The 60,948-nt window shown below is 40.3% G+C and overlaps 3 protein-coding genes across 4 annotated transcripts; 2 read left to right on the plus strand and 1 right to left on the minus strand.

The window, feature by feature from the left end:
• Nucleotides 1–7,658: 7,658 nt before the first annotated feature.
• Nucleotides 7,659–44,752, plus strand: LOC117143553. 2 transcript variants are annotated; one of them, XM_033308294.1, is made up of 7 exons: nt 7,659–7,812; nt 12,488–13,162; nt 36,141–36,300; nt 38,317–38,525; nt 43,269–43,402; nt 43,721–43,997; nt 44,144–44,752. In XM_033308294.1, the coding sequence occupies exons 2-7, from the start codon at nt 13,114–13,116 to the stop codon at nt 44,206–44,208; spliced, it is 894 nt and encodes a 297-aa protein (XP_033164185.1). In that variant the 5' UTR covers nt 7,659–7,812; nt 12,488–13,113; the 3' UTR covers nt 44,209–44,752. The 2 variants fall into 2 exon arrangements, with proteins under 2 accessions (XP_033164185.1, XP_033164186.1); XM_033308295.1 differs by having other exon boundaries at nt 7,660–7,770.
• Nucleotides 44,753–47,112: 2,360 nt separating this feature from the next.
• LOC117143947 (UDP-glucuronosyltransferase 2C1) lies at nt 47,113–48,759 on the plus strand. The gene is made up of 2 exons (XM_033308881.1): nt 47,113–47,804; nt 47,859–48,759. Exons 1-2 carry the CDS (start codon nt 47,113–47,115, stop codon nt 48,757–48,759), a joined length of 1,593 nt encoding a protein of 530 aa, XP_033164772.1.
• A 704-nt stretch (nt 48,760–49,463) lies between these two features.
• LOC117145446 (UDP-glucuronosyltransferase 2B14) lies at nt 49,464–51,173 on the minus strand. The gene is made up of 2 exons (XM_033311105.1): nt 50,472–51,173; nt 49,464–50,413 (listed from the first exon to the last, which is right to left on the minus strand). The coding sequence occupies exons 1-2, from the start codon at nt 51,161–51,163 to the stop codon at nt 49,513–49,515; spliced, it is 1,593 nt and encodes a 530-aa protein (XP_033166996.1). The 5' UTR covers nt 51,164–51,173; the 3' UTR covers nt 49,464–49,512.
• Between the last annotated feature and the right edge of the window lie 9,775 nt (nt 51,174–60,948).

Here is a 60,948-nt window from a genome sequence, read left to right on the forward strand (position 1 = left end):
GGGCAGTGAATGAAATGACAGGACATTTGAGTGGAAAAAGGGCAACCCTGTTGCGTCTTCAGTGGCAATGTTAATTGTTTATCTACGTGATTTCTTACCAAATTAATTTGAGCAAATTGCAAATGGCAAATGGCAAATGGCGAGTGGCATGGACAACGGCCAGCGCATAAATCAGTTAAGTTGCTGTATTAACATTGAATTCATTTCCCTAATTAAATCAAGCTGAGCTCGGTTGAATATTTCCCGCGGCCCCTTCCAAACCCGATCAAAAGCTCTTCTTTTAATTGAAAAACAGTTCAGCTGGCATTTTGTGGTCCTCGGGCTGTGCATAACATTTCGAAGTACAGTGAATAATGGAAGAACATATGTTCGATGAGCTATCAAAAATATATTACATTTTAGATTTAGATATTCTTAACTTTCATAATTAACTTTATTCCTTATCTCATGTGAAATACTAACCATTTACAGCTGTAGTATCTCAGATTTTTTCTTAAAATGATTACTAAAAATACAATAATTATATTTACAAAAGAAAGTTTGTCTATAATATTCAACATTGCCTGTATGCAATGTAATTGTTGCTGTGACCACTGTTCGCAGTTCAGTGTGTTTTATGTACTTTTATGATTTTGTTTGACCGAATTGAAACGACACATGCGCGCATAAAATGCAAAGACAGCAGACTAACGTTAAAATAAACATCAATCTGCGTCCCCGAAACCTAAAAAAAACGATACAGTCGCGTTTTGTTTAGATAGGGTTAGCTGAGGCAAAGGTCTGCGGGCTATGTGTAATTCGCCTGAAACACATTTCGCATATGAGCAGACACAGACCAACGGAAATAGACTGCTCTCTCGAAATGACAGGACTTGCCATAGTCCTGTATGATGTTTACGATACAGCCAGGATAAACATTTAGTTCATACGATATTCAAAAAGAAAGGAAGAGTGTTGCTATCGCTTTCGATTTTCGAGCTACAAAAGAGCAGTATATAACATATATAAGACTCAAATCAAATTTATATTGAAACTACTTGAAATTACAAAATAATTTGTTGAAGCTACGGGAAAGAAGCAACACTTTATAGTTAAATTTGAAATCATTTTTGGATATCAAGAATTGAATTTGTGCGACTTCGGCTATAAATTCTCTGAATGAAAGTCTCTGGGAAAATGAAAGCAAACAATACGCACATGGTGCCATCGGGAATAATAAACAAAAATATTGAAATGAAATTATTTTGTTATCGTTATGCCACATCAAAACAATCCGTCGAGTGTCATATAAGTTTTCTGATTACTCGCCTCGTTGGCAGCGTTTTGATTTATGCGTTTATTAAAGTACACTCGACCATCGCCATCATCTCTCTCAATAATATAGCAATTTGTGTTACTTTGGCTACTTTTTCCAGCTTAATGCAAGAGATTCCGTCTCGGTTTCTTGAATAACTAGATCAAGTGGCTGCTCCATTTCACCGGCCACGGCTACAATGGCAATAATATAGCAATCTCATTCTTTTGCACCCTTCTCTGCAAACCCCCGGCTCGACTTGGTCCATCAAGTGCTTAACCCATTCACTAACACAATCTAAGTGGCACACTCACACACACTCACACACTCGCCCTGCACAATGCAATTTCTCTGGCATACTTTAGCGCAGCTCTTGACACTGATAACACATGTCGTCTGAGAGTCCCAGGTCCGAAGTCCTGGCGCATTAAATGGACAAAGGTTCTAGGGGCTTGACATTCTGCAGCCAGTTAGTCCTGCTGCCACCGTGAGCTCGGCTTCATTTAATTTTCTGGTAATTAAGTTATTAAGGTGGGAGTGCTGTAATTATGCCAACACATATATGTAAATTGGGGTGAGGCTAAGTTAAAAATTTGACATGTGAAATAGAAAAACGGGGGTTAAAACATATACACCGCTTTTTAAAAAATCAAAAGGGAACATACATATATACGGCATAGAAAGAGCCATCTGTTATAATAATTGATGGTAAGAACGAACTCTTAATCAATTTTTGAATAAATAAAGACTGCATTATAAAATTAAAACTCAGACACATTAATATTCAGCTGGAGTCACTGTGCCCCTTACAAACAATTGAGGTCCTTTTCTTTCGGCCTTCCTGTCACATTGTACTCCGCATGTCTGTCCTACCCCTCAGACCTGGCACCTCGTGCCCCGTATCCTGTGCTGTCCATCTGGGAAAGTGTCTCTGTCTTTTCTTTCCCAGCCGCCTTTGTCCCGATGTTGCATTCAGCTGGTATTTACTTTACTCACAGCATTTGCATGGCATTGTGCAGCGCGACTGCGGCTGTAACCTAATTTTGTGCACTTAATTGTTTCATTATGGCGCCGCATCAACAAAAGGCCCGAAACCAAAGGCGGGGGCAAAGTGGCTGCGGGGAGGCGGGGAAACGGAGAGTGGAAAATGGAAAATGTCGAAAGAAAATGTTCGGCAAAGTGAAAGAGAAGATTTGAAAATAACGTAACGTGTAATGTGGCTTTGACTTGATTGGCCGGCCTTTTGTTGTCGTTGCAGGGCAACCGCATGCAACCTACTTTGTGCGACCATTGTTTGTTTTTAATTAGCCGCAATAAACGCACTCACTCACTCACACACACACAGAGAGGAGACACACACACTTACGTGCAATGGGCCCACTTAAAATAAACAATAGTAAATGGTATTGCACTAAGCAATTGAATTGGAGCCAAGGCCTTGAAACAATTTGTGCACAAAATGCGAGCAGCCTTTTGCTGTTGTATAGGTAATACACTGGACAATACACTTTCAAAGTTTCTAAATAGGTTTTACTATCCTAAATATGTTTAAATTCGTTCGTAGAATCTTTTGTCATATTGAATATTAAACACAGTTCCCCTCTTGGTTTATTAAAACTCACCATGTATATGTAAGTACTTTATAATCCTAAGTTCCAGTGCTTTTTTGCTTTGGTGTAACCATCCAAAAATCAACCACCCCAAAGCCCACCCATCTGTTTGTGCTAATTAACTTGCACAACATGTCCCTAACTTTGAATCCATTTCCATTTAAATGTGCTCTACTCCCTCTTTTGCGAATATGTGGATGTGCGGTCTCAAAATCAAATTAGCCAGACGGCGCGTAGTTGGGCGAAATATAAATCTGCTGATTTACACAGAAATAGGGACGAAGTCGACCGTTTTCCGTGGCCATAAAATCAAATTAGGCCAAAATGTTAAATAAACAAGTTTCGGCGAACGCGATGACAGCCATAAGCCAGCGGCTGTCTTGGCCTGGCCAAAATTGAGACAAAAGTTATCTTATTAATTCCTTGCCGCATCACACACTCCCCAATGAGTTTTCCCCTCTGAGATTTCCCCGACTTTTCCCTGTCATCACGCCCCACTAAACTCGCCGTTAATACGCACAATCAAATGTGATAAATATAACGGAATATTGTAGCATAATTTTGGGGGCAAGCTAAGCCGACAGAAATAACACTTGAGCAAATATTAGATCAGCCTTGGCTCACAATTTTAGCCAGCTTTTGGCCAACCTCTTGGTGCTCTCTTCCTTATCCACTGTCCCCTTCTACTGGGCATAAATACAATTCGTTTTTCCATTTGCCTGCACGGAGAACCAAACTAAAGATATGCGGAATGATATATGTTTGATTACTATCTACATATACATTTCTCTGTTTTTATTTTATTGATAAAACATGATAATTATATATTAATAACAAATAGGACGGTCTTCGAACTTAGCAAGTGTAATGATATAGTGTATTTTCTCAGTGTACCTATTAGCCAGTGTTTGTTGTGCCAATTTCTGTCTTGGCAAAAAAGACGAAAAAGGGGGAACGGAAAGTTGGTCGGAGGAGTCATCTATGTATGAGTAATCGCTTTCATGCTTGATGACCGAAATGATTAATGGATTTTGGCAAATCGAGCCAAGTCCAAGATTAAACGCAACAGTTTCCAGCATTGATCATTTGTTATGGCCCAGCAGAAAAACATCTATACCATTCGAAGGGTTTTTCGAGATGGAATTAAGCTCTTAAATGCTTCCGGTAATCATTTCCAAGGGGAATTTACAAAGCGCCCAAACAGTTTGCAACCAAACGGCCCAAATGTACTTAAATTTGGCTTGTAATTATTACAATATGTTTAAATTTTAGCTTTTTAGTCTTGCAATTTAATATTTCGACTTCGAAAATTGGAAACAATTATGTTTCCTTTAACCATAATTCAGCACCAAGACAAACTGTGCAAACGTGTAATACGATAATAGACAAGCATACAAATCACACAGAGATCTCTAAGACGCCTCTAAATGCACCTGAAATTACTCATGCATCCACAGTTAGGTTTGAAATCTATTTGCTAAATTCATAATTATCAACTAGAGAGTCAGGTCTGCTAGTTGCATTGGAATAATTTGTACTTTCGAGACGACAGGTCGGCAAATACAAATTTTGTCTGTCATGGAAGAAGCGATATGCCATAAACAAGCCAAACGAGCAATGCAAAAATTACTCTTTCTTTGGCCTTCTGAATCCAGCCGCTTTTGCTGCTGTTTTAACAAACTACTTTTTTCCTGCGTTTCAGTTCATAGCAGTTCCGTTCTGATTCTGATTTTTGTGCTCTTGTTTGGGCCACTGGTTTTGTCATTGTTTTTGGCTTGGCATTTGCTTCATCGCTGCTATCTCTGGCCGCAAGGATTAATGGGGTCAATTTGGCTGTGACACGCACCACCCGCACCACCCCCTGCACCATGGATATCGCAGCTGCAAGTGCAACTGGCTCATAAAAAGTGCACAAGAAAAAATTTGACAGTCCAACGGAAATATGCTAAAAATGAAAATTTAAACTTCTATGCTAGCTGATGGGTAAGGCTTTAATTAGTTTCATATAAATTGAAAGTTCGAAATATTTAAATATGCTATTTATTATGTTAAAGACCAGGATGTTGATTCATCAGATTCTCTTAGTGTTTGAACGGGATGCGGCTCATTTCTCGCCAGTGCCGAATGCATTTGGCATCGAGAGCAAAAGCCATGGCAACAAAACGGGAACTAACCCAAAGACAAAGATTCCATTTCAATTTACTTTTTTAAATTGCGAACTTTTGCGACAAGTTTAAGCCGCCACACACAAATATTCATAGACTCACACACGCACACGCTTTGGAAAAAGGAAAAGCAAACATATCCCAGTAACATACACATACACACGCACATCGCCAATAGCACGCAACAAGAGAAATGCGAAAAGAAAGTTGAAAAACGAACCCAACTGATGACGACAAATTCAACATGTCAGGCATTAGAGTGGGATAGATAGAAATGAAATGAGGAGAAAGAGACGGAGGAGCGGAAGAGAGATGCGGAGCTGTCACGAAGATGAATTATCCACGGAAATTAGCGGGTTCCAATGACAAAAACACATGAAATGCAAAAACTTTCCGCCCTTCGCTTCAAGCTCAATTTCCAAATTGTTGTCGACATTGTTCTTGTTCTTGTCCTAGTTGCCACTGCCGCCTTGTTGTTTTCCCATAAGAGGTTTTGTTTCCTCTTGGAGCCCACTAATGCGCATTTAACTGCGAGTGGGATCTACTAACCAACTAACCAACCAGGAACTTTAAGTATTCAGCTGTTCCTGGCGAAACTGCATGACTCGAATGGAGTGCTTTAAGGATCGGGGTTATCCATTTAATAGCTTAAGTGGAAGCTCTTATGTGAAATATTATACTACGAAGGTAAGGTCTTTTTTATATTGCTAGCAAAAAGTCTTTTGCAGTGAAAAGTATTAAAATCATTTACAAAGTGACAACAATGTTTTGTGAATCCATGATGCCAATGGATATCTTGAGCTGCTTGACACCTTTACATATATTTTTAAGCTCCTAATGTATTTAAGCTAAGGGAAATGAATTCTATACTTAAATATGCAATGTAAAAAAACACTAAGCCCTATTTAGGTCACGTCACATATATAACTACCAATAATAGCTGCCGCACTCAATCGCTACCCATTCGCCAAGTCAACCTCTTAAAGTCTCGTCTTATATTTATAAGTATATGTATCTCATCTGAGTTATTTTGTATCTTTATTTGTGAGTACATCTTAAACGACATGAGAATTGCGCGGAGGACTTTTTCCGTTTGACTTTGAGGCCATAAAATGGCCAACAGGGAGAAACAAAAAGAGCGGAGGCACATAAAATATGCGTATAATATATGCGCAAAAATAGTTCGGTCATCTAATGGCTGAACCAAGTCCAAGACCAAGATAATTGCGCTAGCCCGAGTTTGTCCTCTGTGCTTTGCATTTTCTATTTGGAAATCTTCAGACCCAGAAGATACACTCAAAATTTTTACGACCCTAAATGGCATTAAATATCCAAACGTACTTGACGCGACTTTCTTGGCTACGTGAAGTTCTCAGCTCAACGCTATTTTCCCATCGCTTTTCTTTTCGTATTCCGTTGGATACATCTGGGTTAGTTTTCCCAGTTGCAAGCCAAAGAGATGTTGTGTTCGGGGAGGAAACTCCTTTTATTGCGGGCCATCAAAAAATGTTAAAAGCCCCGATTTCCATGCCCATTGTCTGAGTCCGTAATTGCTTTGGCTTTGGTCCACTGAGTGTCGGCTTAGTGTGGGAGTGAGTGGCAGTGAATTGAGTGAGTGCGCTTCAAGTCTGAGATCCTGCTGTCCTTTTATGCATGCAAACAATTTTATTCTATATAGGATTTTATTTTATATTTATATTATAGCGCGAATCCTGTGGAAGAGCGCTTAAATGAAAGTAGAATGGTCTAACCATCTTTATCTTTATATCTATTTTATTAATAAGGATCAATGGTTACTACACTATCGTTTTACACTATAGTATTCTAAAATTATTCAAAATAACTACATTTGGCTGGGGACTAACAGTAATGTTATCAGATTATTTGCCTCGACGACAGTCTATGTGCAATAACATTTTTAGAAAATGTTACAGTTACTGAGTGCTAACATTTTGGAGACTTTTTAGCAGGCACCTCACAGAAATCAGAACCAACAGTATGTTAGCTGGTAAACACTGTTAAGTGTGATATAAATGTTAGGAAAGAACACATTTATATCAGCAAAAACTAGAAATTAGTTTTAAAATATATTGATAAGCTAGAAAATATTCTATAATTCTTTTATAACATTTTTTTAATACCTACGAAAGTGGGTTATTTGAGCACTTAACTGCCTTGTAACCTGTCTCGCCTAAATGACCCAGAAACCAGAAAAGTGTCGAAGAGAATGTCAGCTACAAAGCCACAAAAGAGCGAAGAGCTGCTCTCCGCAGGCCACGAACGTGGCTTGAACTCTTGATTCTGTCACGAAGTGCTTAACTTCGTCCTTGATATCGTCAGCATCAGCAGCATCAGAATGCTGCCCTGCGACAATATGTTGGGCTTACTACATGGCCGCTTGACTGACTGGGCCCACAGATTCTTCTTCGGCGAAAGAAGACATGCTCATGACATCAGCGATGGTGTGCTCTCCTGCATCTTCTTCATGCTCTTCCCTCGCACTTCGTCCTTCTGCCGAAGCGCTGCTCCTGCTCTGCCACTGCCGGAATATGAATCGGAATGCTGAGCCGCAGGTTCGCAGAATCGGTGCTTTAGTCTCGAAAAGCCTGCTGTGCGTGCAGGGGTTTTCAACGCGCAAAGCACACGCGGCGTATACGCAACACGGCTGAATAGGTTGTTGCCAAAAAGACGAAAAATTACGGTTAGTTAAATGGAAACCAAAAAAAACCGAAGGAATATATATGTGAGTGCCCAGTCCACGAGAGTGTTTCGGACTTTTCCCATTTTATCGTTTGCCGGCTACCGGTTTTCCGTATGCAATGAACCGTGCATTGAACTGTGTGCGCCACGTTGTTGTTGTGTTCACTGAGAAAATTAGTTGTTGATTTCACTGGGCCTACTATTTTCATTTGAATCATATTTGTGGTGTTTGTATAAATATAACTAAAATAATTGTACAAAGTTTGGGTCAGGTATTGTTGTACGATAGATATATAGATAGATAGATATAATAAAAAATATGAATTAATAATTTTGTATCATTAAAATTTTGTATTAGAAAAACAAAAAAATTCCATATAAAATTAAGAAATAAGTAAGTGCTTGCTGAAAATATTTTTTTTTTGTTCTTGGGACTTATGCAATTACTATTCGCTATTAAAATATTTTTTAAAATATTGTTTCCTGTGCTATTGTATTAGAAATAGGAAAGGGAATCGATTCCCATCCGAAATTCTTAACAAGTGCGAAAGAAAGAGGGATTTAACCCTTGCCACTCGAGTTTGGCCGCATCGAATGCTTCTGACATTTTTGGCTGACCCCCAACATTGAGTTTTATTTTTTATTTCGGCAACCGTGTTCACTTGTCTTCTTAAGTGTCGGCAAATTAATTAACATGACAATGACGAAGGTGAATTGCGTGTTTTCAAAATGCTCCAATCAGCTCTCAACAAAACATTACCGCATATTTAATGCGCCAGCTTTTCCTTTACCAAAGTGTCGATGCCTAACGAGTCGCTCAGATTTTTCAAGGCATTTACAAGTTTTTAATTAGACCCTTTGACAAATTACCGTTCAAAACACGGCACAATAGCCGGTAATTAAATGTTTATTGTCGGTATTTTTTGGGACCGGAGGACGTGATTGAAGCTACTGGCTTGACAGTGTACAATTGTCGGTTTTCATACAAGAGGACAAATAAGCCACTCAATAGTGACTTAATCAGTAGCTCGAAGACGAGTTTAAATAAAATAATGGAATCGGTCAATATATAATTTTGAAGAAATTTATGAATTGTTTTGGAGGATTAATTAATTAAGAAATTCATTTTGTATAAACTATGTGCATTTAATTACTAATTGATTAATTAACAAACCAAGTAAACCTTTCATCATTTGTTGAATAAATACCCATTTTTTATCAAGTCAAATTAACATCAACATGACTTTATATCATTTTTTTTTTAACATTTAGAAGTTAATTAACGTTATATAAAAATTTATTTAATACAATTTTTTTCATCGCGATTCTTTAAATTCCTCCTAATCATTGAACCGTATTCACCATCCACATTTTTTTCTAGCTTTAGCGCTGAGGTTGCTTCACAACAAAGCACAATTTTCTATACGGTATATGGAATATCGAAATCAATATCGCATTAAATTTTCATTTTATGGTTCGTTCCGCTTTGCACCGCCGCAGGACTCGCTTTAAACTTGCGTCCTGGCAACGTGTGGAAGTTCCTTGTCATGCCTTGCCCACTTCCACCACCCCCTAACCATTCAGAATTCAGAGTTCTCCCCATTCTCCTGACGCTTTCATATTTGTCTACTATTTGGGGTGAGGACTTTCAACTGCTGCTTTAGCCGTTACTGCTGCTGATTCTCCTGGTTCAAGTATAGCCACTTAAACCCTTTTGACAATGTCAGCCATCAGGCTCAGATGATGATGATGGCGATGACGATGACAAAGTGGATGATGATGATGTGGCTCAATTCAAAACAGCCGTCGCACAAGTTCGCCAAAAAGGAAAAAATATACAAGCAGTTACCATGCATGGCAAGAACATTAAAAAAAAAAGAAAAAACGACAGGTCCAAATGTATCCTCAAAAATGAAAAGACACAAGCAAATGGATATGTGGATGGTTTCCACTCACTTAGCTTCACTTGAGCCACGTTGCCTTGGCTTTGAACAGATTTCCCAGCATTCGGCTAATTTATTTTGCCAACCTAAAACTCATTACCTCATACATTTTTAAAGCAAACAATGTCCGCGTTTTCAAGTGAAATGCACACAAACAATTCCTCAAAATTCAAGTGGCAAATGCTTAGGACGTCGATGTGAAGCGGCAGGGGCAGAGTGTTTTGCAATAATAATTTATAAATGAACGAATAAAGGGCGCACAGCAGCGGCAGCCAAAGGCAAATAAAAATAAATAAATAAAAATGGCAATGCGGCATAAAATGTGCCGAGAAGCCGAGTTGAGCCTCCGTTCCTGCCGTTTTATTTTTCTCCGTTGGTTTGAGCTGAGCAGGCCGGAAATGTAACTGCGACGCGTTTATTTTATTGCGTATACGCGGCGCAGAAAAGTAGGCAACAATTTTTGCGGAGTGGGTTTTCGCATGCTTTCTATTTGCTCATGTGTGCGTTCGAGTATTACTGGTGTGAGAGCGTGTTGTGGTTGTGTGTTTGTGTGTGTGTGTATGTGTGAGTGTGAGTGTTATATGGGCGCCGCAGCAGCGGCTTAACTTATTTTCCACAAAATTAAACCATCAAAAATTTGCCAACAACAATGTTGGGGTAATTTATTTGACTCATGTTCTGCTGTTAGCTCGCCTGTTGTTTGGGCATAGGAAGCCACAGCAACAGCAGAATGGAAAAAAGAACACACTTATAACCACTGTGAAAAAATCTATGGCTAAGCTAATTAATAATTGACTACTGTGAATTATTCTAGTGCTGGTTATCAAGGTATTTTATTGCTTTTTACTAAAATTAGGAGTCCTAAATAACTTCTAATTGAATTATTGCCCAGTCTTTTTTAAGAGTGTACTGCTTACATTCTCACTGGGTCCCGTCCAAGCCCTTGGCGTTAGTTGTGGCTATGGTTATGTTGGTGACGCTGCCGCAGCCGCAATGGCTAACACGTACACACACAAACGTACAGCAGTCTATATAGCAGTCCTTGCACACATGCAAGAGACTTTGACCAACTCATTCACTTCGTCTTCTTCTAGCGCCCTTTAGTTGAAATTAAATAAACAGAAGAGGCTTCGTAACCCTTGCCACGCCCTTCTGTCTCCCCTGCGATGATGAATTGATGATAATGCCGCCGGGGATTTAGGCAAAATAATGCACAAAATTCGTCGCTGTTTTTTGTAAGGATCATACAATTTTTTGGCTCTGCGAACTTGGCTTTAAAAAGAGTTAAGCGTTCATTTATTTACATACATTTTTGTTTTATTTTTCGGAGACCGTGTTGCCCGGCGGGCTCAGTTTATAAGTCTCGAGTGGTGAGCCCTGTTCTCCGACTCCCATGCAAGCTTTGCTCACCCCAGGAAAACTCTCAGTACACTAGAAAATATTGTACCATTGTTGCTAATAAAAATACGAAATATTTTACTTAAAGATATACAAATCATAACATTTTTTCTTTTTTTATTTAAATAATATATTTAATACATATATTTGGTAAATATCACTCGAATGTTTTACATAAAATGTTAAGCTAATCTTTCAATGTACTAGACCCGGCCCAAGTTGGCTTTGTTGCCATTGCCGTTGGGCTAAGCACAGCCAATTTCATGCAAAGTTGGATGCGCCCTTATCCCATCCTCCAATGACCTGTTCCACGTCCTTGATGGATGGCTTTTGACGCCAGGCAACGTTTGGCGGCCAATTTGATTTGGGCCGCAACGGGAAACAGTAGAGCCCGATCCAAGGGCCCCTCGGCAGTGCCTGCAGCTCACAACTGTCGATTTGTCAGACATTTGGCGTGGGACTCCAAGGCGGCCAAAATGACAAGGGGAATAGCGAATGAGCCCAAGTAGCCTGCAGTGTATTACAGATTGGCTTTTGAATTGTTGGCATTCTTGTGTGCTGAAGCCAAAGCGATGGCACAAGATGGATGTGCTGGCTAACTGACTTAAAACTGGGCGATAATACAGCATCTGGGCACCTCTAAGGTCCAGAAAAAATCTTTGAGCTTATGTGTTCAATTATTTTAAAGAATAATTTTTATAGCTTTACAGCTTTATAGCTTTAGCTTACGAAAGAATATTTAGTGCATAGATTTGAGTATGAATAGTTCCTCCACGATTTTAAGCATTTCCTAAAACCCGTTTAAGCATATAAAAGCATAGATTCAAACAGAATAAAGCAGCATTCTTTTTTACGCTTCCTCATCCATTGGCTCAGTTTTGTGGGCACCTCGCATGGCACAAAGACAATCCGCATGACGTATACGCCACATGGGTCACGGGTGTCACAGCAACTGAGAACTGGTAACTGTAAGCTGGTAGGTGGGATCTGGTGTGGCAGCTGGGCTGGCAGATTTCGCCTCTACCATCAACCTGCTCTGCATGTCTCGTCTCTCCTGTAAGCCAATGCTAAAACAGGCCAAAGCCAACGTCTGAAAGTCGTGCAACGAGACAGACGCCAAATTCCGAAAACGCAACAGTATACAGGGTAAAAATTGGGACCAGATTTTAGCATAAAATAATCTAAAAGTAAATTCATTTAAAAATATGTCTTCTCAAGAGCTATAGTTTATAGAAGACTTGTCTTATTGGACATGTAATTAAAGTTATAACATTCAACGGTACTAAGATATATGATTTATACCTTAAGAAACACTATACTATATATAGAACTTATTGTTTAAAGAGTCAGAAAGTAAGAGCCATTCTTTTTTTCTAGTGTAACCATAAAGCCATATAGCAACAACGAGAACAGTCACAGCAGCAACGTGGAGCCCACGAACGATAAATCTTTAACGTGGATTTCATGCATGTAAGCCAGCCAAGGACTCTCAGTCATGATATGATGCATGAGCCGAAAGCGGGCTTAATATGTAAACTCCTTAAGAGCGCTGAGTTTTCAGTAACAAAACTGCAGCAGCGTTAATTTGCCCAATAAAATGCAACCAGCTACGAGGAGCAACTAGCAACTAGCGGCGCCATAAATATCATCAGCCACTGAGAGTCGTGGAGCAATGAAACGCGTTTTCCGCGGGAAAACAAAGGAAAAACCAAGAGGGAAAAATCAACAGGGAGAGCGCAGCGGGTGGTGCGCCGCATTTAGAGGCAGTCAAACTGGCAGCCATCGGGCACAGTCCTTCCTGAGACTGGGCTCCTTGCTCTCTGGCTCCTGCCACCCGACTTCCTGCCGCCGCCTCCTTGAGCCGAGCACTTCCGCTTCTTATCGCGGCAATGTAAACGCGTTTCCGTTTAGGACTCAATCCCAGGCTCATTTCGCAGCATCGGGAAGGGCATTAAACTAGCAGCTCGGCGCTGGATTACAAGTAAATTGGAAAGGATTTGAAGATGAGCCTGCTGCGCCTGCTTGGTGCCCTACTGCTGGCCACATTCAATGGTGAGTGCACTCGGAGAAAGTATTAATTTTGCCAAAAATCTTAAATCAAGTCTCTAAGATAAAATCATAACTAAAAATTTAATAGTAATAGAACATATAGAACTTTTGCTCTTTAACATTTTGTGTATCTTTAAGTCGAAGTGTTTTCATTTTTTCTGAGTGTTGAATAAAGAGCTGTTCGGAATTTATGAACATGATTAACGGTAGGCCCGCCCCCACCCCAAAAGTGTCATAAACGCTTGGATTTCGCCCGATCTGCGCGATTTATTTGCGCTCACAATTTATTTGCACAACTATTTACGAGCACTGGCATTGGCAATCATAATAACAGCACAGTACGAGAGCTGTGGCAGCAACGATTCAATATATGTTGCAATTTGCATCGACAACTACAATAAATTTATCTTAAATGAACAAACATTTTTCTTGCAGCTTTGCCGCCTGACTGGCAAATAAAATGCGATATGCCAAAGGCTTATCGTTGCCACAAAAGGCTGTGCCGGCAAAAACAACAATAAGTAATAACCAAAGCTGCACACAAATTACACCATGGCAAAGCCCTCGACAGCACTCACAATGCATTTCAATTTGTTAAAACACTCACTCACTCACATGCCCACTATACGAGGCCAGAAGTGCATAAAGATCCCATGAAAACAGTTTGAAAATAACAATAAAAAAGGCAAATTTTCATCATATAAATTGCGGAATTTCGTCAAGCATATTTGTCAAAATAATAAACACATGTGTGTTCATAGAGGATTTCCTTTTTCTACTGTGCATTTTTTTATTGAGAGGGAATATGAAGGCCAAGATATTCTCCAATCGAAATATTCATTTGCAAATTTCAGATCAAATTGCAAGATAATCTATGAGTTCGACAATCTTGAATCAGATGTCACAATGAGTTTTCTCTCAGCTCGTTCTCTTATTGAAATAGACAACTAATTGACAATTATTTTTGGTCTGTGATGACAAGCCCCTCAAGTCAGGAGAAACCAAATAAAAATAAATTGCTACCTACTGTATTTTAATTAATTTGACTTTCTTTTATATTTTTTAGAAATTTAAGTGTCTAGAAACCATTTATAAAAGTAAATAAGATAAAGAACAAATACATAAAAGCAGTCCATAAGATCGACCGAATTTAAATTTATTTAATCATTTTTGATATTTATTCTTTTTGCAACGCACGAATGGCTTAATGACTTAAAATAACTCAGATGTGAAGAGATTTTCTGGCGATTATAAAGCCGAACGCAGCGGCAACTGAATCAATACGAATTATTTGCATGGCGAATAAAGTATTTTGATTTCACTTGGCGCGCAAACAGGCACCATAAAAATGTGTCAAATGCAAATTATGCATATAAATAAGAGCAAATATATGAATCAACAAATAAATATGTCACATCAAGAGATATGTATGTGCGCTGGGCACCCGCATCTTTGTGTAAAAGTCAATTTGCTGTCGCCGCCCGAAAGTCGCGAGTGCCATAAACATGGCGAAATGTGCGTGAGACCGCAACGCAGCAACGCAGCAAACGCCATATGCGAATAAATAAAAATCGAGCGCGAGAGCGGAAAATGCAAAATAATTGCATATTTATGTGCGCCCGGCCACTGAGCCAAAGGAGCTGGCGTCTGAAAAGGACGAAAGTCCTGCGAGATGCGAACGGCATACGGCGAGCTGCAGCCATAAATCCCAAGCGGCTTGCCCGCTTTTAATACCACGAATCCCAGCCCGAAATGCGCAAATGTCTGACTGCTCGTAATATTCGCCATACGCCGTCAAAATGCTCGGCCGGGGGCGTAAATTTATTTCAATTAAATAAATATGCATTTGCCTGACTTCAAGGGCGGATTTATCAATACGTTATGCAAATCTGGCAGCCAGTGAGCTTAAATTATATGCAATCTTAAAAAAAAGGAAAGCTAGCACTTAATTTATTTTATCTATTAGTCTGTAATCTCAGCATTATCTGTGTATTGCTTTATTATATTGATTTCTTGAAGATTCTACGTGAATTATAACTATTAAAAGTTTTCCACAATTGTCACAATTAATTTGCTGCAAGTAGAAGATTCATATTAATGAATAGAATTATATATCAACTTAAAGACCCAGCACAGAATCTTAAATCGGTTGAAAGGATTGCCGTAATTAGACGAAAATTACCGAGGGTTGATTGCGCAATAATCCACCCCCTTTATCACTCCACCCAACGATGGCAGCACAAAGCCAATGAAATTAACTAAAAATCAGTCAAGAGCATGAATGGCAACGTTTTATCTGGTCGCTTGTCTTTCGGCCATTATCTTTGCGTTTTGTGCGGCGGAAGAGGAAGCGCATTTGATGATAATAATAATAATAATAACAGCGCCAACACTTGGCCATTGTTTTAGTGGTAGCCAAGCGAAAAAGCAGCAACAACAAGATGACACTTTAATAGCACAAATGCGGAACTAAACAAAAACCAAAATCAACGAAAAATGGGTGTGGATAGCGACTCCCGCCAGCTGTCATAATGAAACTGTCAAGGACAATAGGGGGCCAGCGGAAATACAAAGTGTACGTGTGCCCCTCTGGAAAAGTTCCACCACGCGCCCCTGAATTTTCCCGACACCCCCTCTTTCGCATCCGCCACTTTCCGGTTTCTGCGATAAAAGCGACAAACGAAAATTCTGTCTGACGGGTAGAGGCCATTTATAAGAGCATCAGTTACAATAACACTGCAGGGCGGCCGGGCGTTAGGGCGGCTTGGTCCAAGGGGGCGTGGTCCTCACAATAGCCGGGGCCATTGTCATAAATTAAAAATGAGGAAGTGTATGAAAATAAACAAAAAGCCAAACGGCCCAGCCAGCTAGCCGCAGCGGAAATACAAAAAGCGTTGATAAATAAATTTCTAACAAAACAAACAGTTACCAGAGAAAAGGCATCCCGAGACTCAAAGTCAACCCGAAGAGCCCAAGAAAAAAGATAGGGCGGAAAACGTGTTGGCCAGGTCAAGACTGTAGATAATGCAATTGCGCACATTAAAGTATTAAAGAAAAGTTAAGTCCCGCAGCAACTAAAGTGGTATAAGTAAGTGGTATAATAAAAATAATTCAGAACTCGCTTGACTTTCTGAAAAGGAAAAGTGCTTCATTCGGACAAATAGTGTTTTACTATAGTGTTTAATAAGGCAGGCACACACTTAAAATACCAGTATGCTAAGAAAACAGCACTGTCGTATTCTCCCAAATAAATTATTTTGGCCAACTGCTTTAAGTTGTAGTTTAGGGCAATGCCCACATTCAACGCGAGCCACAAATTTCACAGGACGCGTTCTATGTGTCGTAGCACTCGCACTTCGTGCTCCCCGTTTCCCGGGCAATTCCTTTCGTGCCACTGCAACAGCATCAGCTACATTGGCCAAGAGACTCTGGGCGCAGTGGCGAGCGGCAATGTCCAAAGCCGCAGCGGCTTTGATGGAATTTGTGAAAATACTGCACAGGAACGACTAGCCACAAAAAATAAGCAAGTAACTTACATTTAAGTTCGACTTGGAAATGCTCTTGGTGGAGTCATATTAATCATTATATGAAAAATATTTGATAAGATGGCCATAATAAAATTGTTCAAAATGGAACTACTTACCCCATCAATTTCATTAATTATTGAACACAAGTTAATTATTAGGTCACACACACTTTACCCAAACGTAAGTAAATCTAATACAAGGAAGTTCTGATAAGCTGGTTCATTGCAATAAAAACATCTATAGGGTTCGTTTCTGCACATCCCCCGACCATTTCGACGACAGTTTCCGTTCTGCTTCTGAAAACCAGGACCATAGTTGACCATATCCCAAACGCTTTATTCTGTATTATGTACGATATTTTGTTTCTATTTTATGCGGCTTATTTGGCTCGCATGCCACGTCCAGTTTTTAGGTTTACATACCCGGGTGCAGATCCTCGTGGGGCTTTATTTTGGCTTTCGGCATTTGTTTAAATTAAAGATTATGCACAAGTGAAAAAGTAGCAGTGCGAGCACCACCATGAAGGGGGAAGATATTTGAAATTTAAATATGCCAACCAAGCACGACCTTGGGCCACGTGGCGTATGATGGATTTGGGACCGCATGACGTCAATGGGAGAGAAATCTGTTGTGCGCCCTTTTCGCTCGGCATCGTGTAAACAAGCAAATGGCTTTAAATTGCTGCCAAGTAGCAACTGCACAATGGGCATAATGGCTGTAATCGTAATAAGCCATTTAGCACTTCATCTTTCCTGCGAGCAGCCTTTGCATATATTTATAATTCATATTCATATTGTTAATTCTATGGGACCCTTACCCCATTCCCCCTACCTCAAACCCTTTCATCCGTCGCCGAGGGTAGCTGCCATAAAAGCATCATAAACATTTTACAGCAGTTGCAGTTGCTGCAGGAAACTGCCCAGCAAGCGGAAACGGTGCCGCTCCTCAGTGCCACCCTCATAATTGCAGCCAGCCATTTCACATTTTGGCCTAGTCCTGGAAAAAGGGTGGCGTGGCACCGGGAATTAGGATGGCTTTATCGGAGGCAGGCCAACTATGTTCTCGTATGTGTGGGCAAAGGATTTTTAAGCTTTTAAGCAGACTGTTTCTTTTTTCGCCTAAGCCGGCTGAAATGTCAAATATCTAAAGTATAAATATTCCATGAAACACTCATCAAGTGGATACACAAAAAAAGCATTCTAAAAACATTCACGTATACATTTTTAGAAATAAAATTCCGCACAGCCGGTTTTTTTAAGCAAGTCATGCTATAAAGCTAGTGAAATTCAAAATACCACAATATAAACATAATCATCACAAAATGTATTGTGGTTTCATTAAAAAAATAATACATATATGTATGTTTATAAAACTATAAAAAATTGCCGTGTGACTGCATATCAAGAGTTTTCTGTGCAACAAAGTCTATAGTATTCTAATCAACTTTTCTTATGCCCGCCAAGCACTTTTTATGGTTGTTTTGGCCAACTTGTGATTGGCCCAATTCCCCCGCAAACAAACTTCTATAACTGCCCTCGCGGCTCGCATTGTTCAACTGCTTGTTAGCCTCAGGTGTAAATTACAAATCTGAGCGGCGCATAATGAATGAGGCGGCGAACGGCCCGTGGAGCTGCAAAAGAGGCGACTAAATGAAATGAAATCGCAGTGAAAACGCTTTCATTAAACATGCCAGAATGGGAGGTGCAAAAGTTTTCCCCTCGCCCACGACGGCGGGGCAGACAAAGAAGGCTGAAAAGGCGTGGCCGACGGGGAGGGAAAAGCGCGACAAACTGCGGCCAAGTTGATTAGAAAGCCGAGCAGAAAGTCTCGCCTGGGACTGGCAGGCAGCCTAATGAAAAACTTGGAAATTTACGGTCAACGAGTTGTCAAAGCGGCACTACTAAAGCTGGGCCCAAGTAGGGAAATGTGGGAAAATAGGGCAATAGGGGGAAAGAGGGGCGCTCTATGGGCGCCTGCCCATAGTTTCAGAAACGCCAAGTCAAACAATTAAGACCAGCCATGTTCCAATGGAATGGGCGACAGGCGGTTTAAATAAATAATTGCCATCGAAATTAAGCAATGGGCTGGGCTGCGGAACATGGGGAATCTGCTGATGGCCACCAGGCACAAAAGTTCACTGAGGAAAAATGCATGCAACTGGAACAAAAAATCCAAAAATTCAAAAACTTAATCATTTAATATATTGTAGGAACGAAGCATATGCTTTATTGGTTCTAATACTTTGACAATATTTTATTCATCCCAACTCCCATTTTATTTATTTACCCTTCAGTTTGATCCTGAGTTCGTTGAATATGAATTTGAACTTAAATCGTTTTATAACTTCCTTTTGTACTGTTACTTTATAAATGCAATAAAAAGAGAAAATAGGATTTCTCCCGCGGGTCCTTAAGCATTTTCCTATTCACTTCGCGACAGTTTTCTTTATTTAATAACGTCTTTTATTGCCAGTGTGAGTGCTGTAATCTCGCGGGCACCGGGCAGTTGAGCAGCGGAGCCAAAGTGCGACGACATCGTGGAAAGGACAGTGGAACAGGACAGGACGGGACAGCACGGGACAGGACGACACGGTAATGCGCGGACACGGAAGCTCGGAGACTGGGACTCGGACGATAGCAGGAGTAATGACAGGAAGTTCCGATAAAGGAGACAAAGAAAGCGCATGCATTAACACAGATAACAGGTCATGGGAAAAAGCCGACTCCGCCGGGGGCATTACCAGGGTGGGCGGATGAGCCTGGGGGTCAGCTCCGCATAAAGTTCATTAGCGCTGATCAAGAGGCTACAGTTACCCAGTCGAAAATTCCGGAAGCCGGGGAAATTTCAACTGGGCCGTGGACAAAAAAGAATCCCTAGCCCCACATGGCCCATAAAATGCTATGTAAATTTACCACTCATTAATAATGCTGGCTGGCCCTCCCTCCAGGAAATGGTTTTGTGGCCGATTTGGGCGAATAGCAACTATTAAATTGCAATCAAATATTGCCCAAATTATAATAGTAGCCACAAAAAACCTTTTAGTCCCCAAAACCCCAAAAGCGAATGACAAAAGTTAATGCTAATGTGGCATATGCAAAAATGGACATAGATAAGCAGAGCATTTTTAGGGAGGAGAGCCGTGGCTTTAACTTAATTACCCCTAGGTTACAACAATCAGCAAGTAGATAAAGTCATAAACGCAACATACAATGGTTGTTACCTCTAAATGGCTTATTTTGCTTAAATATGATAAATAAATGTTATGCAAATATTTCCAAAAGTGCATCTTTAAATATTTGATTTTTCTACAGTCATAAAAATCAAAAGATTTTATTGCCTACTGGTCAATCAATACCAGTACCCTTTTTCATTTAAATTTCGCACGCAGCCACATGGGGTCAAAGGCTAATTGCCAGACCCTCACCGTAGTTTTCGTGACATACCCATTGGTCACGTGCTCCTCGCTAGTTGGTACACACATAGCGAAATGGTAGGTGGGAATCGGAATGTGTGCCTGGCATTTTGGCGACCCAATCTTGATGCTATCATCAATTGTCAAATAACCAACTGTGTGAGATTTGCGCACCAGCTGTGGCCAGAAGCGTTGAAGCATTCATGGCCCTGCAAATCAACGAATACACACACATGTTACACAGTTACGTAGATACACAGGGGAAAAATGTGTAGTGTTCGACTAAATAGGTTGGAAAATAGCGTGGCTTTAAAATTTAAAATTGCATTCATTCCATGAGTTTACCAATCATAGAAGAAATTACGCATGAAATTGTGTGATGCATTCCACTTTAAATTTACATCTGAACAGAGAATATTGAAGTTTTTCCCTTTATGTACTTACGCATATGAAAGCTTCCCCTCCGAACAACTCACTTTGTGGGTTATTTGTTTTGGTCATACGCTCATTTCGTTTCTGCTGGGAAAATCGAACGTAGAACCCCAAAAGAACTCAGGACAACAAAAAGGGAAAAGGCAAAAAGGTTCGACTAAACGATTCAGGGATTCAAGCACAGAAATCAAGAGCAGCAGCAGAGTAAACAAACGAAAGGGGAACCACAAATGTACAACGGACAACAAGCTACCAAAACCGAATCATGGCTAAAGGATCCAGTATCCCCGCCCGAACATCCCAACTACTGGTCCTCTTTGTGCTGCCAAAAAAAAAGGGAGCCCAGCCCAAAAACCCAACCCAATCTCAAACGACGAGCAACGAGCTGAGCAATCGTAAATCTTCTTATGTGCAGCAGCATTTTAACGATAATTTGCTTTATTGAAGCCGTTTAGATTTGGCTAGCAGAGCGGTCCAGTCTGCAGCGAACCGGACCACAAGTCAAACGACAACTAGAGCGTACCCATGTGTCCAGACTGGGGCCCAATCTTTGCTCCTTCTTGTCCTTGGGTACACTGGGAAAAATAGTTCTTAAGACAGGGAAATGGCCAACAAAGATAGTCCATCACCGCACAGAAGGTGATCATGTTATTTAATTATTATATTATATATGTTATATGTTATTATATTATATTATAAGTAAATTTATCATTTCATTATAAATCATAGGCACTTTTCTGTCGGTGCAGTATTTGGCATCGCTTCCCCTTTGAATGTTTGAAACGTTTCCGTTTAAATGGTTTTTATAGCAAATTTATGTAGAGGAAAACACTTTTAAGGTTGACCAAAAGGACATACGCAGGAATCCATAAAAATAGCTGGCCAAACACATGCGACCCAGAGCCAAATCGAATCGAATCGGCGCTCCCCCCCGGGTCCACCGGATTTTCAGAGGTGTGAACAAAGATTTGCCACTTTTGCCGCTCGTTTGACCGGGTTCTTGGTAGTTACTGGTAGCTGGTAACTGGTAAGTGGCGACTGGTAGCCTGGTCTGGTCTCCGCTTTCTGGACCAATATGTGCCATGAATAATGGTCGGGCAAATTGCTCAGCAGCTTTCCAGCTAACTGGATTGCAGCAAATTGCCCAGTTGCTGCTGCAGTCAGACATCCTGTTAATGTTTTGTCGAGATCACCGCCCCCGATGCTGTAAAAATGTTACCACATCATTGGAAGTAATTACTGTGTCATTTCTCAATTGACTCGGATTGGTAGATGGCCGGCGTTGATTTGTTGGCCCGACAGCTTAAGTAATTACGTCTTAACCGTATTAAGTGTGTGTTAAATGCCAGAGGTTAACTGCAAGCTTTTCGATTGGATTTCAAACGATTACACAACGTGACGAAGGCAAGAAAATAATCTCATGAACTGCACTGACAGGCTAGCCTGTCATGAAAACATTTTAGGGCCACCTCAAAGTGCAATAACTCAATTCGTCAGTATTTCAACCCATTTAATTTAAATATTTTATTAATTTGTATCACCGTACCAAAGGCCATAAACTCGCTTTATACCTTGCATATACACAAACACAGTAATTGTGAAAAATAGCAACGATGCACAAGCAACATAAATTCAGAGCAACAACAAGGAAACAGTGTTATATAAGCGAGGATATATGTATTGTTTACTCCGTTGTCAGAGCTTCTTTTTGGCCCGGGCATTATTTAAATTAATAAATATATTTCAGTTTTACATTAAGCCCAAAAAGGACAGCTCACTTAACTTGAGATTCCGAGAACAGTTGCAACTCCACCGCTGGCAAAAGGAATGCCAAATTATGATTGAGTGGAATTTTCAGTGGGGATGCTTAAGTAAATTTATTATTTCACGTTTTTATTTTAATGCGAAATACCAAGTAAAGTGCTGCTGTCTTTTTCAGATGCTATTGGGTTGGTTTTTTTCTCAATTGTGTTATTTATACTTATTTTCCAAGAACTGACTTTTTATTTTCTTTAAATCACTGCTGCTTAGAATGAACTTCATTTCTTTGTAGAAGGCCATTGTGTTTAAATATGTTTAAGCTTGAGAACTTTAAGTATTAGGCCCCTCACAAGAAGTCCAGAAGCTGCCCTTGACTCCCGCCGTCACTTTCCCATGTTGCCAACGGGGATGCAATTGCAGTAGATCCCCTTCTTCTGTTTCTGTGTCTATCCTGGTCGGCATTGCTACTTCACTTGTAAAAAAATTTAAAAGAAAATTCAGCAAAATATATATATATATTCTTTAATATTTTTCTTTAATTTCTTTAATTTTCTTTTATGGTAACAGCCTGCCGGATAATGATACATGTCTAAATAATTTTCTTTAATATTCGTACCCAAATACATCTTTATTGAATTTAATGATTATAATTCAATTGACATATAAATCTTTTATGAATTTTCATTCAAACATTTTCTCCCAGTGTACTTGCTTACTGCTTTGCGCTGAGGGGCGTGCCTGGCATGTGACATTCGCCGGCATAAATGTCAACAACTATTTGTTATTGTTGTTGGCCTGCTGGCGTTGTTTGCGTGTGCCTGTGTTGTTGTCGTTGCATGGCTGTTGCTCCTAACTTGTTGTTGTTCTTGCCGCTGCATTTGTTGTTATTGTTGCTGTGGCAAGTGTGACGGCGGCTTTGGCTGTCAACAATGGCTGATGCCAACAATGTGACCGTCATGCCGTGGGCACTTCGTAGCGCCAAGACTTTGCCTCCGAGAGCCACTCAAACTTTGCTAAATTCCACCCCACACATAGCGCAGTGTGCTGAGCACACACACACACACGCACTCACATTGCGTATACGCCGCGTGGTAATTGTAATTATTCTCGCTATTCAGCCAGATTTGTTAAGCCATTAGGCAACAGGTCGACCAGCATCCATATTAATGCCATCGCCCAGCTGAGCACAGCGTGCTTGGTTCTCGAATGGGGAATTCCGGAATAATTAAATTCATTTATGCGAGATCCCAAGCGTAGCACCAACTTCGGCCATAAAAACCCGAAAATAGCCATAATAATGATAATGATATCAATAACAATGGGAATTACGGGGCAATAGTTGAGCGAGCGCTTCATAAAAACCAGATGTTAATATTTTTCCATTTTCACATCGATGTACAAATAAACACCGCAAAACACAGTACAAAAAAAAATAAAAAAAGAAAGTGGGGGAAAGAAAAGCAAAGAAAACAATGGTAAAATGATTTCATATCAGAAAATTATTAAAGACCATATGAAAAACTTAACCCTCCGCTTAACGAGGCATTCATTTATTGCAAATTGATGCATAAACAATTAGTATATTGGACTATTTCAATTAAAGCCTTAGAATTTGGTGAATAATCATTTTTGGCAATTCAACTGAACAAATTTAAGCGCCAATTCCAACATTTATTTACTGTATTTATATAACCTTAAAATATTAAGCTCGCCAGCCAATTGGATTAATATTTGGAATCGATTATATAATCGATTTATTAAGTCTGAGAAACGCGAAGATTACCCTTCGACTTTCCTTCTAAATACGTACATAAAACATTTTAAAAGGTTACCAAAAATATATTATTTTCAATAACCAGAAACAAGCTTAAAGGGACCTATCGATTAAATGCAAATCGTTTTGAACCGAATAAGGTTTATTTGTACTCGCCACTTGTCCTTTGTTAAGTCATTGTAACGCAGCACAGCTTAAAGTTGATCCTTTCCATTTATCAATGGCAGCTCCTTGAACGACTCTCGCTGGGAAATATGATTTATGTGTCCCGCAGCGCTTGGCTACTCGCCTCCCCCCCTTCGCTCCACCACCCGATTTTCCCACAATTTTCCCGCCCAAGCCGGAGGCCGTTTGAACTGTCGAAAGTTGTAAGTGTTGCCAAAGCAGCTTGCGCTGTTGCTACTAAACGAAATCGAAATCAAATGCCATCGTAATGGCCTCTGGGCAGACAACGGGCATAATTTTACACGCAGACTTTTCCGACGAATGGACTTGAGGGCCAACGTCTCGTTTGTCTGGCTCAACTTCTTCGTCTGGACTGGGAAAAAAGTAGACAAATTGCATACATAAATATAATAATATTGATATTAAATATAAGTACATATTTATACGAATTTAATAGACAAAAGAGAATAAATAAGGTATGAAAATTAAGTTAAGCTAAAACTGATAAGCTTTCAAAACAGTTGCTAGTTCTCGGCAAAATTTTAAATTATTGAAATGTGTTTCTCAAAAAATCGCCACTATTTTCTTCAAGTGCAGTCCCTTATTAACAGGCAGAATGAAATTTTGAAATTTTAATGCCATCCGGTCGGGCGGCAAAGTTTTTTTTGACCATCCAGCCGTCTGATGTCGTGGCGCCGACCCATAAATATAAATTTGATTTTTTATATAGCACTTTGATATGTGCGCAGCAGCAGCAACACTTTTCGCAAACTTTTCGCATCTCATCCCATTTCATCTCATCACCGGAACCGGGATCCTGTTACAGCTGTCGAAAACTAACTGAAAATGAAAAACCCAAGCAAGTCGTATATACGTGGGGAAATGCCAAAGGAAAAGCTTTAAATGCCGCTCAAGTTTCATTTGCATCGTTTCGATTTGCATTAGTGGCTATAAAATATGTTCAAACTTTGGCAGTAAAATCAAATGGTTTAATTTAAAAAGTCGTTAATTTTATTTATTTCAGTTTAATGGCGGCAAATAACGGGAGTTATTGTCTCGCCGCTTCGTAGGATTATCTAAACAATTAATTAAATAAACTTTAATGGTGGCAAGTAATTGATTTAGGGTATTGACTTGAAGTTAATTGAAATGATTCGATCAGGTAATTAATTGACTGTCATAAAAGGAAAAGTAACAAACAAACAATTCAGTGAAACTTTTAAATATGAGATAATTTTGAATAAAAGTTGATGCAAAACGTCAAAACTAGTTAAGTATGAAATGATATTATTATGAGGCTCAGCACTTGATGAAATTTTTGAAAATAAGCATCTTATTTATATAAATCATATTTAAGAGTGTATACCCAACATTTGCGCCATAATTAAATTCATTTAAACTTTCGAAGATCGCACGTGTGTTAAGATGTATATATATGGAAAAATGCCCAAGGCCGTAATGAATTGTGATTCGCCTGCGAAACTTAAGCTCTGCATGCCAATAGCCGTGAATTTTGGTTATTTGCCAGAGCTACGACTGCCATTGACAGTGATTTGCGTTTGGCAAAAACTTTTCCGCCATTTCCATCGCTAGCCGGAAAAATGTCAGAAAAATACTCGGCCCATATGCGTGCTGAGGAAAATTCTGAGGTGTGGGCATATAAGTGGTAGTACGGAGGGAGCAAACTTTTTCATTACGCAATTCTTGCGTATGTACGATGCTCTCGGCTCTCGGCACAGTGAGGGACTTTTTTCAAAATCACACTCATATATTCAGCTTTGCTTAAAAACTTTTCTAATTCCATTAACGTTACGCACATGCTCAAGCTCCCCATCGTCCATTCCGCACTTCGTTCGTCCTGCCCGTGCTATTGTGGCCGGTGAAGTTTCGCCCCACGTGCATTTCGCCCTCGACAAAAGGACTACACTGAAAAAATAATATAAGTGTACGAAAAATACGATCTCAATTAAATTGAAATATCTGTTTTTTTTTTATTTATAGGAATATTTAACTAAACAACGCTCACATATTTTTCAATAATTTCTATATTTTTCCTTAGGCATTTTTTTAAGTGTCGCCTAGAAACAAAGAGCGCATTTTGCGTGACTTTGCAAATTCAGACAATATTGTTTGGCTCGTTCCCAGCCGCTTTAAAGTGAACAAAAAAAAACAGGACAACGTCTATAATGAGCCGTAGTTGCGAACAGATTTCCTCCGCCCGCCGAAAGTCATTTTCCGCCCGGGGGATAAGTTTGGTTTTGTGGAGCGCTTTAAATCTGTGGGGAAAGTTAAGCATTTTTTCCACGTCTCATTTCTCAGCGCTCAGCGATTGCCATGGTGAGGGACTGGATTTTGGGTTCCGCTATAATTTGACTTAATTTTTGTTAATAATTATTTTCGCATTTTCGGCATTGCTTGTGGTTGATAGCAGGCGGCGTTGCCCGGACGAGGGATCAGAGTTAATTAGTTTGTAATTATTATAAATTGAAGATGAATGCTTGTGGCAAGTTTAATTGGATATTTGATGTTTTTAAATTACGCAAAAATGAGCGTGAAATATTAGCGCCACATCTATCTGGCCGCATCTTAATTTTAGCCCCAAAGCCAGTCCCTGCGAGGGGTAAATTAATTTTTAATGCCTTGGCTTTGTCACTGGGCCCGATATTTATGTTCTGAGCCAAAGCAGCTGCCTTGCGACGGAGCTGCATGCTTTTTGTGTCATCGACCGCGCTTGTGTCACACGTGCCACGCCCATACGCAGCACAGTGACGCCAGGCACAGTGGAGATGAAAATGTAAGAACATTCCTACTAACTAATTAGACATACATATCTATTAATAACATTTATTTTACATATATTTAATAATTGCTTATATTATATTATTCAATGATGCTGACAATTTCTTCAACCCTTTGCTGCTTTGCTGCTCCACTGTAGATTCAAGTGGCAGGGGCTGCATCGTGTTCGGTTTTGTAGAGAGGGCGCCAAACAATTAATCATAATCTCGTGTAGTTGCACAGCCAAGTGCCTGGGCCACGTTCTCAGCAGTTTTTCATAGTAGCGAACAATAAATTTTAGAGCCGCCGGCCGCGTCTTGAGCAGTCATAACTTTGAATCAAGAAAGCCACGTAGCCTGGTACACGACCTCCCACTCCTCCGCCAACTCCCAGCTGAGGGTGAAAATATGTTTAAATTTTACTTTAGTTTGCCCCAATCCTGTTATTGTATTATCATTTTCCCTATGTGCCACCGAGCCACGTACATTTGTAATAATTTAACATGAAATATGCTCCGGCGGGTGTGGGACCATGATAAAGTCGTTCGCCTTATTTATCCCCCATTGTTAATTCAATAAGGTGGCAATTGCGAGTAGCTGCATGCGTGCCCAACTATTTGTCCCCATAAATCTGTTCGAAAGTTTTCATTAAGGAAAGTAAAGACATTTCACTACCGGATTATATAGGCTATAAACTATTGTCTTTTAGTTTTTCAAAATAGGATTAGGGCTTTTTACTAAATGAAAGAAATCTCATATATATATGAACCACCTTTGAGCTTAAAATTCAACCATCTTAAATCCCCTTGAAATAATAACGAATAATTGCTATACTCTATCTATAAATTTAACAACTTTAAATGGCGTGTATATTTAATAAGTTTTTTGTTTCCCTAGTGCACTCGCACTACACTTTTGCTAGAGATTTTTTGTAAAAGCATTTTCAGTTCCCCTGAGCCGAGAATACGTGTGGTGACCACACTGAGACCCAAAAGTACGCATCTGTATGCAAAAGTACACAAGTTCGGTTGGAAAACTTGAACCTTGGGTGTTTGTTTTATTGGCAATGATACACAAAATTGTTTGTGTGTCCTGCCAGTGAGCGAGACAAACTCCGTTTTCCTGGTACTGCTTCCATTTCCATTCCCATTTGATTTCCATCTAACACTGCTCCTGCCCCTCGTCCGTGCCATCGCCATCACCCTGTTGTTTTCTTTGGATGCCCAAATTGATTCTATTGGCTTTATTGTGATAAGGTCAAAAGTTAATGTAAATGTTGTGGCCCTGTGCATTGAGACAGTTTGCTGGGGGTTTTGGGTTTCCAAATTAAAACTTCCAACTTTACTATTCTTTTTGATGTGGCCGTAAGGGTCTTTCCCTCTGATAAACACTGATCAAAGTAAACTGGCACCAGGGAATCGATCTACGAGGCAGATATGCAACTTGGTAGCACATGAGCTGCTGTCTGACCAAAAACTAAACAAACGGTTCTGCATGTGGCAAGTGTGACAGTTCAGATGGATTTCGGGTGCTCTGAGCTAGATTACGTCATATCAAAAGTAGCAAAATAATAACTAGTGCATCGAATTCTTAAGAAAGTATTTCATTTCAGTTTATCTTAAGTTTATGTATTAAATCCCATGTCACGAGCTATTAAATAAATGTAATAAAAACTGCAAACGACTTAAGCTTTGCTCAATAGCTAAACAGAAAATGGATTTAATTTTCGATTTTGAAAACTTTTACCACCAATTGGTGTGGACACTATGCATAAATATTAAATTATATTTATCTCAACAACCTCTTGGTAATTGAAAATATTGCCACTGACAAAGGTTTCCAATTCATAAAAGTCTCCTTAATTATTTTCCAAGCTTCACTCAATAGCCCGCACTTATTGCACTTTCTACTCTGGAAAAACCTCTGAAGCGGAGTTAAATTTAAAGAGTTAATTTCCTCTTCTCTCATCCCAGACATCCAACCACATACTTTTTGGTTTGTGGATGAAGGAGTCAAACTGAGGCAGCTAACTGACAGCAATGCCGTGTCGATGTCAAAAGCATCCATTCTCCACTCAATCCGCCTGAATACCATTGCTCCTCCATCTCTCCCCACTGAACCATAAAAAGCAATGCCAACTCCTCCTGCTGGATCTCCGGATCTCATCCTTGTCTCGATGCCGGAGAAGTCTCAGTGGTTGGCTTTGGCAAAGTTTTGTGCGTAACATGAAAAACTTCGATAAATTCACAGTTGAAACAATTACCATGAATTTTATCAAAAATGATACGCGCTGTTCGTATCCGACCATGCAGCAACAATATTTTTTAATGCACTTTGGGGGAAAATGAAACGCAAGAAGGATGCCGAGGCAGCTGCTCGGGATAAAGATCTGTGGGGTCGAATGGGGCGGGGGGGAGGTGTTGCGGAAAAGCAGCAGCCCAGTGGAAGCCCAGGAAAAGCCATGAGGAAAACCGAGGGAAATGCCTGACAGATAGACCAGGAGCCAGCGTGAAGTTGCCGGGATGCTGCTGCTTCTCCGTAAAATGTAAGCGCAAAATTGCTTGAGAAAACTTTCTCAACTTTTCAGCTAATATTTGACTTTGGCAAAATAAGCAGACGATGAGGAAAAAACAACGCAGCGACATTGCATCGAATGGGAAAAATATATATTTTCTTAAACATTATGCGACGACATTTGCGCTGATGTGAAAGTATCTTATGGATACAGAAATTCCCTTTGCTCCCCCTCTTCAAATTCCGCAGCATATGCAGTGGCAGGCCAATGTTTCGTTTCGACTTTTATGGCTTTGCTACAGAAAATATTGTGGGAAAAAAATCCGGAAAATATTTATGCGTTGGCAAAGTTTTTCGCCCTAAACGCTGCAATTGAAAATGAACATTAAAATTGATATTGGCCCGCAAGGCGGACAACTTTAATGGCTGTCAATTGCAGGCGAGTGCGCAAAGTTTTTACCTCTTGCTCGACCTTATTTTTTTTGGCTCGAATTTGTGTAAACTTAATATTTTGTTATTAGTTTTGCAAAAGTGTCCAATGGTTTTTATTCTATTGCAAAAACTCGCTGGCAGCGCGGGAAACTCAAATAGATTTTGAGTAGCTTTTCAGTTTGAGTCGACGTTAAATGAGAAAAGTTTCGTCGAGTGTTTGTTGCAGTTTTCCGTGTAAGTTGGCCGGTACTCCTTCGTAGCAGGTGAAGTGTCCTCTTCTCTACCTTTATTTTGATTTTCCCGCTCCTTGTTTTCCAGCCGTTAATGATATTTTGGCCAACAGTTTAGCTCTTGAACTTATTCAAAAAATCAATCAAAAAGAACTATTAAAATAATATGTTGCCTTTATAGAAGAATAATAATCAAGCAGTTTATATAAAAGTGGTCTTTTAAATCAATTTCAAAGTTCTTTGTTTAAGACATCGGTAAGTCTCGCTTGATACGAGCAAGTTTCTCGAACAACAATAAGCTTTTAGAACAAATGCGAAGATTGAAATGTGTCAGACTAGTGAGCTGTTCTTAAATTTCAATAACTTTTGCAATTGGCACACTTTTCCGTTGGATCCATTTCCTCCATTTTTAGGCCACCGCATCACACTCGCAACTCTTGGCTCCGCCCAGTTTACTAATTTTAGTTTTGCAACTTTTTGTTGTCCAAAAAGAACAAACATACAGCCATATACACACATACACAATAAATAAACCCCAGCGTCTGTGGAGACCGTAGAAACAAGCAAAACTATGGGACGTGGGAAATCTACTGGTAGCAAAAACCAAGCCGAAAAAACAAGTGGAAAAGTCCGCAAAAATTTTTTTTAAAAAATATAGAAAGAAATGGAGGAAAATTAAGAGCAAACAAAAAAGGCAAGCGTCGCACTCGCAGAGCCGAGCATATTGTATTGAGAGTTCGTTTTAATTAAAAGCAAAAGGAACGCCAAGAATGGCAGCGTCAGATTGCGGATTGAAAAGGTTACTGCAGCGCTGAATTTATAAAAATGATTAAAAAAGTTGCAAAATGCAAAAGGCAGAACAAACAATCACAAAAATTGCACAGAACGGAAATAAATTTAAGCAAAAACCGAATTTGTCAGACGGCGAAAATAGCGGCGCACAAAAGATGGAAAAAATGAACAAATATTTGAGTGAAAAAGTATAAGCGAAACAGGAGCATAAACAATGCATTGCGGAATATTTGCATTGCGTATACGCCATGTAATAAATAAAAGTGGAAGTGGCATATTGGGAATGGGAATGCGAAGTCGAATGGATATCCAAATGGAACTGGGCAAGTGGCTGCTCCTTGAGCCCGACTCTGCAAACTTGGCACCGGCAAACAGTTTCCAACTGAATGGCTTTATATCCAGCGACTAGAGCTGCATTTGCCACAGCTGCCAAGGATCTCTGGCCATCCTGAGTTCCACCTTTATCCACTCACTTCATACGCTTACCTCGGGCATTTTCATCTGACTTTCAACTCCTCTGTCTACTTAGGATCATAAGTATAATTTGATACGTATCATATTAAGATTTAAGGGTTTATATGTTCAGTGTTTGTGTTTTAGAATATCTACTACATTTTTAATATTTTCTTGTTTCACATTTTTACATTCTTGTTGATGCATTTGATTTCGCAAGGGATATTACCCATTCGGAGAGTATAGTTGAGCATTTTCTTCCAGTTTTTCCATGCCATCATCATCGTCATCTTCGTCTGCATTCAACTTGCAGCTCGTTTGTGCCAGTTTTGCTCGTTTACAGGCTTTTACCTGAAACTATTACCTACTTGCCGGCTGGGTTGCTCGATCCTTGCCACGCCCCCATGCCCCTCGACATTTTCCGCACCCACCCCATTTTACCTTGACTAGTTTTATTTTGCTACTGCAATCAAGTGTCGAGTCGCTGCATCTTATAGTTGCGAGTATGCAGTTTTTTAGCTGCAGAGCAGCTGCAGAAAGTTGCTCATCTGATTACATATTTATTCGCAATTTATGCATAATTCTAGAACAGTTCAGTTCATTCTGCGCTGGCTTTAATCAGCGGAGAAGTGAGAGATAACCTTTCGGAATCGAAGGCATGCCAGAAAACAAGCCCTAGGCAATCCATCAAGGCGTATCATGCTCGGGAAAACCAGCCCCAAAAACTAAAACCCCACCAATTCCCGAGTGTATAAAACTGTCAGGAGCTCGCATACACTCTTCACAAAGGAGAAAAAATAACAACATAAAACACTTTACCATCTGATACTCAACGTTAAAGTCCTGCTTTAAGTCCCACCAGCAAACTATTCGGGAAGCGAAAAAAAAAGATGATGAATCTTTTGTTGTTTGTCCCACCTCCGAAAGCCACTAAAAATGTTAACTAAAGTGAAGCAAGAATATATGGCCTGATATGAACAAAAAGAAAAGTGGGAGGAAAGGGAAAGTAAATGTAACCAAGATGAAATGTGCGGAACTCCACCAGCAGCAATAACATGTTGAGCAAAAAATTATGATGGAAATGGGGAGCAGATGGAAATGGGACACGGGCAAACTGAGGCAACTTTGCCGGAGCAGAGGGCATTGACAAGCTGAAAATAGACCTGGCTGTGGCTCAGCATAAAACTAACAAGAAAATTCCGAGATATGCATTCCATTCAGGGCGTAACGAATCATGTAACTAAGCTCTCACTTTTCGTTTTCTTTAAAATTACGAAAACCAGGAGGAGCATCTGTCGGATGCCAAATGAGAATTGAGGAAAGGAAATGCTTTTAAGCAAATGCTAATTAAACCAGAACCTTTTTGCGAAGCTGAGAATGTTGAAACTCGAGATATTTCAGCATTTGAAATGGTCATTTAATCCGTTTTAATGGTGATATGAAAATGTTCGATAGGTTTGATTTGTATTGTATGGAAAAACAATCATAAATCATAGTTGGGTATAGGCACAGCTTAGCATATTTAAGTAACATGATTTTAAAGTGTTCTTAAATAACACTTACCAAATTAATGTATCATCGAAAAAAAGTGCCACATGTCAATGTCAACTGCGATGACAAAGATAAATTCTTTCAGCCAGCATATCTTTCAGTTTCCCTGCCCAGTGACAGTCATTACGATTTAAATTTGAAAATAGCCCTGCGCCTGCTTTAAATTTCCAATTCTGTTTTGTAAATTTAATGCGCTGTTGAAGATGAAAAAAAAAAAAACTAAATGGCGCCAAATTCCGTCCGGCAATCAAGTAAATTCAAAGCAAATTGTCCGCACAATGGCCCAAATGTCCGCAACGGGGCGGCCATCATGAATGTCCTCGAGGATACGGCAAGCCAACAGCCTAATGCTCATTATTTTGCGCTTGAGAAATTTCTGTCTCGTCACTAATTCATCATTGTTTCGGCACATTAAATCCTTGAACGTCAACGCATTCGTTATCTCATCGCATGTGAGCCGAGGGTCCTGAGCCAAATACTCTGCTTTTTGGCCAACTCATCGCCGGGCTCACATGGTCAGCTGTCTGTGCGTCCTTCCGTCTGTCTGTCTGTCGGTCTGTCGGTCTATCTGTCTGTCATCGGAGTTTCGTCGCCAGGGCATGCTTGAGTGATATTAACTGACCGACAATCAGTCAAGGGCAACTGGAGCATCAGCGGCCAAAGCAAAGTTGGCCAAAAGAGGCTTATGCGAGATTTCTGCGCGTCCCCCGCCAGCGGAGATAAAGTGGAGCATTCAAGCAGTGGGCAAGTTGACCATGAATAGTCCTAGTCATTTTTGAAGATACCATGTGTTTAACCCTCTGGTTCACCTGTGTGCCATATAAGTCATTTAATATAAGAGTATTTCATACAAGCTTTCTATAATATTTTGTCTTAGAGTAAATAACTTTTCTTATGGGTTGGTAAATATCAAAAATCTTTACATTATTTTGTGCTTAGAAAACTATCGCTATCATCAGAAAAACTTGGCAAGTAGAGGGTTAATATCCCCTTTCAAGGATGCCTGTGTGGCTTGCATGTTAATTGCTTTCCAAGCTAATCGAATTTTTCGCCTGTCATTATGAGTAATGTGTCTAGGATGCGCACATAAAGCAATTTGTCGAGAAGATTGCGCCGAATGGCAAATTGCTCTAAGCGCTCGGCAATTTAAACTATTCGGGCTTAACGACATACGGACATAAACAATAAAATCGTTTAAATGTAATCCACCGCTGAATCAGCAAAAAAAAAAGGTATAAAAAAAGGGATGTGCGAACCCGACGTAATCATACATGTCATCTGGCCTTAATTTCATATGCAAACAAAACATGATTACAAATGGCAAACGAGCATACCAAAAAAACATTCAACAGAATGGCAAAAAAAATATGGTAAAGAAAAAATATTTAACACGATGGCAAAAACTGATAAACAAAGGTATGCAAATATTCAAAATAGCAAATGTCAAATGCCCTTGCGGATAAATGCAAATTATAAACGGATTTCTACATTCGTGTAACAAGTGGAACAATGTCTAATTATATTTCAGAATTTTCTGTGCCAAACTGGTCGTATTTGCATTAAAGCCTTGAAACCAAAGTGGTTGATTGGTGCTAGGACTTAAGAATTAATAAACAAATTACTCACTTTTCCAATGCTTTAGTGTCGTAGTTGTTAGCAATGCAAACTGTGTCACGCAGCTTAGTCAACTTTGGTCCTTGGGGACGAATATCATCCCGTAGTTGTCGTGGCAATAAATTCAGGGCATCCTGCGGGGGTGCCCAGAAAAAGTCATATTACATCGCTAATTTATGTAGCACATAAGTTAATTTCTGTTTGTCTGTTATTTGTTGTAATTAGCCGACGTTCAAGCCGTTGTCCCAGGGGCCATTAAAACTCGTCCCTGGCCGCCGGAAAAGCGCCATCCCATAAACAAACGAAAAACTGTTGCTTCCGGCGACAGCGTGTGAAAAAAGGACAGCTACTGCTGGATGTATATCCTTGCGTAAGAGATGGCCGTAGTCCGGGCTAATTATTTTGTCGGTCAGCCAAAGTTCATAGTTCACATGACCCAAAAACAGCCGGAGAAAGGGGGGAAAGGCGCTGCACACTCATGGCTGGTTCGTTTATACAATTTTTACTATCTGACCAAGTAATATAAACTTAATTAATACCCGCGTCAGTCGACGGGTCGGGCATTTGATTCATGGCCTGCATTTGCGAGCCGGGCTTAAATGCAATAATGGATGTGGCGACGCGAAATAAAAATAAAAGTAAACGCATTAAAATGCGCAAAGTCTGACCTCTCACAAAGTGAGAAAGCGTAAAGGTCGAACGGCGGGTCAGCAGCGCACAAAGTCAAGGAATTAACGATGGCGACCTTTTTGGCACCTCTGCCTTTCGGAAAAAAGAGAAAAAAGGGACATACAGAGAGGCAAAAATGTTAAATGATTTAAAGAACTTGTTTGCCTGCCAAGTGATTCCTAAATGCCTTAAAAGTTATTGAATAACTATAACGGCAAATAAAGTGTGTGAATAATAAATATAAAACAAGATTATTGAATTTCAAGAACAATAAGCTAATGATTAACTTATATACATGTTTTTCCCTTTTTTCTGTGAAACACTTTCACACCTACTGTGTGAGTATATCGCAATCCAAAAAGAAAATCACTTAACAAACAATGAAATCCGCGCGGATAACGAAACAAAATCTATTATTTTAAGTTCTTCATGTGCAGGTGAAACCGCCCTTTCCCCACTCGAGTTTCCAATTTTTCCGCCCACGTGGCAAGCTCGCACTTATCGACAGCTTACCGTACCAATACCAATGGAATCGGTTTCCGCTCAGGATGCATTCAGTGCTGCCAACTTGGCTATAATTTAGCTAAATCAAAATTACCCTCCACATAATACATCATAAGCTATTTAATAATCTCCTACAAAAAAGGTAAATAAATCTTCTTTGAAATATCTGGCTGGAAATAAATGTCTTGATTCACTTATTATAAATATTTTTATAGATGTGAATTGGTATGGAGGTAAAAAGATCTATAGATTAACAAAATATTTTTAGAATAATTTAGGAATATTATCTAAGCTAGCTTGTAAGAAACATAATCGTAAAATATCTTCGATTTCTTTCGCTAATGCTGGCTGCACTGGTGGCTCTGTCATTGCAGGAATGGCTCCTGTGCCCGCGGAGGGACTGCACCTGTCCAACCTGTCCGTCCCGCGTATTATCGACGTGGCCCAAAAGGCGAAACTCTTCTGCAGCTACGCGATGGGCAATCGGACGCTGAACTCAGTCAAATGGTACAAGGATGGCCTCGAGTTTTTCAGGTGAGCCCACCCACAAACCGGCTGTGGCCGTAGACCAAATAAAATTGCTCCCACCATTCCCACCTGGAACTCTTGAGCTGGCTACAGCCGAACACGAACCCATCCCTACCCCGCACCATGAAAATATTTTTCGGCATTCAGTTTGAAATAATAAAATGTCGCCAGGGAGCCCCGGAGATTGGGAGTTGCGAAATGTGCCGGCGCATTCATGCAGATTTTATGGCGCAAATTGAAAACGTCATGAAACTGCAACACTGCCCGCAACAAAGTAAATTCCCACCACCTCCAAAAAACAAAAAAAAATAAAAATAAAAACAAAAAGAAAATAATGGCTGTGGGCTGGGTCGCTTGAAAGTGTCGCAACTAATTTAAATGCTTAATTGAAATGGATTTTTATGGCTCGCCTGCAATTGCGGCCAGGTGACGCTGCCATATCGGGCCCAAATATGTGCGAAGAGGGCTTTTTATTTAACTGGCTTAATTGTTGCACATTGCATTGCCGCATATATCCACGTATGTATGTGCATATATCCAGGACGACCGTAGCCCAGATCCGTGCTCTCCATCCGGGACTTAATCGAGTGTGAAATTTTTAACAAAGGTGTGTGTTTGGGCATTACAAATCTTTTTTAATGTTTTGGTTATTGATTTTTAAAGCCCCGCTACATATGTATATGGCGAGGTCAGGTGGCAAAAAAGTGATATTTATGCCAAATATCAGAACCATTTAACGGTTTATGGGCTTTGCCAAATGGTCGGACACGCCCACTTTGGTGAAAACACTTACGCTTATATTACTTAAACTCTTTTCATCATGAAACTTAAGTATAAACTTGTACTAAAAGTTCGTTTAATGAGTTATTTTTCTTGACTTTATATCTTTTGTTTTTTAATAAAATCTAGATTATAATATATTTATATTTTTGAGATAATATTTTTAGTAAGAATGTTTGAATTTAGATTTATTTAGCTCGGAGCTATTTGCAAACCACGCCCCCAGCAACAAGGTTCGATGCGTTTCGGCCACCGCACTCGCTTTGGGTTGCCCAATTCGAAATGATTGTTTTTGACATATTCGCGAGGGGCGTGAGAGTGGGCTTGGCAGGTCAGGACGATTGGCGCAGAAGGGGGCGGATTCTGGGCATGGACTAGCAGCCAGTAATTTACTGCCGTAGGCAGTTGGCTCTTATCAATTACGTTTTTGTGTGAACGTTTTGATTGTGCGGTCTGCACTCGGCTTCAATTATTCATGTGCATTTGACACTGCGGTTGCTTCCATCTGTAACAAAAAACGCCACAAAGGATACACGCACTTCGAGTGCAATTCTGAATTTGTTCGACCGTGCTTTTCTATTTGTTAAATTGAGTGTTTACGGGCACCAAATCGAGCTAACAATCCATTTGGTTATTGCGTGGACAAAGAAAGCACACAAAGTTCGGACTTAATGATGGTCCTTCTTGTTAATAACGCAGTGCAACTTATGTATAGCAGAAATATTATTAGTTAAATAAACATTATAGAAGGAAACTCTCTACTTCTAACTTCCTGTGGAGCTAAATTTTCTCTTGATTTAAAATTCCAAATGATTGGCATTTCCCCCTACATTCCCTCGTCTTTTTCCACAACCCTGAAACGAAATTCAAATTCGATGCGATCGAAAACGATTTTCCACAATTGCAACGCTAATTGCTGTAATCAAATGCAACATTCCCCACACATCTATGTATGGAATTTTGAATTTGAATTGTATCTGAGCTCCGAAGACAATACGAAGTTGAGTGGAACTGCATATTATTCATAATAAAATCGACAGCCCTGCCAAAATGTGCATACAACTCGACGAGTGCTGCAGCTGTAGCGAAGCAAATGGAAGCCAAAAAATATATATTTTTTTTAACTTTCGGATGATTTTCTCATCAATATTTCATGGTATCGGTTTTGCGCAGCACTCGAGCTCAAGCAGCAGTCCGACCCTGTCTCTTTCTAACGCCCTATTGCCACCTCTTTCCTTTCAGATACTCGCCTCTAACACCGCCGACAACAAATTGGTTCCCCGTTAAAGGTGTCACCATCGCCGACGGTTCGCCGCATTGCAATCAATTCATCTGCAACGTGGAGCTGGAGAAGCTCACCGCCCACTCCTCCGGACAGTACAGGTGCGAGGTGTCCGGCGATGCGCCCGAGTTCAAGCTGATCGATCAGACGGCCAATATGACAGTCGGAGGTAGGTGCAGCAAAAGTTCAGTTCGATCCGCGCACAGTGGGTAGAAAACTTCAAAAACCCCTTAAAAAATGATTGTTAAATACCAGCTCCCTTAAATTAAATTGCAATATTAGTTCAACAAAATTGATTAAATTATATTATTTAATAAAATCACAATATATATAAGCTGATAAGTAATCCTTAATTTCCCACTGTCCACTGCCCCCTTTTGCCACCGTGCCATTTGTGTAGCTGTTTTTGATTTATGTTTTGCAACAGAAAGACAACAAATTATGTGCAATTTTGCAAACACTTAATAAAATTATAAATGGTCCTTGCACGGCCAGTAGAATTTGGGGTCGGGAGTTCAGTCCGCAACTCCTTTCCATTTATCAATGCCACACCGGCGGAGTGTTCTCCGGTCGGACTGTGGGGGTGGAGAGGAATCACGGATTACCGGATACGGATAAATGGGGCGGAGTGCGCGGGAGGAGCAGCAGGAGGCGCAGGAGGCGCCAGAGGGTCACGAACCTAGGGCAGTAGGCAGTTGAAAAGGGCGTCGCATAAGCGCTGGAAAATTGTGACACGCGTCAGCCATTTGTATGAGTAATGATTGTTAATAAATCCCGAACGAACGAAGCATCCCGAAAAGCGTACAGCCCGTACAGTGAACACCATGGCCGAATGCCCCGCTGCGTCTGCACCTGCCGCTCTGCTGAACAAATTCAACTCAATTGTGAGTTTTGTACGAATCAATTTATAATCTACAATGCGCGGTCGTTTGCCGTTGTCACGTGCTGGGCCTACACAACAACAATAAGCCAGGGTAATGGCACAAAATACAACAAATATGCCAGGACTAACTCGTTTGTGGCACTTGTAGTTGGGTTTGTTAACGTCAACGGCGCACCGCCGCATCACCGCATCACCCACACCATTGCGCCATAGACCCATCACCGCACCATCATCGAACCACCAAAAGCCGCTGGCAACGCATCGCCCACCATTTTGATTTCGCTTTGATTGGCAGCGTACATGACGATGATTCCGCCCAGCACCCAACACTCTGCGGTGCACTGAGAAAAAAGGGCTATACTTTAAAAAATATTCAGTTCTTAAACTCTATTAAATGGGGATATTAGTCCATGTAGAACTTTGTTTAGAAAAAGTTATATGCACAACCTTAAGAACTTATATTGTGATTGTAACGAAAGGCTATGCATTTTGTGTGAGAACAGGGAACTCTAGAATATTTTCTAAGTGTAACAATACCCCGTTTTCCCCCTTTTCTGCGGCTGATTGCGGCCAGGAGAAATCGTCAGCCAGGCAGACAGTCAGTCAGACTTTTGGTCGCTGGGCTGGTTCTACTTTGAAATTCAAATCAATTGATTTCGGGCTCCAAATGGAAATGGCCTGCTTATGTCTTTTGTTTCTAGTTTCTATGCGGCTCAAAATGATTTATTTGTCGCAATTTTGCCGCTCAGCGATTTGTCTCTCCTTTTGTAGCCGCCAGTGCTTCCACATAGATGCTAAATGGATGGATGGCCCAGGACCTCGAGTTTGGAGCCTCGAGTTCGGGGGGGTTTCGTTGTGGGCGGCTTATTTATTGACGTTACTTTAAGAGATATTGATTTGCATAATGCGCACTTAGGCATTTGTTTACGCGTAACAATCAAATTTGAATTCGCATTTTCGTATTTGTATTGCGTCTTTAATTGGATGTTTGGCTGAGGGCAGACTGTTTTGTTTGTGTGCTCGCTATTTGCATGTCAATTTGACTTTTATCTATTCAGCGTACTTAAATAGACAAAGTAAGCCATGCTCAAGTGGTTGTACATGGAAATCCCAGTGGCTAGATTAAGTGCCAGTCTGCAGGACGAGCTTACTGAAACGTGGATGGCATTTCCCTTTTCCGCCTTTCATTTTCCCCCCTCGACCATCAACCGATCGAATTTCCCTGGCTTTCTTCTCCCACAATACTGCTCGATTATTAGTTGGCATTTATTTATTTCCTTCTGATTTATGGTGATTGATTTGGAATTGTGAAATATTGAAATAACTGCAGCAGCAGCAGAATTGACATTAAATGGAGTTTCATGAGTAGAATGTATTTCAATATAAAAGGTGCACAAATGATTCCTTTGCCAAATTGTATGAGTTGCAATTAGGGTTTAAATAAGTAATTACAGCTCTAAGAGTAGAACAGCCCTTTGCAATATTCTTATCTGTTTTATAACCTTCCTATATGCTATATAGAAACAATCTTTTGCTGAGATAATAAAAGGGCGAACAAACCACATGGCCATGGTGGCTGCATTGTCCACCGAGCGGCGAGTGCCTTTGGCATATAACAACGTCAGTGGCCAGTTGGTTTCGTCATTTTAATTTATATACATATATGGTAAACTATAAAAAAAATGAACTGAACCAAAAGAAAAACGAGAAAATGCCACGAGGGGCAACAGCCAAAACAACGAAATAAAGCCAACCAGCCATGGCATCAAACTTCATCAACGAGATAGCGGCAAAGTTTAAAGTCCTCTTTGGGCGGAACAATGTGTCCGTGTGCGGGGAGTGCGGGGAAAAGGCTGGGGAAATGCGGGGAAAGTGTTTGGGAAAGTGTGGTTGAAGGGGGAATTGGATGCACGTAGTTTTAGCTGGTGTCGCCTGTTTTTTGTTTCAATGAAGGCGAAGCTGTTGACAGACCAACAATCGACTTGGGAATTTTGTCACTAAAGTGCCATCGCCATCGTAACCACCTTAAAACTTTGTCACAACAACATCGGCCCGGATGCTCTGCCTCTCGATTTTCAAACAGCCATCACCCAGAACGCTTTGATAATGCCAGAAGCAGGGATGCCCGGATACGGGGATGCTCGGGTAGAGGGCTACAGTGCTACGGGAATCCACTGAAACACGGGAACACTGAACACTGGAAAACAGGATCAGGAGGCCAGGGGCTTGAGGTTTGCTTCAAACTTTTGCCGGGCATATATTTTGTCGCTTAGCTGCGTGCCGTGTGTCATCACACTGATTAACTTTGCCAAGTTTGCACAGCTCAACAGTGGGCCGGGAAATGTCAGGATACGCCTGGATACTCCAGGATACGGCAGGATATGCCTGGACCTGCCGGTCAACACACACTGACCATAAAACGGTGACTGAGCCGCACTTAATTACTTCGGAGATTTGCCGCATTTCCAGGGACAAGCTGCTTAGTTTCTTTTTTCCCGTTTTTCACTGAGAGAAATTGGGGGTAAAAGAGCGAAAAACAACTTATAGAGCATATAGAGCATATATATCAGAAAAAGCAGTAATATATGTATAGCATTTGTCTGGTCTGCAACTACAATATTCTAATACAAATTTTGAAATATAAATAATCGGTTTAGAAAATTTATAAATAAAATAAATATGCCATATTTGTATAATTATAAAAATTAAACAATTCTTGGCCTTACGATATCCCTACGGAGTAATCAAAAACTCAAAGTACTGATTGAATTTTAAATATTCAATTTCCAGTGTTTGTGTCCAGTTTTCCCCTCTGACTTTTGACATTTAATGAAAGTGGCTTATCATTCGAGGTTAGATTTCCCTTTAAAATAAACTCACTCTCCAAAATGGTTACACCTGTTTAGAGTGGCAATCCTCAACAGTTTTTTTTTTTTAATTTTTGGTCGTTTAGCATACCAACAATACAATTTTTGCCCCCGAAAGACGGACTTTGCTTTGTATTTCTTGGTTTTCCGAGGGGGTTTCCCCCTACTTTTTGGTGTGTGTATTTTTTCAATCTGGTTTCTGGTGCTTTACTGGCACTCGGGTATACAACATAGCCATTTTTGGTTTATTTACCCTAGTTGATTGCTTTGTTTTCGTTGAATTCTCATTTTTGCTGCTTTTGTTTCGCCCGCAATGCAAGTCACACAATAGGGGGCGGCAAACCGGCAAAGGGGGCGTGCCACCAGGCACAACATGGCCGCAATCATCAACTTCAACTCCGGATTCCGTCCGTCGGACCGTTGGTCCGTCAGTCCTCCGACCCGTAAGTTGTACTTGAAACAGGTCAGAAACTTTCCACCAAAGTGGTTTGTATTAAGTCAATTAAAAAGTTTACAGTCCTGCTGACTGCCTGACTTCTGATGCCCCACCCACAGCCATAGCCACACCCACTCCCAATCCCCACCGCCCATTGTCTCTGGAGGCCTTGGAGGTCCTTAGCATATTTCACAAATTTCCCACAACAACATTCATTTGGATTCGGGATTTGTTGTTGCCATTGTGGTTGGTTTGCTTCTAGTGGGAGGTGGGATGGAAAGGGGGGGCACTCGCCATAAACTAAATTACGCTTGTTTTCATCAAAAAACTTTGTCCTGGGCAATTATTTGTTAAGATTAATTAACACTTCAAATAAATATTTGCTGTTGGCGTGTCGGTAATTGTGCTGCCGAAAGTGCAGCCGGCACTTTCCCCATGTAGCATCCATTTCTGTGGTGGCAACTAAGCTCGGATTTCGACCCGACTTTGGGCTCTCTAATTGGGATAAGTTTGGTGCCCGAATAGCATAATGCATTTTCCGGCATTGTTGGGCACACAAATTTACTTTTGCCACCAGAGATGGGAAACTTTATGCCATTTTCCTAACTGGACAGTCTCATGCAGTCATTTTAAATTCGAGACCTTTGATTGCAATTGTAACAAAGTGGAGAATACAACCCAATATTCCTGAACTACTGTTTATTATAATTAAAACTTATATTTCAGTGCTGCCAAAATTCGATCCGTTTATTTCGGGCGTGCGACACGCCTACAAATATCACGACTATCTTGAGGCAAATTGCAGTACGGAGATGACAAGTCCGATGGCCAAGTTAACGTGGTATATTAACAATAAGACGGTAAGTATAGCAGAAAATTATAAATAATTATTATAAGTAATTATTTTATCATATTATTTTATAATAATGATTGTGCTGAGTTGATTTACTTGTGCTTTTTTTTTTGAGTGCAAAAAGAGGAACCTAATTTTTTATTTGGTGAGCACTTTGGCCCAGTCGCTAAGCCAGCCTGGTCCTGGCCATCGAACTTGGCCAAATGTTGACAGAGAGTACTGTGCGAGGTCTGAAAGGCACGCCCGCATGTGGTGCACAATTCGGCTTTTAAACCCAACGCTTTTCCCCATTTCCATTTCCGTTTCCGTTTGCTTCCGGCCACAGGCACCTGGGCACAGTTTGCAGCCGCAAATCAACGAAATCTCACGCAACGTGGACGGCTTTCACCTGTTCGCCAGCCACCTGCACTTGCGACTCCACCTGGACGACCAGCGGTTCATCAGCAAGAGCGAAATGCTGGAGCTCCGCTGCACGGCGGACATCATGGGACTGGCAGCCGTTAGGCGGGAGAGCAAGGTGCGGGCCACCATCCTGGCGCTCAAGGATGCCGGCACCAAGCAGCGACTCACCGAGAACGGATCCTGCATGACCGGCCAACCAGGTGAGTTGGCAAGCAGGTTCATCCAGAAATATCCTCCTCGAAAATTCTTTTCGCTAAATTTCAACAGAACATGTTGAGTTGAGTTCTGAGAAGGATTTAATATTACTTACTTATGTGCAATATAAAACATTTCTGTTGTGTTTCAGCCTCCCTGGCCGCCTGGCTCCTGAGCCTTGTCCACATTCTACGCTGGCACAGCACCCAGAGTTAGTGGCTGGCACTGACTGGCGCTCTGTTCCTGGCCTAAGTTTCCGGGATTTGCCTCCAAGTGCAGACACTCAAAAATTAAGAGAAGTTAAGAGAAAGATAGACACACGCGCCAAATAAAATTAATGTGGCGATTCGCAGGATTTCGAGCCAAGTGAAAAGTTAACAAGCCAAGGCAGCAACAGTTGAATTTGTATATAGTCGAAATCGAATTAGTCTAGGTCCGAGCAGGAAGCCCAGCCATTTCCTACATAAGTGTAATGCAACATTTATTTATGTGTGAACAAGCAAGCCAGCGGAAATGCAAAACCAAAAAATCAACACTGAATGAAAACTATGAAGATTAATTTAATATCTAGGTATATGAACGTAAAATTTGCTACCAACTACGATTATATGTCAGAATTATTTCAATAGAGGAGTAAAATTTGAATATCAACAAATTTACACATGAATATTTGAGCACAGAAAAAGAGGAACACACACAATCAATGGCAAGTAAACTTAATTATTGTATGTGAATTGTTAATTGTATTAAATGATGTATGGGAAATAAATAAAACGATCAAAAAACACACACTCTTGTTTTTAGAACAACTTTATGAAACATATAAAGGTACAAGTATTGGGGTAAATCACTTGTTTTCACAACAGTTAAAGCAGGTTTGTTATCAGGTAACTGAAACTTTAATAAAAGGAATCCTTACTTAAAGTGTAGAAAAGACAGATAAAAAATAAGAAGTAAGCTTTGTAAAAATTATAAATAATTTGAAACCATTAGGTAATTGTCGAAGGACCTTTCCGCGAATTGATACATTAACAAGTATTCTTTAATCTTTTAAGTGCTTTCCGTTTCATAGAAACTTAACGGATGCCTGTCATAGTCAGAGCAAAAAAGCACACTCAATCTGAATTCCTGAAAAACCGGTACGGACCCCTTGAAAAAACCGCTTATGAAACTCATTTCCTTTCCCAAAGTCATTTACCTAACTTATGGCAAACAGATACGAACAAACAAAAACACTGCTGAAATGAAAGGAAAATGCCAACAACGGAAAATTCGATTTAGCGACCCCCCGCAAATAAATATAAAACCAAACACTTTACAGGCCAGTGAAAAATATTCAACGCATTAGGCTAAATCCGGCCTAAAATATGCAATGGCCAATGGCCGCCGCAGGTAAAAATGACAGCCTAAAAAAATCGGTAGCAAAAATAACAAGAACAAAAAAAAAACAAAAACTGTCAGGCATTGACCGAAAATTATGCATAAAATTGCCTCGGGCATCGGGAAAAATAACAACAGAAAAATTGGAGCAAACAAAGATAAGTTCCGACGTCTGTTGGTTTGGGCTCGCCTTGAGTTCCAGCTCCGGATCCGGATACGCCAGTGGTGACCCACTCCATCCCACCCACGATTGGCCGCGGGCACATTAAATGACGGAAGTAAATAAGCTTGACAAATTTCCACTCATCATTTTTGCATTAATTCTGCCTCCTTTTTTTTTGGACCGAACCGACAAACCAACAGCCAAGAGACACGGGCACTGCACAAAAAATGTTCTTTGATTAATCAAAAAATTTACCACTGCCCCTGGAATGGGATGAGGCAACAAAAGCAACAACAACAACAGCAGCAGGCAAAGGCGGCCAAAAGGAAAAACAAGAAGCAAACCCAACAAATTGCCAAAGAGGCGCCGCCGGTGCTCGCAGGGATTTTTTGAGTCCAGGACTAGGCGCCAAAGCGAAAGACCCACTCCTGGAACGGAAAACTCGGAGCAGTTGCTCAGCAATCTACACTGAAAAAATAGCAAGGGACCTGTTAATATTAAATAAAGATTTAATTTATAATAATCTGTGACTTTGTACCATTTATTTTAGTTAAAAAATCCATAAATAGAATAGAGCTGGATTTGTATCTTAAAGCATCTGACCATTTAACCATAATATTCAGTAGATATACCACTTTTTGGATAAAAAGCATACTTTCCAGTCCGCTGCTAAGTACATAATTAAGACAAACATGATACTTATTTTTCTCAGTGCACGAGGACTCCATCTCCGCAATGCACAGATAGAGATGGCAGCAAACGAAGACAGATTTTTGCACGCGATTTGTCAGCCCGACATTTCCGGCGACATCACCCTGGGCGGGAATTGGATTTGAGGTGTTTTTTATTCTCGCTTCTTATAGCTTTATTTTTCGGATGCCGCAGTCCAAGTTGATTTAGTAAGTCACGTGGCCGCGTAACTGTAAATTGCCCCATCCGGGACTTTCAGTTTAGGTGTGGGTTCCGTTTCCCCAAGTCGTGCGCCACAAAGTGTCATCGTGGTTATGCTTGGCTCACATTTTCCCTCGCTTTTCCTTTGCCAGCCAGATGGTTTTCCACCGATTTTCGCCGAAGAAACACACTCGTTTGACCGCAGGCTCTGCCAAAACACGTACAAAAGGCGCAGACTGGAAATTTGGGCTGGGAAAAATTAAAGTTACACAAAGAAACTACATTTTTGTTTCATATGGTATGATTCATATTGCAAATATAAATATTTTGCTTATGCAATTGTTCTCAAACCATACTAGCTTTTACATAAAATTGCGAATTGAATGCACATAATCAGCACCGTAACGCCGTTTAAATATTATTAGAAAAATTGCAAGCGTTTGCTTACCTGTTATCACCCAAAAAATATCAAGCCCGCATAGATATGGATTCCCGTATGTGTTTGCAGGCCAAAAATAATGCTTACAAAGATAAGACACAATTGGTAAACTGAAAAGTTTTACCAAATTGTTAAAATGTGTCCACAAACACTGCTTATCGGTCACAACAGTGATTCGGCGTCCAAGTGCATTTATATATAAAAACCCGGCTAGATAGTACAAGTCTACTGTTAGCCATCCAGCGAAATGGTTCTCCCGGCGGATAAAATTCTGCTGCTAGCGATAGCTATTGGCGCCTTTATGGGCAGCTCCCAGGGAGCTAATATTCTGGGCCTCTTCACTAACATCAGTCCCTCGCACTTGATCATCCAAATGTCCGCGGCCAAAGTTCTGGCCGAGAATGGGCACAATGTGACGGTGGTCACCGTGCTGAAGCCAGTGGTTAACCATAAAAACATAAGCGTTATCCAAGTGCCGCTTAGTAGGGAAGAAGCCCAGCTAATGAGCGATAAGATTGGAGTGATGTCCAAGAACGACAATAGCAACATGGCTTTGTCCCTGCTCCGGATGTCGGAACAAATGGACTTCATGATCAGAAAGAATGCCGAGACCCTGATGAACGATCGAGTGAGGGACCTGTACCTGAACCGTGGAAACAAGTTCGACCTGGTTATCTCTGGATACTTTATAAACGATTTCCAGCTCGGGTTCGCAAGGAAAGTGAACGCACCCGTCATCGTATTAGCCACAATGCCTCCCAATCAACTATTGAACCCTCTGATTGGTAATCCACTGGAGGTTTCCTATGCCGGAATCACTAATCCATTAGAGGGCAGTAATGCCGTAACCTTTCAACTGCGTTTAGCCAACTATATGCAAAGCGTCGTTTTCGGTGTGGTTTCTCATCTTGCCGAGAGGCGTAATCGAAATTGGTACAAGTAAGTAGAAGGCTGACCCAAATACGAGCACTTTGTTAATATATTCCTATCCAGGAAAGTTTATGGCAACGATCCCAACATGCCTGAGTACTCGGAAATGCTGAAAAACACCTCGTTGGTTTTCTTCAGTTCGCACGCGGCCAGTGAAGGACCCATTAGACCTAATGTCCCTTCTGCCATAGAAATCGGTGGTATTCAGATTAAGGACAAGCCGGATCCCCTACCCCAAAACATTGCGGAGTTTCTGGGCAATGCTACAAATGGAGCTATTCTCCTCTCCCTGGGTTCTAATGTCCAGGGAAAGCATCTTAACCCGGAAACAGTTGTCAAGATGTTCAACGTCCTTTCAAAACTGAAAGAAAGGGTGATTTGGAAGTGGGAGGACAAGGAGAACACGCCAGGGAAATCAGCTAATATTCTCTACTCGAAGTGGCTTCCGCAGGACGATATCCTGGCCCACCCCACCATCAAGCTATTCATCAACCACGCCGGAAAAGGTGGCATTACTGAGTCCCAGTACCATGGAAAGCCCATGCTTTCGCTACCAGTCTTTGGTGACCAGCCACGCAACGCAAACGCCATGGTCAAAAGCGGTTTTGGCCTCACCCTGAGCCTGCTCACTTTGGAGGAGCAGCCGTTTGAAGAGGCCATCCTGGAGATCTTGTCTAATCCGCAGTATGCAGAAAGGGTTATGTCCTTTTCAACTCTCTACCGCGATCGCCCGATGACCGCTAGGCAATCATTCCTCTACTGGACTGAGTACGTCATCCGGCACCATGGAGCTGCCCATCTTCAGAGTCCTGTGCTGCACATGAACTTCATAGCCGCCAATAATATCGATATTTATTTCCTGATATTTGTCATACTAATTTCCGTTTTGATACTTATTAAGTTTCTGGTTCAGTTTATTTATAGAAGGTTCATCTCGAAGCCAAAGAAGGTAAAAACCAATTGACATTTTTCATATAAACGAATGCAAATAAAAGCTTTAACCCCAAGTATATATATATATATAAAAAAAAACCAAACTTACACTAAGATATGTTTGTAGTAATAAAGTGAAAGATTTATGCTAAATATATAAGTAGTTTATTTTTAATATTTTCTTGAACATCATATCACTCTATTTACGGAAAACCATACAAAATCTTAAGATGGTTGAGTCTCGAGTAATTTTTCGTTGGCTTTTGTAACATTAAAAAAAGCTACCGGTAACCAAATGTAATTATCATTTGTTTTAATAAACTGCAATTATTTTGATTTAATAGTAGATAGGGCTATGCTTGTATGCTTGTAATCCAAAGGCTACAGTATTTGGTGCGATAAGATACCACCAACCATGGCACTGCCTTGCCTGTCTAATAAAAATTTTAAATAGTTGTGAAATTGGTTTGTTTAATGGAACCTGGCACAACAACCAAAATCCAAAAATTATAATTTTTATACCTTTATTTGTAGGATTTTCCCATAAAACTATTTGCGTGCTATAGCAACAAAAAATTGACCTCTGTTTAGATCTTCCATTAATAATGAAACACCTACTAAATTGTATATATTCAAATCGTAAACATTTTATTAATCTCCAATGAAGAGGGGAAAATAATAAGCTTTAAGGTTTATAAAATAATTTATTTATTTTCAATAAACTTATATGCGACTGGAAGAGAAATTTTACTTTGAGTACATGTATAGAATTCTAACAAAACTTTTAGTGCTTCTTCTCCTTCTTTGGTTTCGAGACGATTTTCCTATAGATAAATTGCAGCAGCAATTTGAGAAGTAGTACCAGAATTACTAGAACGACTGCAATCAGAGCATATATATCGATATTATTGGCGGCTATGAAGCTCATGTGCACCAGAGGACTCTGAAGATGGGCAGCTCCATGGTGCCGGATGACGTATTCCGTCCAGTAGACCACTGATTCCCTAGAGGTCATCGGGCGATCCCTGTAGAGGGAGGAGAACGAAGCCACCTTGTCAAAATACTGCGGATTCGACAAGATCTCTAGGATCGCCTCCTGGAACGGCTGCTCCTCTAGAGAGAGCAGACTCTGGGTAAGGCCAAATCCATTTTTAACCATAACGTCAGCATTTCCTGGCTGGTCCCCAAATACTGGCAAGGATAGCATAGGCTTTCCGTGATATTGAGCTTCGGTTATGCCACCCTTTCCAGCGTGATTAATGAAAAGCTTTATGTTCGGATGGGCCAGAATATCGTCCTGCGGAAGCCACTTAGAGTAGAGGATGTTATCTGACTTTCCAGGAGTCTTCTCCAGATCCTCCCACTTCCAGATAACCCTTTGCTTGAGCTTCGACAATACATTGAACATCTTTACAACCGTGTCCGGCTTTAAGTGGCTTCCTTTCACATTAGAACCCAAGGACAAAAGAATAGCGCCATCCGTGGCATTACCCAGAAATTCAGCCATATTCTGGGGCAAGGGATCTGGCGTGTCCTTTACTTGGATTCCTCCGATCTCAATGGCAGCAGGAACATTTGGTCGGATGGGACCCTCACTGGCTGCGTGGGAGGCGAAGAAAATCAACGAGGTGTTCTTTAGCATTTCGGAGTACTCTGGCATGGTGGGATCATCACCGAACAATTCCCTAGAAATCAAAAGTGATGGAAATATACTCATTAAGAATGCTAATGCTTCCCACTTACTTGTACAATTTCTTACAACGCCTCTGCGTTACAAAATTGAAAATTTCGAAGGAGAGACTGGAACTGTAAACAGCCAAGCGCTGTCGGAAGGACATCCCTTTACCTTTCTCGACGGAATCACTCATTGAGGGCACATAGGCGACCTCCAGGGGGTTTCCGATCAATGGGTTCAACAGTTGATTGGGAGGCATTGTGGCAACCACGATAACAGGTGCGTTCACTTTCTTGGCGAATCCAAGCTGGTAATCGTTCATAAAGTATCCAGACAGAACCAGGTCGAACTTGTTGTCCTTATTGAGGTAGAGATCTCGAACACGATCATCCTTGAGGGCACCCGCCATCTTATTGAACATAAATTCCATCTGACCCATCATGCGGAGCATGGACAGGATCATGTTGCTGTTGTCACTCTTCGACATCGCTCCAATGGTGTCACTCATTTGCTGGGACTCCTCCTTGGTCATTGGCACCGTGATCACTGTTATGTTCTTGTGGCTGACCACTGGCTTCAGCACCGTGATCACCGTCACATTGTGTCCTCTCTCGGCCAGAACTTTGGCCGTGCTCATTTGGATGATCAAATGCGAGGGACTTAGGCTGGGGAAGACACCCAAAATATTGGCACCATGGCAGCCAACTAAAGCACAGATGGCGGTGGCCAGGAGCAGATATAGTCCTGACTTGTGAACCATTTTGGTGGGAGTTTTGCCGTATACTGATAGAGAAAACCGTCTGGCAGTGCCTTATATTTATACTTGTAGTCCCGCTGACTTCGGATGACCATCCAGTTTACCGATAAGTGGTTCGTGCTTTCCGCATTGTTGTGATAGGTTGTCGTAGAACACATTTCACAACCATATCAGCTATTTCTATAAGGTTTAAATGTACGCGGGTCGATAGTGGGTTTCTTATCACGCCAAACAGTTTTCTAATCGGTGTCTGTTGAAACACTAGGAGTTCCGCCTTATCGTATTAATGTTTGGGTTCCAAGTGATAACGGTCTGGTCTAATAATAATCAAGTTCAACGATATTTTTGCTGAATCTTGGGACAAAAAATGTTCGTGATTACGCACCGCAATGAATGTGAATGTATGCCGAATCTTGCACATATCAATACTAGAATGTACTTAATATTTGGATTAGGTTTGTATTCCTATGTGATTAATTCAATTCAACCATAACATATAATAAGAATTATATACTCACCCCGAGATATATGAGATTTAAGCAAGTAACTATAAGGCACATGCTGTAGCTGAAGGTGGGTATTTAGAAGCCCTTCATGGCTGAGCTCGGCACTAGATGCACTTTGCAATTTGGGCAAAGAAAATGTTTTAAATTAAATGAAAACACGTAAACGGCTCCGCTATCCGCCGGAATCTCGGGGTGGCTCCCATGTAGTTTCAGGCAAATGAAACGAAAGCAAAAACAACCGCATAAGAGTCGCTTCTCAGGTGGTAACATGTAGGATTGTTTTTCTTCCACTTCCCTCGAAATTCCTTGATTAATTTCTTCCCTCCGAAAACTGGCTTATCTCCCCTCCAGTTTCCCAATTTAAAGTGGGATTTTAATTTAAGTTCAACATGCGTTTCGCCATTTGAATTTGCGTTAGCTCGATGTGTGTTTTTATTTAACCAGTTTACAATTGGCCCGGTCATGGACATCCGTCTCTCCAACCAATTCGGCTAATGGCCAGTGACACTGATTTAAATTAAATATTTGTACAAACCGGCTGTGTCACTCTGTCAGCACGGATTCAAATAAATATAAACGGGGTTTCACATTGTAGCGGCTGCTATCAATTTCCCAATTTTTTTGACTTTTTAGGTTTTCACTTTAAATTAAGCGTTCTAGCTATATTTCGACTATCCGATATCCCACTGGAGATAATTTACTTTATAGGGTCGGAAACGCATCAACAATTAATTGTTATATTACCTAATTAATTTCAAGAAGATTTCATAGCAACCGATTAGACTAAGATTGGTATTAATGGAATACTCTAAACTAATAGTATCATAAATAATATAATAATATGAATACTATCATAAACTAATAAAATCATATAAATACAGTACAAATATCAATTTGAATTGATTAAGGGACAATGTAAGCAAACATATTAAAAAATGTCCTATCTCGGTCTCTCAGTCAATGTGCAAAATAAGTCAAGTTGGAAGTCCTTTTTGGAAAGGATTTGCTAGTGGATGCATTGATTTTACATTTTGTAAACGGGCTGTCAGTCAAAGCTTTGCGAAGTCATGATTCCTGGCTGATGACAGGGCCCAAAACCTGACATGCGTTCAGCGCGATGATGGCAATTTAAGCTTGGGAATTCCTATATCGGGAGTCCACTCTTTGGTTTAACATTCCTATTTTCGGATTCATACATCAGTAGAAAAAAATCCATTGAACACAAATTAAATAATAATTAGATTACTTGATACCCCCTCAAAATATAAAAATGATTCGATTCTTGTTGTAATATTATTTTCTCTCAAAAAATCCGAGAAACTATTTTTGCAAAAAAGTCTCAATTTAGTATGTGTTTTTTGGGTATAACTTCACTAAAAATGGTGAGACCGCTCAAATAATTACCGTTTTTTACTTCTAATTACCAATTCTAACCATCTCTATCACTCTTTGGCGGACTTTGTAAAAATAATTTTTGGCCAAATTTTTGCATTTTTTGTAAGGGGTAACATCATCAAAATTTGCAAAAAATTGGAAAAATTTAGAATTCCCAAATTTAAATGCAAATCGATTGGGATTCAAAAAACAAACTCAACGAGGTATGACACTCCATAATTGGGCCAGTATTTTCAATGTTTTGATCAAAATACCTATTATTTTATCTCCAAAAAATTAGAGAATCTATTATTGCAAAAAATCAATATTTAATATCGATTTTTTAGGTATAACTCGACTAAAAATGGTCACACAGCCAAAATAATTACAGTTTTTTACTCCTAATTACCAATTCTAACAATCCCTATCACTTTTTGGCGGACTTTGTAAAAATAATTTTTGGCCAAATTTTTGCATTTTTTGTAAGGGGTAACATCATCAAAATTTGCAAAAAATTGGAAAAATTTAGAATTCCCAAATTTAAATGCAAATCGATTGGGATTCAAAAAACAAACTCAACGAGGTATGACACTCCATATTTGGGCCACTATTTTCAATGTTTTGATCAAAATATCGATTTTTGTTCACATAATATCCGAAAAACTATTTTTGACAAACAAAATTAATATTTAATAAGAGTTTTTTGGGTATAACTTGTTTTTTACTCCTAATTACCTATTCTAACCCTATCACTTTTTGAGGGACTTTGTAAAATCGTCGAAGGTGTGCGATGTGACAGATCTGCAGTCCCACTCCCGTTGTGATTTCTCTGAAAGAATGGCCAAAGGCAGTTGTCGTCTTGTCCAAAGATTTTTGACTGCTAGCATTTGGGGGAAACTGAAGTGAAGCGTGTGGAAAAACTGGATTTGGGTGGGTGTGTATTTGGCAGGCTGTTTTTCGCACAGCCTGCCGTATCATTGCCAAATTGCATTGACATATTGTTACTATCGGCCATGCCAAGTGTTCTTCAGTCCCTGCGACTGTCAAAATGTCGCGTCACGATTCCCGATCCTGCTGGAGGCAATCGAAATTGCCAATCCATATGCCACATCCCGCCTTGCCGTGCTGCTGCCAGGATATGTCGCCCATAAAGCCTTCGGCTTTACGCTGGGCATTAAGTGGACTTATAATTAAACGATTTGCTCATTTAATCGCGTCCGTTTATCGTCCACTGAACGAGCATGAAAACGAATTTCCCTTCGCTGCAGGACATTTGCGTGGATGTCGAGTGTCGTGTGTTATGTGCCTGCTTGTTGCAGTTAATGCTCTTGTCATTCCTGATTCGCATTCGCCACTAGCCGGAAGATAAGGCGACTGGAAATAATTGGGAGCGGTTTTTAACAAAATATCATCATTAAATATTACATTGATATATGCTAGCTAACAACTAGCATAAATAGTCAGCCGAAATTGATGGCCACATTCAACAACACATAACCTCTAAGTATTCCCAATCAAATTGAGTGGAAAGCGAAGCGTATGCTGTTAATTCAGTGGAGCCACCATCATCTAACCCAAATTCGAAACAACAACATACCAATTAACTTCCGCAAAGAAGCGAGAGTAGACAGGAAGAGAACTTTTGAGATGTCAAATAGGATGTGCGACCTTCGAGCACGGGTAATATCCCACATGGGTACCATTTAAGCAATCTGTCATATGCCCGCCAAGATGCTTAACTTTTCCCCCACCGCGATTTGCCGCTTTTCCTGCTTTCCTTTACTTTTTTTTATGACAGGACACGACAAGCGAGCGACAATAACAACGATAACAAGAACAGGAAAAATAAATGGGCAACCGAAGAGGCGTGCGAAAATGTTGGAAAACCTTATATCATACACTTGGCGAAATTGATTAGAAAACTTAAAACGTAGCTTTCTCATATAGGAAATAATATAACATTTTAAATTAAAATATATACTTTTTTAGCTCTATCGAAATTGGGCATCCATAATGATTTTTTAGATAATACCAATATTTTAAAATATTTAAAATATTATTTCGAGTGCCTAAAAGGCCTATGGAAAAGTGGATGAGTCGTAGCCGTGTAGTTATAAAAATTGTTATCTTAAAGCTTCTGTCAGTTCGCTGGCATTCCCCTCCAGGTTCTCCGGCTGTCTGCTGATGAAAACGAAGTTGACAATACGAATGAGTTTCTTATAACAACAGCAGGAAAAGGAAAGGAAACGGAAAAGCGAGTGGAGGGGCGGATACAAAATGAAGCGGCAGCAAAAAGTGCGAACGTGCCGCCAAAAAAAAAAAGAAGAAATTGGTGGGGTGGTGTTCAAGTAAACTGGAGAATCGAAATGGAAACTTTTGGCTCTTGGCTCAGATTGAGCTCTTTTGGTTTGTCCAATACTCTAGGATAGTAAATCTCGAGAAAAAAAATGACAGCACACGGAATGTCTTTTTGTCTGTGTTTTATCTTTTCCCAGGGTTTTAGCCAGAGTTTAATAAATCAAAATCGCGAAACTTTATGTTTTGCTCGCCGTATGTTTTAAACCTTGTTAAAAAAGATAGATTAAGAGAACAAAAAGATACGTCCTAAAGTGCAATTGAATTTTATTAACAAACTAATTAATAATATGATTAATTAATTATTAATATTAAAGTATAACAAAACTTTAAAGATAGCATTAAGACAAATTCAATAAAGTATAAAAAAATACAACGCAAAATGTTCAAGCTATAAACACACTTTTTAAGCATAGAGTAAAAAATATCTTTTTAATTTAACTTATATAACAAAAAAGGGAAGATCGAAAGTTGGCAGCATTGCAGCAATTTTGTTTATGACAGTTATTACACACGTTGATTGCCTCTTCCCGGATAAGGAAAAACCAGCAGCCAAAATCGGTTCCACATTCTTCGCATATCCCTCAAATGAAAATATATTGCTAAGACATTTTTGAGCTCTCTTGGCTGTCTTTCAAACTTTAACCACTTGTTATAGAAGTCTTGTGGTTTGATTGTTCTCGCCCTGGAGGGTGAAACAAAAATTATATAAAAATAATATAAAAGAACTAGTGGGTTTTTATTCTGAGCAATGAAATTTTTAAATCTAGCTATTTAAATAAAATGTTTCTTGTTGTTTAAAAACAGTAGCCTGTGACTTCAACTGAATGTTATATGTCCTGTCATAATGCCCTTTAAATCAAATCATTAAAATCCTCGGCGGAATTCTTGATTGCCAATTTCTCTGTTACATAGTCGTATGAATTGCCTTAATCAACAGCAATCAAATTCTAATATGCTCCCTATAATTAAATCAGTGGGCACAAATATCGAATGAATCGTAATTTAAAGTACATGATCCTGTCAAAGAAGGTAATTTTCCTACTCAGTAATTGGTTTAAAAGGCTCGAAATCTAATCTAATCTACAGTATTAATTAGTGCATATAAGCAGAAAATAGATATTCCCTATCTAAATCGAAGGTATATCCAATAGTATTAAGAATTCCATCTTTGTAACAATACAGTAATCTTCGGATTATTATTTTCGACTACCCGACACTTTGTTTGGTTAGCCAGTCGAGATTGATTTTGTGGCGGATCCTCTTTCTTGTGTAAGCCCAAAATAGCATCACGTTTTAAATTGCTGCTTATCAAAACATGTCCCGAACTGTAATCTGTTTTAGCACTCGCGCGCCCGCCCAACTGCCACCCACAATCGCCACCCACCTGTCCACCCCACCCACCACCACCTGGCTAAGAATTTTTCCGGAGGAGGCCACGACCAAGATCAGGAAACGAGAACGAAAAGCGGTAACCTCGAGTGAGCAGCGGCGACGAAGCGTTAAATGAGTGAAAGCAGGTTGGAGGTAAAAACGCAACCGGCAACGCAAACTGACACATCATTTATATATATGTAGGATATACGAAGGATATGCACTTGGAAAAATTTTAAAATCTTTAAAAACATTTTTTTTAAATATTGTATTCATTTATCATTTACCTTTGTGAATTTAACAATAATTAATGCCTCATTTTTCTTTGTCTAACTATTTGTCCAGTGTACTTTAAAAAATACGAGGGCATATGTAAATTGAAACGAAAGGACCGCCCTCCGAATGAGGCCGACCCTGAGATGGATTTGGATTTGGGATGCAAGGCGGAGATGGAGACGGAGTCGGAGACGACGGGCTCTCTTATCAGCGGTGGGCATAAAAAATGTACATTAGCACGAATGACTAAGCGGCACGGAGGAGCAGCCAAGGATCCATATCCAGGCAGTGCAGACACACCCACATAAATCGGAAAACACCCGGAATGCCAGTGAGCGCGGGCAATCTCTGCTCATTCGCATCCAAAGCAATCTGTCATCCGTGCCCGTAACGTTGGCGGTTCCATAAATTCGTGACACTTTTTTACTGAATTTATTACTCAAAATAAATCGCGAGCTGTCTGGCGGTACACATGCTGATATGCTCATTTGGTATTCATTAGAGCCAAGCGCGGCGTTACCTTTTGGCCAAGTTAATTAATTGAGCGCAACGATTGGCTGGCTTTGCCGTTTGCCGGTGTCATTGCAAAACGAGTGCTCCCGTGCTCTGAGCTCCAAATGAATTGGTTTTCCTTCCTCTTTGCCACCCACATCCTGTTACCTTTTGCTTTGGCTCCCCTGCTTTTCCCTTTTCAACTCGGGGTGGTGTTGATTTTTGAAATTGTTTGGCATTTGAGTGGCAAAGTGCTCCCGATTGGCAATGGCTGCCAATTCCCCGGCAAGGCATCCCAATGGGGCAGGCAAATGGCTGAAAGAGCACAGGTCAAGGGGCAAAGAAGCCACAACCGATGGAACGATTCACAGACAAAACATCCGGAATCATTTGAAAACTAGGTGATGGCGGGAAATGTGCACTGCACTACAAAACAAAACTTTAGACGATTGTTCCGCAGGATTGGCATCTCACTGGCACTGTTGTAATTTGTAGAACTGCTGGCAATTGTAATAGTAATTAAATCTGTTAGTCCAATAGAAATAAATAGAATATGTAATAGGAAATAAATCCGACACTTGCAGCAATTGCTCCAAAATAAAGGAGACAGTCGGCCAAATCCAATCTATGCGCTTCCCAAAACACTGACAATCCCAAGCTCCAATTTCTGCTTTTCCGGAAATGCTTTCCGCTTCTGCCATTCGCTCCTCATGCGCATTACGTATACGCAGCGTGGCCGGACGAGTCATAAGTTAGGTCATCATTATGGATAAACGCAATGTATGTGGGTTTTATGTACTTAACACTTCAGCTCAGCGCCCTGCGATGCGATGACACTGAGTCCAGGCGTTTTAGGCGGAGTAAGGGGGTGGCGGGGGCGCTGGGAAATGGGAAATGGGGGCGGGGTCAGGAAAGGCGACATCACATCAACGTCGAGGTCGAGCAGATGAGCAATTTATCTCGCAGCTGTTTACTGTTTCACCCCAATACGCTTGGCTAAAGCCACTTATGCCCATGCCAACAAATGCGGGTGTATGTGTGATTTATGTGTGTGTGCTGTAAATACATAAACACATAAAAACCTTAAATAAAATACGAGCATAAAGGCTGATTCCAGCGACCGGACTGTTAAATGCCCTAACAATTATTCTAGGCAGAAATTGTTTATTTCTTTGACTTTAGTGCATGTAAAACATTTTATTTAATTACTTAATATTTTTATATTGCAATAAGATTAAAAATAATATTCCTTTTTTCAAACTATCATTTAAATGCGCGATATAGCAATTTTTATTGAGTACTTAAAAAAGCTAAGATAATGAAAAAGTAAAAGAGATTATTTATTCACTTACATAATATATATAATATATTTACTACATTTAAGGGGTCTATATATATTTATATAAATACCCTTTTCGCAGTGCGTTAAAAGCGGGAGAAAAACTGTAGAAGGACTCGGGCGACGGAGTGTCCTTGCGGCTAACACACGTATTAAATGAGCAAAATGTGCGGGAGGGGGGGGTGGTTGTTGCCGGAGGGCGTCTTTTCCAGCGAAAGTGAAATTAAAAACTAAGTCCTCTTCTGGAAAAAAAGGAGGCGTGGCCGTCAATTGACAGCGGCAGCGTGGATTCCATACCGCCCACCCATCCTAAACTGTTTGCATTTCATTTGCAAAGAAAAAAGCATTAAAAGGCAGTTGCGAGGGCAGATTATATTATTCATGAATTATATGTTACGCGTATTTCATTGCACAATTAAGTAGATGAATAAAATATAGTTTTATGCTTATATCAGTAGAAACATATGTTTATGAAAACTTGTATGACTTAAAATTAAAATAATAATTAATGATTTTTTAAAGAACAATTTATGTATGTATTTACCATTAATTACTTTATTCATTTAAGTAATCCATTGACCCTCGATGGGAACGCCAGTTTTTGCAGTCAGTGCTCGTGTCCTTCGCAAGCAAATGGCTGTGGCGGGTGGTGTGGGTGCTGTCTTAGGCATGCTGCATGCAACAACCTATGGACCACCCCCTGCAACGCCCCTCCCCACTCCCCTCACCCAACGACCCCCCTTCTGTGGGGCCAACGGGCTTCTTTATGCGAATCGCACGCTCGTTGACGTCTGTGTGTTTGTTTGTTTGTTTGTTTGCTTGGCTGTTTGTTCTGTTGCCTGTTTTTAGCCATTGCTTTTATAAGCGCAAAGTGCTCTTCATTATGCGCATCAAGTGAAAGGATAAGTGCAGCGCACACACACGTTGCCATAGAAATATTTATACATATGTGCAAGATGCTTTTTATGAGCCTGAATTGCGAGGAAAAATCCACTGAAAAATTATCCCCAAAACCGGCAAAACGAACATTTAATCGGCTACGTGCCGAAAGGGGGGAGGAGTGGGGGTTTGATAGCTTAAGCAAACAATTGCGATCAAAATATGAAATGTTGGATTTTAATTTGCGAGAAACTGACACGAAAGCCTTTGGGGCTAAATCACCTTGCTAATGGTTTAAGTTTGGCAACTGCACTTGCATTTCAAGTTGTTCTCGCATTTAATTGAATTTGGCTGCCGAAATAGCATGTTTTTGTTCAAGTTAATTAAAATGCTCAACTCATTAGCCCATAAAGTTATATCTTTAGTTATAATTTAAGGAAATACCATATTCCTGCAGGCCTTACATGCTCCTTTTGATGGATTTGGTAGCCATACGTTCATATTTCGCTTTCCGTCAAATGCCGTCTCCTCTTCCCACGCACACAATTTGAGATGCGACTACGGCCAACACCTTAATTAAGCCAAATTGCACTAACAAATCCATAAATAATGAGACACACACACACCTGAGAGGATGAAGGCCGCGGCGCAGTCTTCAATTACGATTAGTTTGCCGCGGGTTGAGGGAGGGGGCAAGTGGTGAGTGGGGCAAATTGCACAGGAGGAGCATAATTGAATCGCAGGACATTCGCAACGCACTGAGCTCAGCCTTGACTGAGTTATGGCCCCATTCGATTAGAGAGCCGAGAACGTTTAATTGAAATTCAAGATACGGCCTGCACCGCAGACAATGCAAAATGGCTGCACTGCGAGAAAAGCAGTAGAAATATGCTTACAAAATATTGTTAAACAAAACCGAATCACTAATTAACAAGATAATGCTTAGGATAAAAAATCAATTTATAATCGGACTCAATAATTTTTTCATTTAACTACAAATTTTTTCGCAGTGCTGTAAATTTAATTTTTATGGCCTCCGTGTGTTTGTGCGCTGGTGGGCGTGTCAATAATCCGACTTAGGATCGCCGCCCATGCCGAAGACCCGATTACCACACATCGATGTTGTAGCCGCATAAAATGGGCCAACAAAAGGGACAAGCGCTGTGAACTGGGGTTTTGGGGAAGTGGGGAGT

This window comes from Drosophila mauritiana, chromosome 3R, assembly GCF_004382145.1.
Source record: "Drosophila mauritiana strain mau12 chromosome 3R, ASM438214v1, whole genome shotgun sequence".
In the NCBI taxonomy this organism is placed as follows: Eukaryota; Metazoa; Arthropoda; class Insecta; order Diptera; family Drosophilidae; genus Drosophila; species Drosophila mauritiana.

Bases quoted from the DNA above. Each gene is read 5' to 3' on its own strand.
- LOC117143553 (XM_033308294.1), top strand. From the start codon at position 13,114: ATGAGCCTGCTGCGCCTGCTTGGTGCCCTACTGCTGGCCACATTCAAT. The intron at 36,301-38,316 runs GTGAGCCCACCC...CTTTCCTTTCAG, and splicing joins GATGGCCTCGAGTTTTTCAG to ATACTCGCCTCTAACACCGC. The intron at 43,998-44,143 runs GTGAGTTGGCAA...GTTGTGTTTCAG, and splicing joins CTGCATGACCGGCCAACCAG to CCTCCCTGGCCGCCTGGCTC.
- LOC117143947 (XM_033308881.1), top strand. From the start codon at position 47,113: ATGGTTCTCCCGGCGGATAAAATTCTGCTGCTAGCGATAGCTATTGGC. The intron at 47,805-47,858 runs GTAAGTAGAAGG...ATTCCTATCCAG, and splicing joins CGTAATCGAAATTGGTACAA to GAAAGTTTATGGCAACGATC.
- LOC117145446 (XM_033311105.1), bottom strand. From the start codon at position 51,163: ATGGTTCACAAGTCAGGACTATATCTGCTCCTGGCCACCGCCATCTGT. The intron at 50,414-50,471 runs GTAAGTGGGAAG...TTTGATTTCTAG, and splicing joins CGTTGTAAGAAATTGTACAA to GGAATTGTTCGGTGATGATC.